The sequence below is a fragment of the Silurus meridionalis genome, chromosome 9 (genome assembly GCF_014805685.1).
Source record: "Silurus meridionalis isolate SWU-2019-XX chromosome 9, ASM1480568v1, whole genome shotgun sequence".
Classification (NCBI taxonomy): Eukaryota; Metazoa; Chordata; class Actinopteri; order Siluriformes; family Siluridae; genus Silurus; species Silurus meridionalis.
Window position 1 is genome coordinate 18,080,221 of NC_060892.1, and position 60,948 is coordinate 18,141,168.

At 39.1% G+C, this 60,948-nt stretch overlaps 3 protein-coding genes across 9 annotated transcripts in view; 1 reads left to right on the forward strand and 2 right to left on the reverse strand.

Moving 5' to 3' along the window:
- calca (calcitonin/calcitonin-related polypeptide, alpha) overlaps positions 1 to 215 on the forward strand; it is a 6,679-nt gene extending 6,464 nt beyond the window's left edge. For both annotated transcript variants that reach the window (XM_046858472.1, XM_046858473.1), the window contains exon 5: positions 1 to 215. This exon is cut by the window's left edge and continues 371 nt beyond it. The gene's annotated coding sequence lies outside the window, so the exon portion shown is untranslated.
- A 17,342-nt stretch (positions 216 to 17,557) lies between these two features.
- nr2f6b (nuclear receptor subfamily 2, group F, member 6b) lies at positions 17,558 to 24,999 on the reverse strand. Of its 2 annotated transcripts, none has more exons than XM_046857905.1 (4): positions 23,450 to 24,999; positions 21,722 to 21,816; positions 18,908 to 19,480; positions 17,558 to 18,549 (listed from the first exon to the last, which is right to left on the reverse strand). In XM_046857905.1, exons 1-4 carry the CDS (start codon positions 23,716 to 23,718, stop codon positions 18,275 to 18,277), a joined length of 1,212 nt encoding a protein of 403 aa, XP_046713861.1. In that variant the 5' UTR covers positions 23,719 to 24,999; the 3' UTR covers positions 17,558 to 18,274. The 2 variants fall into 2 exon arrangements, with proteins under 2 accessions (XP_046713861.1, XP_046713860.1); XM_046857904.1 differs by having other exon boundaries at positions 18,908 to 19,483; positions 23,450 to 24,998.
- A 10,007-nt stretch (positions 25,000 to 35,006) lies between these two features.
- ushbp1 (Usher syndrome 1C binding protein 1) lies at positions 35,007 to 60,664 on the reverse strand. Of its 5 annotated transcripts, XM_046857876.1 has the most exons (14): positions 60,296 to 60,659; positions 58,114 to 58,232; positions 57,882 to 58,024; positions 56,787 to 56,950; positions 56,382 to 56,591; positions 55,917 to 56,146; positions 55,628 to 55,768; positions 55,400 to 55,476; positions 40,764 to 40,845; positions 40,373 to 40,601; positions 39,263 to 39,421; positions 38,303 to 38,385; positions 38,052 to 38,168; positions 35,007 to 36,243 (listed from the first exon to the last, which is right to left on the reverse strand). In XM_046857876.1, exons 1-14 carry the CDS (start codon positions 60,302 to 60,304, stop codon positions 36,078 to 36,080), a joined length of 1,929 nt encoding a protein of 642 aa, XP_046713832.1. In that variant the 5' UTR covers positions 60,305 to 60,659; the 3' UTR covers positions 35,007 to 36,077. The 5 variants fall into 5 exon arrangements, 4 of the variants coding, with proteins under 4 accessions (XP_046713832.1, XP_046713833.1, XP_046713834.1 ...); XM_046857877.1 differs by lacking the exon at positions 38,052 to 38,168 and having other exon boundaries at positions 60,296 to 60,664; XM_046857878.1 differs by lacking the exon at positions 39,263 to 39,421 and having other exon boundaries at positions 60,296 to 60,656.
- Between the last annotated feature and the right edge of the window lie 284 nt (positions 60,665 to 60,948).

The following is a 60,948-nucleotide window of genomic DNA, read 5'->3' on the forward strand; positions in this document are numbered from 1 at the left end:
CACGTCGCAGTATTGTGGGGATGAAATTAAAGCAGTGCCTTGAAAAAGGCTTCCCTGACTTATGGACGTGTCTCGTGCCTTGATGTAAATCCACTTTACATGCCGCTGTTGTACAGAATGTTTGATGCAGAAAGAGGGAGTTGCAAACAATGACAATGACAAAATTGTAACAATTGTGAATCTGAGCAAGATTAAAATGTATTTTAGATACATAAGATTCGGGTTTGTTGTTTCATTGCCTTGTATAAAGTGAGGGTTTTGCATCACACTGCCCAACTCTCACACGGTCCAGTCTACTGCACCACTCCCTTTTAATCTTCATGTTCATATTTCTCAAACATCTAAAAAATGTTGTGTGATTAAAGAGGCAGCATTTTGTCTTACAGAGCTTCCCAAATGAGCTCTGCAGTGATGTACAAGTGCTTAAAAAACACAAAAGAACGAGTCTAACTATAAATCAGAAATAACTGGATACATAAGAACACAGAAACAGCAACAGAGTGTGCATATTTGTCCCTAAGGAACAAGAGTATGCTCAATGCACTGCATGTTATTTGTGCTTATTAGGCCGTCTGAGCATTTAAAAATGACAGCAGCCATCTCGCACAAAGCCCCTGAGAGCAGCCTGTCATTATTCTCTTTATTCTCAATAGCACTAATTAACAAGTAACTTTTTCACTGCTGATGTTTTTCCATGCATGAGCACTTACTGTTTACAGACATATCAATTCCTTAACATTTATATATTTGTTTGTATGTTTGAGAAAAGACAATGATGATAAGGAGTATGAGGATGGCAGGGTTTTTTTTATATTCACACTGCCTTTAGGGAGGAGAAGTAAAAATAAAATCATGCAGCACTTCCAAAATCATTCAACATGTCAGTAACAAATAAAAATAAAAAGAGAAATATTAAATTTTCAAGAACTTATTAGACCTCAAATATCGATTTAAGTAAGATGTTCAGTAACTGAGTTTTTAGAAGCTGTTGTAGTTTTACTGCAGGAACAGTAAAACAGTGTCAGGTTGTCCAAAAATGTCCTTATAAAACTGGAGAACCTGAGAGAACCCTATGCAGCTTCATCGAATCAAATGTTAAAGCTGCATAGTTAAACACTGACCTCCTATTCTTTATTACTGATGACTGATCTTTACAGTCAAATTTGATTTGTTGAAGAAGTCTTTTCCCTGCAGAAATTATTCCCATGTGCTTAAGAACAAAATTTATGTTGGGCCCTTTTGTTCGAACTTAATTGAGAAGCAAATTGAAGAAAATCCAACATGAGTCATGACTTATCATCTGGATCATATCGCTTGAATGAATGGAAGGGAATTAAAAGTGTACTGATCCAAGATTCCTGGTATGTCGTCCTCAACTGGTCTTATGGTGTTTCACCAAGTGCTCTTTTTCATATCCATATTTCACACGGTCCAAATGGCCCTGCTCCAGTAAGATGCTTTGTTAATTAACCTCTGTGCCCCTTATAGTAGAAGTGACTCATTTCATATTACTGTCCAGCTCCTGCCCACCCCGTCGCGTTCTGCTAATAAGGGGATATTGTATCCCCTCATGCCTCAATTACTGAAAAGCAAAGCTTAAAAACCAGACAGTCAATTTATAACTGTGCACAAACTTTCTGTACCTTCCTTTCCTGCACACATACCCCTACTCATTGAATAAGCTACGTTTGGATGGGATAAAAATGGCAATAATGCAACATTTTTACAACCCAGTCAGAACAGCTTCAATAACTATGATTAAGCATCTTACTGAAATTCCACAAAGATAATTTCCAGCTATAAAATATAATTTATCAGGGTGTGTGCTAATTGAACAGTTTACAGTAAGCAGCAATGACGTCAGTAGGTGTATTAGACATATTAAACCCATGGCAGGAGAAAAAAGCCATGGCAAGTAAAAAAAAAAAAAGAGAACTGACCCAAATGGACGCTGTCAACTCCTCAAGTTAAGTCACAGATACTTAAAAGCAGTGTTTTTTTTTTTTCTTCTTCAAATGGCAGCCAGCCAATCCATTAGTCTATGAAAAATGTGATTCAGATATGCAAGAAAAAAATGCACAAAAAAAATCCACCAGCCTTTAAAATGCTGTTATAATCTAAAATATAATAGTACAATAGTATGTATGTTTTCAATGATTATTTTTTTAATGTTTTTGGAATAGTTAAATGATAACCTTTTTTTTTTTTACCCATAATGCACAGAGGCTGCATTGCACTTAATATGTGCAAGAATTGCTTAAAAAAAAAAATCCCAGACCACATTGTCCTTCCTAATAGATCTAATGCAGATATGTTCAAATGTAAAAAGTCACAATGTGTTGATTTTGTGGTTTTCTCCTCTCTAACTTGGTAAGCAGAATGATTCATTCGTTCTTCCCCGTTCTTTTGTAATTCCCATTCAAATGTCACTAAGCCATGAAATGAAGGAAACATTAATTGACTATGACCTTTGATCACATTCTTTTTGCATGAGAGTGTCCAATCATTGGTCCGAGAGCTGCGCCAATGATCCATTTGTCATAAATCTACATAGTTTATTTGCATCTGAAAAGCTATCACAAAATCTTAAATAACATTTGCAGAACAATGTAAACCATTTTTATTAATAAACACACAGTTGTGAATGTGATGGAGCTCCTGCCACACCCCACTCATCCACCCATCTATCTACCTACCTACCTACCTACCTACCTACCTACCTACCTACCTACCTACCTAATTACCTACCATCCATCAACCCCCAACTCATCCATCCAACCACCCAACCACCCAACCACCCATCTATCTATCTATCTATCTATCTATCTATCTATCTATCTATCTATCTATCTATCTATCTATCTATCTATCTATCTATCTATCTATCTATCTATCATACACCCCCACCCACCTATACACCCGTACCCCACCTATCTATCTATCTATCTATCTATCTATCTATCTATCTATCTATCTATCTATCTATCTATCTATCTATCTATCTATCTATCTATCTATCATGCTCCAGAGACACCAGTGATCCTGATCTCTTCTGCTCTCCAGACCTTCCTGATACATCCTGATTTCGATAATGTTCTCATCACCTTAAAGCCTTCAGTGCTGCTGAGGATGGCTCATATGGACATCTTAAAAATACTTGAGATTATTGTGGATGGTTTCCTTTAGAAACCTATATGATGACTTTGAACTGCAAATTCATATAAGTTTTGCTGTGACAGTTTTTGGTCTACAATTTTTACCATTAAGTCTGCATTAGTTAACATTTAATAACTTCAACCCAACAGACTTTATAATTAAAATATAATGAATTTGATGGTTCCAGAAGATCCCCTTCAGAATGTGGCTTCTCTAAAGGTTTTTTAGCTTTGCTGTAAAAAGGAGGTCATTTGTACCACATGCCATCACACTGAACAATAGCTCATCACTGTGTTGGGACAGTTCTTGGCTCTGAGCCAGTTTTAGGATTAGCTCATTGAACCCTATTTCAACTTGAGTCTTTCTATCGACATTCACTATTCAGATCCATGTGCACTGCTACTTTACTGCCATTTATTGCTGTTTCCCAGATAGAAAATCTATCTATCTATCTATCTATCTATCTATCTATCTATCTATCTATCTATCTATCTATCTATCTATCTATCTATCTATCTATCTATCTATCTATCTATCTATCTATCTATCTATCTATCTATCTAAATAGTCATATAAAAAATATATAAAAGGAGCTATATAAAAATTCTTTGGAGACCTGACCATAACATTCGTATGTGCTTTTTTGGCGGGGGGCTAATCCCCATTTGCTGTCATAATAACATCCAATATTCTGGGAAAATATTCCACTACATTTTCCAGTTTGAATGTCAAAAGGACATACTAAAGTCAGGTACTGATGTAGAGCGAGGAGGCCTGGGGTGCATTCAGTGTTCCAATCCATCCCAAAGGTGTTCAATAGGGTTGATGTCTGAGCTCTATAACAGATCACTCAAGATGGCCTTCCAATCCAACCCATGAAACCATATCTTCATGAAGCTGGCTTTGTGCACAGGGGTATTGTCATGCTAAAACAAATTTGGGTCTACTAGTTTAAGTGAAGGGAAAATGTGATGCTGCCACATCTAAACACTTTGTATTGAGAGTTGTTGACAATTGTGTGCCTCCAATTGTGTTGTTTCAGTCTGAGGGAAAATCACATATGGCTGTAAAGGATAGGTGTCCAGTCTTTTGTCTATATTGTATATCTAGCTATAATGTCTAGAAGTCTTTCATAACAGATAAATGCATAGATTTCTAATGCATCTCCTAAAATTTACAATTTTCTATAAGGCTTATTTGTGACATTGTTAATTATTAAAATTATTAAAATCTCATTGACTTATTAGGACACATGGTTAATCAATCCAACTTTGGAATAAATAACATTTGCTTGTTCAAATTCTATAAGAAACAGCACCAATGAGAAATTAAGCCTTTCTAATCTTGGCATAATCACATAATTCAACATAACAGGCTCATTAAAGTTAAGAAATATGCAGTTAAAACTATTTGCCTATTGAAATACTTTTTTTTTCTTTTATAGTTGTTGCTGTTGCCATTTAAACCCTCAGATCAATATCATCCACTTGCACTGGAGATGCAAGAAATACATACAAGCGCATTCGCTATAAAGCAGCCAAGCCGCAAAAAGCTACCATCGACATTATCCGATCAATAATGAACATATTCAAGAGCATTACACTTCAATGAGTGTTCCTCTTCTCTGAGTTTAAATTTGAAAAGAGTAAAAGCCCTTATTTTATTTAAAATCAATCACATTTTGAAATGTGGCTCGCTAAATCACACAACCAGTACAACACACACAAGTGGTCATGGAGGCTCTCGTAAGTAATGTATAAAAGTAGTATTCATCTTCCCCATAAAAGTTGTCCGCTTCTATGCCATAATGATGGTGCACTGCAATAAATAAGTTACAAATCATTTGTTACTAGTTTGTCACTGGAAAAAACTTTGCTTAACGAAAATACTATTTCAAATTAAAACAATTAATATAATGTCTCATACAATAAAAAAAAAAATTATGTAGTGAATAGAGAGAAAAAATATTTGTAATTTTTAAAAAGATCTTAATCTGGATTTCTACAAGTACAAATGCTTAAACATATTTGCATGATTGTATAAAACAGCTAAATATTTACGGATAATTATTTTTTACATTTTAAATATATTACCTATTTATTTATTTTAAAAAGCACATCAACAGTGATATCCGAGATATCAGTAACAGTAACAGAACGAAAAAAATAATGTAAATGTTGGATGCCTGTAATACTGCATTAAATCTATATACGTCACTCTCAGACTCTTATGTTGTTGTTGGTTTTTACATGTAAAACCATTACAGACATGCTGTCAATGGAAAGTTTTAAACACATTAAATCTGCAGTACAATTTCAATGGAATTCACTGAATTTCACTGGAATAAAACTCTAGTTACTGAAACGAGGCACAGAAATCAGGTCAGTGATTGTTGCTCTGTGCTTCTGATCAAAAAGTTGGGTTTTCAAGCAGGCATTCAGGTGGCTCTGATTATTCCATTGTAGCGGGTTAGCACCTTTTTGAGATACTGTACCATGTTGCACTTTCTTCAACATGAGTTCTAAAAGATATTGGATGTGTGCTTATCCACTCTCAAACCACATATCCCCGAGCCAGATTGTTAGTTCCCCATCACTTACAGTGGTAGGCCTCATTTTCCATTTGCTAAATGTTTATGCTGACTTGCAGTTGTGATGAGAGCTGAGGTTACATTACTTTCTTCTACCGTCCAGGCCTCTGGCTTTGGTCTTTGTGAGGTCAATTTGCTTCTATTGTGATTGGCTGTGCTCATCTCTTCTGCTGAAACTGAAACCTAATAAAGCTTATAATAAAGAGTATTGACTAAGTGTAGTATATGCGCTTAAGTGTTTCATACATTATAGCTTTGTCACATGATGATGTCATAATAAAGTGTTTCTTGTTCATTCACTTGACCAGATATTATGTAGGATTATGTATTTACTCCTGTTAATGTTTAGCTACAGGTTGGAGTTGTTTAGCATTAGATATGGGCAACAGTTTGTAATCCTTGTGTTTTATATTAAGTAGAGCTAAATACTATGCAATTTTTATGTCATAATAAAGTGTTTCTTGATCATTCATGTGATTAGACATTTTATTGTTTATTCATGGAGGAAAGGTGAATTTAGAGATGAAAATGAGTTTCTTATAAGTTTCAAGCTTGGGGTATTTTTCTCATTAATACTGTATCTTTGTGATTAAATTAGTTTTCATGTGTAAATTTGGAATTTAAATGTAAATCATGTTAAATATTTCTTAATAATGCAACTTGATTTTTTTTGCCCTGTGTGCTCTTTTAGTTATAACACAGCAGCACATTGGCAGTGAATTTAGCTAGTTAGTAGGGACGGGCAAATCGGTCCTTAAGTGTCAATATTGGTGTTGTATCGAGAAAATCAATTCTCTACACTGAAATATCAATCATACCTGGGAATTTTTTATCAAGTGGGTTGAGTTTTTACACAACCGTGCTGCGTTATCTGCACTTTCTGAGAATTTTTAAAGCAGGAGAGCTGATCAGTCGAAGAAGCAGGGGGAAAATGTCAAAAGATTTTCAGTTCATTCACAAAAACGTGTAAAGGCAAAGAAATATTGTTAAAATAAATAAAATATAAAATAAATACATAATACTGTATTTTTTTATGCAAAAAGTGAAGTCCTGCTTATTGTAGCCTATTTAACTATTAATATTGATAGCTTTCAAAAATCTTAGTATCTGTATCAGTGGTACTGGTCTTGAAGGTCCTTGGAATCAAAATGAAGCAAATAAGTGTTTTTACCCCCCAAAAAAGCAAAAAAAATACTAATAATAAATTGAAAGAGAAGTGGAGCACGGTGCTGAAACCCTCATCTGTCCGTTCCATTCTCATTCTTCACAACTCGTACTGATAAGGATATGTTTGTGTAAATCGTGTAAAACTTTCCTTGAATTCTGTTTTGAAGAAGTCTGAATTCCAGAAGGACTTTATAACTGGTAATTATGTATTTTTTCATGTATTTGCTCATGTGTGCTGAGGGGGCCACTGTGGTCTGATCAAACTGTGTTTGTTTACATGTGTTTGTTTACTGACTGTTGCATGCAATCCTAAAATACAGCAAATTTCAGAAAAAGGGTATTTGTAATGAGAAATCCATTTTTGGTTCAAACTGGTGTAAAAATGTATTGCACCCGGCAGGTCCGGTCAAAAGATCTCAGGTATGGGCTTCATCTGAAGCCTTTAACTCTCAACTACTTATATAAATGAGATAAATGTAAGATGAACTGGATAAGGGCTTCGGCCAAATGGCATAAATGTATACATACTAACACCTGCACCACGGTATGTAGTTAAGAGTGAAAATGAAAGTTCTGTTGCTCTCATGCTTTACATTTTTTTGCCTATTTGAGGGTAGGTTCATTCAAGGGTTTGCTCTAATCTGTACCCATTTCTACATCTGTCAGGGCTGGAAAATGCCTCTGGTACTAAGTAATAACTTGGAGTATTATACTTGATTGACATTTAACTCTAGTACCTGTACTCTTACTTGAGTGCATAAATTACCTCAGGTAGCAAAGACTTCTGGCCCGGATTTAGCATGAAGCTGGCATTTAGACGACACTGGCATGAGGCATGTGAACCGAAAATGGCCCGGTTATGATGAAGGTAGAACCCACTTTAAGGCAGCAAACAAGATATGGACCAGTCGTTAAGTGTATTATTTGGCCCAGATGTAAAATATAGAACTGTGGGCTACATATGTGTGGCCAGTCTTATCCCACAGTTCAAATATAATTTCAGATATTTCAGATAGTAAGGTGATAAAACTTCCATAAACACAACTGTTTCCCCTATTACTGTTTGCAACGTAGGTTTATTGCTCTCTAGCAGCAAGGTTTCATCAAACAAATAATTGTAATCATTAATAATCGAAATTTTAAATAAAAAATTAATGATAATCTAATTATAAAACCCTTGATAATTTATAATAACATTAAACATATTTCACATTTTCTCTAAACCTTTTCATGCACAATACAAGCCAATTTTCATGCATATTTCTTCTCTCCTAAACCCCTGTTTGTCCTATTATGGCAAACAAACAAATTAATAAATAAACGTTAAAAAGAATCTACCAACCAAGTCGCATCTTAAAAATCTTTTTTTTTTTTTTTTTATTATTATTTGTATGTGTGTGTATTCTTGCAATTTAGCTGGTTGGTTTGGTTATTGGTTTATAATATAATAATAAATAAACCTAATGAGAAAACTACTTCCGGAACCAGCTGTTGAAGAAGTGGGCGGACACTAATGCAGTCTTAAGGCTGCACTTTAACCGGCGTGCACTTTTCAACTCTGGAGCAAAGTGTGTTAAAAATGTTAAATATTTTGTTTAAATGTAAAACAATAAATTGTTTCATAATACTGTTGTTGTTCAGGCATTCTTTTTCATCTGGGCTAAGGGTGTATATAAAGTGGCTAGATTAAGGTTTTGTTGAGGCTGACATGTGGAACCAACTTGTTTAGGACCAGAATAGGGCCAGCTATAGTCATACATTTGGCTGAGATATGGCTATTATATGGGCCATATGTGGCCCGAGTTCTGGCAAACCAGAATTCATTGCTGTATTTGGGCCAAGTGAGAGTGGGTTGTGTGGCCCATCACTGGGCCAAACTAATTTTGTGTATACACATTTTGTTTACATCTTAGTTTAGGATTTAATCAAGTTCATCAATGTAGGAAAATAAGTTTTAGTGATTCACCTGCTCTGACCTTCTCATGCTGCATGATGTACTTATAGCTATATCTGTATTTGTTTTAAGCCTTATGTTTTCTTAAAAATTACAAATAATATACTGTGTCTTGACACATGCTCAAACAGCAAATATACATTGGGATCAAAATCAAGACATACAGGTGCATCTCAATTAAATTAGAATATCATTAAAAACTTGATTTATTTTAGTAATTCAATACAAAAAGTGAAACTCATATATTATATAGATTCATCACACACAGACTGATATATTTCAAGTGTTTATTTCTTTTAAATCTTGTGATTTTGGCTCACATATAACAAAAACCAACCAATTCATCTAAAAAATTAGAACAAGACCATTCAAAAAAACATTTTTAGTGAATTGTTGGCCTTCTGTAAAGTATGTTCATTTACTGTATATGTACTCAATACATGGTAGGCTCCTTTTGCTTTAATTACTGCCTCAATTCGGCGTGGCATGGAGGTGATCAGTCTGTGGCACTGCTGAGGTCGGTAGGAAACCCAGGTTTCTTTGACAGTGGCCTTCAGCTCATCTGCATTTTTTGGTCTCCTGTTTTCTATTTACCTCTTGCCAATACCCCATCGATTCTCTATGGGGTTCAGGTCTGGTGACTTTGCTGGCCAGTCAAACACACCAACACCTTGGTCATTTAACCAACTTTTGGTGCTTTGGGGAGTGTGGGCAGGTGCCAAATCCTGCTGGAAAATGAAATAAGCATCTCCATAAAGCTGGTCAGCAGAGTAAAGTATGAAGTGCTCTAAAACTTCCTGGTAGACGGCTGTGCTGACCTTGGACTTGATAAACACAGTGGACCAACACCAGCAGATGACATGACTCCCCAAACCACCACTGACTGTGCAAACTTTACACTGGAAATTAATTGATCGCTAAAGATACATAAGGGTTCAAAACCAGAGACATATTACATGTTTTAAGCAACAGCGACATCTAGTGATTAAGCTTGGATCCTGCAGTAGTAAAAACTAAGTACTGTATTTACTCAAATGTATTACTATACATAATTAGTAAATGCTTAGACCCATTATATATACAGTACAGACCAAAAGTTTGGACACACTTTCTCATTCAAAGAGTTTTCTTTATTTTCATGACTATGAAAATTGTAGATTCACACTGAAGGCATCAAAACTATGAATTAACACGTGTGAAATTATATACATAACAAAAGAGTGTGAAACAACTGAAAAATTTCATATTCTAGGTTCTTCAAAGTAGCCACCTTTTGCTTTGATTACTGCTTTGTATATATATATATATATATATATATATATATATATATATATATATATATATATATATATATATATATATATATATATATATATATATATATATTCTGTTCTGATTTACATTTTTTCAGTTTTGCAAATTTTTGGGAATTGGGGTTGGCGCCTCTCTTTAAAAACACATTTGCTTCACTGTAAGCTTCTTAAATTCTTTTTTTTTTAATTCACTGGATTACAACAGAATCGTACTTCAAAATAAAATGTAAACATCTCAAAAGTCCTACCGATTAATACTGCTCCGATATATAAAATTTGCTGCTGCACTAATAAACTCTAATACACTGCTACTTGTCATTTATGATGACTCCATTTAACCTCTGCGGTTAAGGCAGACCTTCATCTTTAAAATATGAAAAAATGATTTTTTTATATTCTCTTATTTATTTTTTGTTCGGATTGCAGGTGGACATTATAGTAACATTTGAGTTATTGTTTATTTTGAAAGTAACATTTTATTTCTAGTTCAGTTAACTCCTAGTTTTATTAACAATAATAACCTTGCTCCAATGCACATACAAGAAATGACACAGGTGACAAGAAATATTGTAAAAGACAGTGATGATAAAAGTTAATGCATAATAAAAAGAGAAAGAAACAGAGGAGGTGTATGAGGATGGCAAGACAGTTAAAACCCGATGACAAATGAGACAATTTTTTTTTATAAAAGTGACACCAAGGGTGACTAGCAGTGAAGAGAGTGATGATGACAGCAGTGATGATGACAGCAGTGATGATGGTGATGATGATGATGGTGAAGAAATAGAGGAGGAGGATGAAGATGAGGAGAGTTGCTGGTAAGATGGATGAAAACAGAAACAACAAAATAGTGATGCTGGACAGAGATACAAGACAAAGACAAGAAGGATGTATATAATATCGATCAAGTGATAAAAAGGTTGACACAGAACATTTATGGCTCATAAAAGCAATGACAGAGATGAATAACACACTGATGCATAACTGTCAAGTGAAGGAAAAGAAAGGGCTGATGGAGAAAACATTAAGCACATTGACAGATTTGCACAGAAGTGGGTAACTGATGAGACAAACGTTGGAACAAATGAGACTAATGGACATAAAGAAATGGATATTGGATACAACAATGAAAAGACTGACATAAAGAATCACATAAACACAAAATGGTCAAAAGATTTAAAAGAAATTAAGTTTTGTAAAAAAAAAAAAAGTTGGGAAATAACAAGCTGACTGAACCTGAACTGGGGTCAAGTTTAAGGGTTAAGGTTAGGATTTAGAGATTGCGATTAATGGTTAATCATACACAGATTTATGGCAACAAAATATTGCTGTTGATATCGGAAGTACTATGACCGTAACTAGTGCCAACAGTGATAAGTGCTACCAACAAAAAAATTTTATGTGGTTGCTGTGTTAAAAAAACCAAAAACAACAACAGAGAGACAGAACTGAGACTTGTTTTGACCCTGTGTCCTACTCCCAGTCATAAGTGCTATTATGAATCAAGGAGAAAAGAAAATAGAAGGAAGAAAAGATGAGAAAGAGGAGAAAAGAAAAGTAGGTGGTGTGATGAAAGAGGGAGTCTCTACTGCCATTAAATCCTGGGAGGAGGTGCAAGAGGAAAGAGGGCATGAATTATGAAATTTGCTGTCTAAATTGTGAATTCATGGTTGACTGGACCCTGAGATCCATTTCCTGGTACAGTGGAAGTGCATAAAATTGTAAGTGCTATTTAAAATTCCCATGAAATTCAGATGTCAGGGGAAAAGCCTTTTAAATAAATAAAAAGGATTTTGGTTAGTATTGTGGATAAAGTTACTCTTGGAACTAGAATGAGCATTAGTGTTAGGGTTAGCTGAGGGTTTGTATTAGGATTAGCCCTGGTTAGGGTTACGGCTATTGTTAGGGTTAGCTGAGGGTTTGTATTAGGATTAGCCCTGGTTAGGGTTACGGCTATTGTTAGGGTTAGCTGAGGGTTTGTATTAGGATTAGCCCTGGTTAGGGTTACGGCTATTGTTAGGGTTAGCTGAGGGTTTGTATTAGGATTAGCCCTGGTTAGGGTTACGGCTATTGTTAGGGTTAGCTGAGGGTTTGTATTAGGATTAGCCCTGGTTAGGGTTACGGCTATTGTTAGGGTTAGCTGAGGGTTTGTATTAGGATTAGCCCTGGTTAGGGTTACGGCTATTGTTAGGGTTAGCTGAGGGTTTGTATTAGGATTAGCCCTGGTTAGGGTTACGGCTATTGTTAGGGTTAGCTGAGGGTTTGTATTAGGATTAGCCCTGGTTAGGGTTACGGCTATTGTTAGGGTTAGCTGAGGGTTTGTATTAGGATTAGCCCTGGTTAGGGTTACGGCTATTGTTAGGGTTAGCTGAGGGTTTGTATTAGGATTAGCCCTGGTTAGGGTTACGGCTATTGTTAGGGTTAGCTGAGGGTTTGTATTAGGATTAGCCCTGGTTAGGGTTACGGCTATTGTTAGGGTTAGCTGAGGGTTTGTATTAGGATTAGCCCTGGTTAGGGTTACGGCTATTGTTAGGGTTAGCTGAGGGTTTGTATTAGGATTAGCCCTGGTTAGGGTTACGGCTATTGTTAGGGTTAGCTGAGGGTTTGTATTAGGATTAGCCCTGGTTAGGGTTACGGCTATTGTTAGGGTTAGCTGAGGGTTTGTATTAGGATTAGCCCTGGTTAGGGTTACGGCTATTGTTAGGGTTAGCTGAGGGTTTGTATTAGGATTAGCCCTGGTTAGGGTTACGGCTATTGTTAGGGTTAGCTGAGGGTTTGTATTAGGATTAGCCCTGGTTAGGGTTACGGCTATTGTTAGGGTTAGCTGAGGGTTTGTATTAGGATTAGCCCTGGTTAGGGTTACGGCTATTGTTAGGGTTAGCTGAGGGTTTGTATTAGGATTAGCCCTGGTTAGGGTTACGGCTATTGTTAGGGTTAGCTGAGGGTTTGTATTAGGATTAGCCCTGGTTAGGGTTACGGCTATTGTTAGGGTTAGCTGAGGGTTTGTATTAGGATTAGCCCTGGTTAGGGTTACGGCTATTGTTAGGGTTAGCTGAGGGTTTGTATTAGGATTAGCCCTGGTTAGGGTTACGGCTATTGTTAGGGTTAGCTGAGGGTTTGTATTAGGATTAGCCCTGGTTAGGGTTACGGCTATTGTTAGGGTTAGCTGAGGGTTTGTATTAGGATTAGCCCTGGTTAGGGTTACGGCTATTGTTAGGGTTAGCTGAGGGTTTGTATTAGGATTAGCCCTGGTTAGGGTTACGGCTATTGTTAGGGTTAGCTGAGGGTTTGTATTAGGATTAGCCCTGGTTAGGGTTACGGCTATTGTTAGGGTTAGCTGAGGGTTTGTATTAGGATTAGCCCTGGTTAGGGTTACGGCTATTGTTAGGGTTAGCTGAGGGTTTGTATTAGGATTAGCCCTGGTTAGGGTTACGGCTATTGTTAGGGTTAGCTGAGGGTTTGTATTAGGATTAGCCCTGGTTAGGGTTACGGCTATTGTTAGGGTTAGCTGAGGGTTTGTATTAGGATTAGCCCTGGTTAGGGTTACGGCTATTGTTAGGGTTAGCTGAGGGTTTGTATTAGGATTAGCCCTGGTTAGGGTTACGGCTATTGTTAGGGTTAGCTGAGGGTTTGTATTAGGATTAGCCCTGGTTAGGGTTACGGCTATTGTTAGGGTTAGCTGAGGGTTTGTATTAGGATTAGCCCTGGTTAGGGTTACGGCTATTGTTAGGGTTAGCTGAGGGTTTGTATTAGGATTAGCCCTGGTTAGGGTTACGGCTATTGTTAGGGTTAGCTGAGGGTTTGTATTAGGATTAGCCCTGGTTAGGGTTACGGCTATTGTTAGGGTTAGCTGAGGGTTTGTATTAGGATTAGCCCTGGTTAGGGTTACGGCTATTGTTAGGGTTAGCTGAGGGTTTGTATTAGGATTAGCCCTGGTTAGGGTTACGGCTATTGTTAGGGTTAGCATAAGGTTTATGGTGATATAAAAATACAACAAAGAAGACTCAGGACTGTTGAGCAGCCACAATCATGTATCAGACACAATGAGAATGTATGAAAAGAAAGGGGGATGCTACACAGTGGCACATTCAAAATTAACTCATATTTTCCCCAGTTTAAACATTTGTGTGTTTTCTATGCTGTATCAGCAATTAATTGAATTAGGGATTAACAAATAATTGCATTCTGTCCTGATTTACATTTTAAACAGTTTTGCAAATTTTTGGGAATTGGGGTTGAGCGCCTCTCTTTAAAAACACATTTGCTTCACTGTAAGCTTCTTAAATTCTTTTTTTTTTTTTAATTCACTGGATTACAACAGAATCGTACTTCAAAATAAAATGTAAACATCTCAAAAGTCCTACCGATTAATACTGCTCCGATATATAAAACTTGCTGCTGCACTAATAAACTCTAATACACTGCTACTTGTCATTTATGATGACTCCATTTAACCTCTGCGGTTAAGGCAGACCTTCATCTTTAAAATATGAAAAAATGATTTTTTTATATTCTCTTATTTATTTTTTGTTCGGATTGCAGGTGGACATTATAGTAACATTTGAGTTATTGTTTATTTTGGAAAGTAACATTTTTATTTCTAGTTCAGTTAACTCCCTAGTTTTTATTAACAATAATAACCTTGCTCCAATGCACATGCAAGAAATGACACAGGTGACAAGAAATATTGTAAAAGACAGTGATGATAAAAGTTAATGCATAATAAAAGAGAAAGAAACAGAGGAGGTGTATGAGGATGGCAAGACAGTTAAAACCCGATGACAAATGAGACAATTTTTTTTTATAAAAGTGACACCAACACTAGCAGTGAAGAGAGTGATGATGACAGCAGTGATGATGACAGCAGTGATGATGACAGCAGTGATGATGGTGATGATGATGATGGTGAAGAAATAGAGGAGGAGGATGAAGATGAGGAGAGTTGCTGGTAAGATGGATGAAAACAGAAACAACAAAATAGTGATGCTGGACAGAGATACAAGACAAAGACAAGAAGGATGTATATAATATCGATCAAGTGATAAAAAGGTTGACACAGAACATTTATGGCTCATAAAAGCAATGACAGAGATGAATAACACACTGATGCATAACTGTCAAGTGAAGGAAAAGAAAGGGCTGATGGAGAAAAACATTAAGCACATTGACAGATTTGCACAGAAGTGGGGTAACTGATGAGACAAACGTTGGAACAAATGAGACTAATGGACATAAAGAAATGGATATTGGATACAACAATGAAAAGACTGACATAAAGAATCACATAAACACAAAATGGTCAAAAGATTTAAAAGAAATTAAGTTTTTTGTAAAAAAAAAAAAAGTTGGGAAATAACAAGCTGACTGAACCTGAACTTGGGTCAAGTTTAAGGGGTTAAGGTTAGGATTTAGAGATTGCGATTAATGGTTAATCATACACAGATTTATGGCAACAAAATATTGCTGTTGATATCGGAAGTACTATGACCGTAACTAGTGCCAACAGTGATAAGTGCTACCAACAAAAAAATTCTATGTGGTTGCTGTGTTAAAAAAACAAAAAACAACAACAGAGAGACAGAACTGAGACTTGTTTTGACCCTGTGTCCTACTCCCAGTCATAAGTGCTATTATGAATCAAGGAGAATGAAAATAGAAGGAAGAAAAGATGAGAAAGAGGAGAAAAGAAAAAGTAGGTGGTGTGATGAAAGAGGGAGTCTCTACTGCCATTAAATCCTGGGAGGAGGTGCAAGAGGGAAAGAGGGCATGAATTATGAAATTTGCTGTCTAAATTGTGAATTCATGGTTGACTGGACCCTGAGATCCATTTCCTGGTACAGTGGAAGTGCATAAAATTGTAAGTGCTATTTAAAAATTCCCATGAAATTCAGATGTCAGGGGGAAAAGCCTTTTAAATAAATAAAAAGGATTTTGGTTAGTATTGTGGATAAAGTTACTCTTGGAACTAGAATGAGCATTAGTGTTAGGGTTAGCTGAGGGTTTGTATTAGGATTAGCCCTGGTTAGGGTTACGGCTATTGTTAGGGTTAGCATAAGGTTTATGGTGCGATAGTTATGGCTTGCATTTGGGATTAACCTTTGGGTTAAAGTTAGTGTTACAATTTTTGTTAGGTTTAGTCATGGTGTTTTGGTTATGGCTAGTGTTAGGTTTAGCTATAGAGTTTTCATTAGGGTTAGCCCTGGATCAAGGGTTAATGTAAGACTTAACTCCAGAGTTTAGGGTTAGCATTAGGGTTATGCCAGCATTAGGGTTGGGATTAGCATTGATGCTTGCATTAGGGTTAGTCCTGGTATTAGGGCTAGTGTTAGGGTTAGCCCTTGAGTTAGGTTTAGTCTTAAGTTTATTATTAGCATTAGGGTTATGGTTAGCCTTAGGGTTGGCTATGAGGTTATGGTTAGCATTAGGGTTATGTTTAGCATTAGAGTTATGGTCAACATTAGTGTTATGGTAAGCATTAGTTAGCCCTGGGGTTAGGGTTAGCCCCTGTCTTATGGTTAGTCTTATGGTTATGATTAGCACTAGGGTTATATTTAGCATTAGGGTTAGCTATGAGGTTAGGGTTAGCCTTAGGGTTAGGGTTTGCATCAGGGTCAGCCCTGAGGCTAGGGATAGCACTAGTATTATAGTTAGCATTAGGGTTTGAATTAGGGTTAGGGTTGGCATTAGGGTTAGGGTTATCATTAGGGTTAGGGATGGCATTAGGGTCAGCCCTGGGGTTAGGGGTAGGGTTAGCCTAACCCAACTTCCAAATAGAAATTTGGGATGGTATCCTTAACTTCTAGTTTAGTAATACCAAAACACAGTGTTAGCAACAAACAAAGTAGCATGTCTTGCCTTTAAATGGGCTGGGCTACTTATCCAAGTATTTGTCTTAGATCAGGTCATAATTATGATTCAATATGTTTAGGGTTTATACCACTAATCCTAATCCTGACTATATATAAACCTAATAGTCCAATCACCATACAGAAATATTGGCTTTTTCAATCTATAACAGGGACTGCACAGATTGCTGGTTTGCTAGGCTGACCTTCCATGGGTTTTCCATCTCCAGAGTGGAGGAAGGAAATTACGCTCTTTGGCGCTCCAACGTTTTTTGTTTTTTTTTAAACAGCACTGTTTAATCTAATGCCAGGCAACTAAGTCAATTTTGTTACCTTAGTTTTTATTTGTAAGATGATATAGTTTACTACATAATATCTGAGTTTACTGTAGTAAAACCGTTACTAAAATATCAAGAATTGTATTGCCCTACCATTTTGTCACTGCATCAACATCACACATGATGAGTCCATAGTGGGTTTCCAAAAATCCAGAGAACAAAAAATAATTCCAGTCAATTTAAGCACACCAAAAATGTTCAGAATGTTTGGATGAATGCTTTTAATTATTCATATGCAAAAATATTGGATCTTTTTTTCATGACCAACAATATGAAAAATCTTTCTGGACCCAATTATGTAAAAGTACAGAGACCTTTTTTTCTTTTTAAACAATGTGACCATCACATTTTACAATACATATTCACCACTGATTTCTCAAGTAAGTAGCACTGCAGTCCATGGCAATACCCTAATGAGTAGGTTAATTTGTCTAATCTACATAATCAATTGTTATAATTGAAATAGTAATTATTCTTAGGTATACCAGGAACATTCCTGTAATTGATTAAAGCTGGACCTGGGTCAGTCATATCACAGCGTCTCTGAATGCAATGCCTTAAATGTATTGTATTGTCCTTTACTAGTCATAGTTTCTTGTCAATGATCTGTCACTGTGCTTATGCATTTACAATAGTGTCACTGCTATAAGTTCTACTATTTACGTAAAAAACCTGAGGTATCCCAAACCAAGTGACTCTATTCAACTGCCCAAAGACCTGTGACAGCATATTGACCTTTGGCCATCCTTCTTGATGTATACTAACGAGCAATGAGATGCTGCAACACAACATGAATATTCTCGCAGCAACTAAAAGGAAATAACATATCACAATCCTATAAGCCCACACTGAACACGAAAGTCAAAGTTTGAGTGGCTGACTGCTGTCTGGTCATAGGATGTCCGACCCAGCTACTGTCCAGGCACGTAAGGCCAGCTAATGGAGCTGCCAGAGAGTTGCATGTCTCGAATGAGTGTCTCGATGGGCGTCTTGCCCACCAGTCGCATGAAGAAGAGCTGAGATATGAGGTTTGCTGGAACAGCTCTCAGTGAGGGCAGGCGGAGAAGGAGGCGACCAAAGCGCTGCGGTTGAGTCGGATACTGCATGCGTTCGTATTCAGTCAGAGCCACCTGAGCCTTCTCCTGCAGACTCTCCACGTGCGCTGGGTCTGTCAGTCCACATGCATCTGTTGGAGACATAAAGAAAGTTTCAGTGTAAAATTTTCTGATAGAATTAATGTCTTGATAAAGGGTCAAGTATATCCAACCATCATTAAATACAGTTCGGTAAGGCTGCTTCATCCTCAGTAAAATAAAATATCAGGGCTAGTTAATGACAAGCAAAATAATAAAAATAGGCATTAATGATGTATAATTACGAACAAGATATTGCAGGCTAAATAAGCGGCTATTTCGGAAGTGATAAAAGAGCAAGGTCTCACTGTTGCTTAGATTTTTCCACATAGTAAATTCTTGATTTTTGAACCCAGACATGCCTATTTCTAACATTCATAGTTAATTTAACAGAGAAATTGCAGCGCTTACCTGGTGAAAAGAGAGCTATGGCTTTGAGGCAGCTGTATTCAGCAGAGTCCACCTGTAGTCGTGTAAGTTTATCCACCTGGTCCTGGAAGACACGCACCTGGTCCATGAAGGAGACAACACGCTCAGCAGACATGGGGGAAGCGTGAAAGCCAGCAGCAGCCAGCAGGGGGGCCATGTGTAGAGGCAGAGCTGATTGTGCTGCATTAAGGATGAACAGTTCACTCCAACTGAGGCGCAGCAGGGCCACTTGCTCCGAGACTGGTAAGTCAGGGAAGAAGGGAATGTTCCGAGCCCACTCGATGGTGCTGAAGAGGAGTCGGGCAGCCAGCTCACATATACTGTCGATGCCCATGACGGAGCCGTGGCCACCAGGCAACTGTTGACCACACTGAGCTCCATAGCGGCTGCTAGGGTAGGGTTCAGCTCTCAGGAGCTGTGAGATAAGCTCAGGTGCTGGCTGGCCATTGAAAAATTCACCAGCCATGCCTGGGCCTCCTGGCCCACCTCCTCCAGCCGAGACCATTGAGGTTGGGCTGATACCTGAGTGTGATGGAGGAATGCGTCCACGCTGGACTGCTACAAAGAAAAAAAAAGTGAATATTTTTCTTAATGCCATCATGCAGTCTAGCATGCAAATATCATGTAAGGATATACTTCCACTATTTATATACATATTCTTTTTGTTTCAATAGTGCAAAACATGCTGTGAAAAGAAAAAGAATCTGGTGATATGTTCAAACAAACTGGGCAGGATGTTAATAATCTGGACAGGATGTAGCTGATAGAACATATCAGAAACCTTCCCTGCATTCCAATACAGCTTTTAGCATCCCTGTGTTACATCCTTATTACGACTAACAGAATGTCACACAAGGAACAGGGATTTGCCCTTGCTTTTGGCAGCAATAACAATTTGACTAAAGCGATTTGCTTAGAAATATCTACGTTCATTGTTTGTTTAAATCTGAATCATATCAACTTGCTAAATTTTTTACAAAACCAAGGTAACCAAATAAAGTAATGTGTTACAGCCATATAATTAAAGGAAGATCTCCAAAAACGAATGGATCTCCATTGTGAGTGTTTTACTTTGTTTGTTTATCTATCTTATAATTTTTCATTTAGTAGCTACTATTAATTATTTAGTAACTTCAACATTATACAAAGCAATTTATTGAAGATTCTACGTTTAAATGTGGGCAAATTCCTCTTTTGAAGGATTTTGAACCCTTCATACACAGAAGCTCGCATAAATGTCTGCCTTCATACTTGTACATAAGGTGAGCATGATCAGTAGAGGGCAGTGTTGCATGAACCAGACATAACCAAAAACAAATGCTAATTCACTGTAGGTAAAAAAAAGAGAGAGATTTCCTTCTGTGTAAATGCCTTAATTGTTATGTAAATGTTTGATTACCTAATTCTATGTAAAGAAGGCATGACATTGTCAAATAACAAGTCTTAAGCAATTCTTGAATTTGTCCAACTAGATCCTAGTTTCCTACCAGCACATAGTTTCCCATTAGTTAGTGTAACTGTTTGACACAAAAATGGAAGGGGCATGTTTCCAAGGTTTCCATTATTATCCTGCAATTTATCATGTATAAACTTTCCTTAAATTTGTATAGAGACATTGTGAGATGAAGATCTTGACAGCAACATATCTAGTCTTTCTTGTTACTCATTTGTATGCCTGATATAAACCTTTAAATCTTTAACAGAAGAAAAACTATTTCAGACATTTGACATTGCTGTGACCTTGGCCTTTTTTCATCAAATTCAAATCATTTAACGTTGATGATAATTATATATGAAACGTTCAACCATTCGTTCTTGGGATATCACGCTAACAAGAACCTTAGACAAAAGCACAATTGGAAGTGTTAATCATCAGATTTTGTTATTTTTGCCATTTTTAATATAGCGAATGGCAGAAAGGTCACAACGTCTCATCACGTTGTTTCCCATATGTGTAACTGGATCTCCCTGCCTCGAACAATAAGCATTCACCTGATGACACACAGCACCATAGATACACATGACACAGTGTTAGTTTCTGGGATGACAGCGTCCATTAGAATCCATCAGCGTACCACTGTGCACCATGTTTACCCATAAGCCCTAAGGGCTCTCCTGGTGCTGCATTATAGCATACAAACCACGCCTGAGTTCACTCCTGAGATATAAGCTATGCCCTAAAAACAACATGTACTTGCCTATAAGGAAGGGGCAAGAGGAACCCTGAATGGAATGTATGACTTGTCTTATAATAAACCTTAATTTCTTCAGTAACTCTGTAAAAAGAACACTGTAACCTCCAGACAAAACAAAGGTGGTGGCAGTTCAACAATTTTTTTTGCATGCTTTTAGCAAGGCACTATTCTCATGTCATGTGGATTTATAGTTGGCAGTTCAGTGTTGAGCAGCACAGCTTGGAGAGCAAAACTGCCTCTGGCAGTGTGCCTGCCAAGGTCACATAGGGACATCAGCACTGCAGGCTTTGGGCATTTGGTTGAAAACCAGATTGAACTCGCTTTTGGATATTAATTACACTAGTAATTGAATAGCTTTGATTGCTCTATCACTATTATTTTTAACAGACTATCAAAAATATACTGTGTCTATTAGAATAATAATAAGCATATGCATTTTTCTAGGCTGTGTTGTATTATTTTATAAAATGGATATTTGCACTTATACTACTTATATTAAGCTGGGGCATTTCGCTTTCACACCAAATTCTTTTTTGGATTCTTTTTCATGGATTCACCACAGTTTAACATCTGCAAATATGTACAAGCACACAACAGTTACCTTCTTTTCTCATGCCCACACGAAAGCATTTCTTCAGACGGCAGTACTGACACTGGTTGCGATGATGCTGATCAATCTGACATTCTCGATTTGATCTGAAAAACACAACAAAGGCATGAGGGAACGTTTCCTCCATTTCAAAACCAATTCTACGATTTCGACCTCTTAAATTTTGAAATGTATGCGTTGTATTATACTGGTTCTCATTAGGTTTTAGTTCCTCCTTTGTACTATTAAAGGTTTACAAAAATGGGAGATGACATTTTTTCTTTTTTTAACCTGATAACACTTAGAATGTTTACATATCTGCCTAAAATCTGTTTTCTTTTGTCTTGCAATCATTACAAAGAGCTGTTGCAGTAGAAAGCTGCCTCTTAACAATGGATTCTATAGTAGTATCATCCGCCCCAGCATCAGTAAAGAGCTTTGCACAGTTGCTATGACGGCCAATAAATAAATGCAGTCTGTGCACACTGTAAGGAAGGCGTTTGAAGAATGAATATTGAACATTGGCTCTAATTCTTTAAACAGAAAGCCCTAGTAAATTGATGCCAGAGATGACTGGCCTTGGTGGTTGAATCCTTATCAAAAAAAAATGTTTGAAACTGGCCTTGGTAAATTATCAGCCCACGCAACCTAGACACAATTGAAAGAACGCAGTTCAGTTTGTACATTTCGGTAGCAGCTAATGTGCTTTATTCTTTGGCTAAGAGAGAGAGAGAGAGAGAGAGAGAGAGAGAGAGAGAGAGAGAGAGAGAGAGAGAGAGAGAGAGAGAGAGACCATTAAAAAATGTATCACTTATTTGAAAGTTTTTTTTAAAGTCAATTTGATCATGGCGGTATCAAAGCAATAAAAACAATATGGTTTTTACTTCAACAAATAAATATCTTGAGGAAACTGTTATGTCTTATGCTGTGTATTGATTAAAATCAATGAAACATTGCAAAAAAGAAAGGAAATATCCACATACTTTCTGTAAAATACTGAAAGCAGATACTTTTGCAACATCTGATCATTTTACCGCATGTAAAAACACAGAACAAAGAATTCTGGATAAAAGTCCCTGCAGCTGCTCACATCTTAATGTATTGTATCATAAAAAAAAAACTGTTAGTCCCCTAAATTTTAATAGCAAATCAGGAGTTATAAACATTGTTCCTTGAAGCAGTTTTCATTCAGCTACATTTTACCTTGAAGGCCCTGTGAATAGTGTTGGTCCTCTGTGATTTAGTTGATCTGTTTTCTTAATAAGTAAAACTATTTAACACCTTACCTTTATGCAGTTTAATCATGTATTACCATATGAAAAGTACAGTTCACACCCAAACACCAGGTTATCTAGAGTTCATTGAAAGGTCAATAAAGTTTACATTAGTTCTTTTTGATTTACATTAGTCACTGAGATTACATTTCTCATTTGTCATTTTTTTTACATATTTTGCGCAATTTAAATGAGTATGTTAAATAATTTTTATATGATTATATTATTTAGTATTATAGTGAACAATATATAATCTGAGTTGATGCGCACAATCTTAAAGTCTGATCTGGCTTTAAATTGCCCTGTGTGACATTTAATCACCAATCCCTAAGGATCTAATAGGTGACGTAATTGACATATGTCATGAGCAAGGCTCATTACTGTCCACGTGCTGGCAGAGAAGTCCTGGGTTATATTTCAGCCTGTCTGTGCACCGTATTACTGCAAATCTTCAAGATTCTCTTACCTGCACGTGTAGCTAAGGTTGCGGCGGATGCTCCTTTTGAAGAAACTCTTGCAGCCCTCGCAGGTAAAGACACCGTAATGCTTCCCACTGGACTTGTCGCCGCACACCACGCAGTCCACCACGCAGGCCTTGTCATCCTCTCCGCCTTCGGCATCGCTGTTCCCTGCCTGGGGAGAGCTCTCATCTTCCTCCCCCCGCAGGTAGCCCTTCTCCCCTAGGCCATTGGTGCTCCCATTAGGGTTGCCCCATCCCCCACCCACCATGGCCATCGCTGTGTGCACCACCAGGGCTTTTTTCTTTCTTTTTTTTTTTTTTTTACAAAATCCTCTCCCAGCAGTGAGTATTCAGTGTGTGAGAGTTCACACTGCAGACATTAACCTCAAGCTTCTCAAGAGTGTGAAAGGGGGAAAAGTAAACAGTGATGTGAGGTCCTCAAACGTTTACACAGCCTAAATCGGAGCCCCCGTTTTTAAAAATAGGCCTTTCAGAGAGTCGAGGGTTGATCGGCAAATGTTTTGCAGTCCAAGTGATCTTAAAACTTAATTTAACTCCAAAGTAATCCTCCAGGGCTCTCAAAGAACGTCTGCTTCACCGACTGCTTCAGACTTCAGACAAGAGTGAGTAACATACAGCCTGCCCCTTTTTACAGGAAACTATAAATTACACATAAACACACGCAGCCCAGCAACTCTGAAACTGGGGCAAAAGTAAAGCGCCGCTTAAGAAGAACCAAAATGCCTCATCTCAGCCAGCGAGTATTAACAACCTTGTGCTGCTTTAGCATGAGACAGTTGCCCTGCCCACAGGTCACTAACAAGTCAAACCTGTTCTTGTGTACTTCTAGCGAACTCCGTTCCCACTACTTTAACAGAACGTTCGAACGGAAAAAAAATTTTACCCGAAAAATGCTTGTCAATAGCTATAGAAATATCACAGCAACTAAAGTAAACATGTCCAGAACTGCTACAAGAATCCAGCTTCAATAAATCTTCACAGGGAAAGAGACAAAGCCTGCTAATGATAAACAGAGTTCTCTTTCAGCCCTCCCTATGAAGGATCAAAGTTCAAGGAAGTCCCCTCTATCGCTCTCTCATACAAACACACATGCGCACACACCCTTTCTGTCTTTTTGGGAAACCCAGGCTCAGATCTTCTCGTTTCCACGTACACTCTTGCGTCAGGTTCCAAGAAGACCATGGGATTCAGGCGTCGATTAAGAGGGCAAGGTCTCTGGAAAAAAGGAGGAATCTTTGGTCCGCATGCGTCCGGGTCTCTCCGATGTCCCTCCCTCGCCTTGTTTTGTCAGCACTTGCCCATCCAGCAGTAACAGCTTCAGGGCTTCAGCTCTCCTGCGTTCCCGGAAGCTACTGTGAAACCGTTTCCGCTTTTCTTCTTCTTTTTTCTTCCGTCTTTCCGTCCCTATGGTAAGAGCGAATAGAGGAAGTCAGCCTCTGTTTGGCCACGGATGAAGGACAGAGGAAAGATCAACCAGCCTCTGTGGTCAACAGACCCTGCTCTGTTTCTCTCTCTCTCTCTCTCTCTCTCTCCTCCTTCTCTCTCTCTCACTTCCCCCCACCCTTCTCTCTCTCTCTCTCTCTCTCTCTCTTTCTGAGTGCATGAGAGTGTGTGTGTGTGTGTGTGTGTGTGTCTGCTCAGGGATTTGACACTGCTATTCAAGCCCCATGGTTGCCATGGTGACGTCTGCCTTATATGGCCAGAGGAGTCAAAGAGCAGCGAGTGGGCTGCCGAGGGCTCGAGCACAGCCAGAGAGGAATGCACTGCTGCTGCTGACCCCCGAACCTTCCTCCCCCTCTTTCTCTCTCTCTTTCACTCACACACACACACACACACACACACACACACACACACACACACACACACACACACACACACACACACACACACAGGCTGTTAGCCTCTGCCAAAGCTTAACAGACCTAATGGCTATTAAGCACACTGTATCTGGATCATATACTGCTGTATGAGCTATGTGCTTACACACACACACACACACACACACACACACACACACACACACACACACGAGAAGAAGCAGATAGCCCAAGCAGATAACACTGCAGCTTCAAGCACCCCTTACTCATGCTCATGTAAACACACACACACACACACACACACACACACACACACACACACACACACAAACAGACAATAAACCCTTCCCTCTGCCTAAGCACAACAGAGATAATGGCTATTTAGCACATTGTCTCTCGATCATATTCTGTTATATGAGCACACACACATTAGTTAACACAATAAAAACCAACATGTATCGCATTCCACTTTATGAACTCTACTGTCAAACACTCATTATGAAAGCTTCTGTGTTTCCTTTCTGATCACATAGATAAGACCTGAAACCCTGTCAGTGCAGTGTTTTCCATTTCCATTTTTATTATCATTTTCTCTTTCATTGTCTCATTTCTCCTAATAATGTAAATCATGTGAGACGCAGCTCCGTTCCTAATCACTTGGGAACTGCTTGCATTCCAAGGTACACTTCAAGGCAAGGCAGATTGCATCATACATGAGGTAAAATCGCTGTGGGTTACAAACAGCTAAGCTTCATTGTGTGGTGTAGAACTGAAGGATCTTGCCTGTGTGTGGTGTGTTTTGTGTGTAGGAAGGTTATCAGTGGACCTTCACTAGTGTTAATCTGAATTACAGCCCTTTGACTTAAGCGGGTGTGGAGGAGGGAGAAAGAAAAGCTCAGAGTGCTAGGTTTCTGATCTGTTTACCGAAATTCTAAGTGACCCACTTCTAATCCTAGTAAAACACCATGTGTTTCATGGCACAAAGAGGGGGCCGGGGAGGGGTTCCTACTTAAAAATTCATTAAATATATAGTGCATTGATAAAAGGTTTTTATTGCAAAAAGTCTTTATTGATACGATAGATAGATAGATAGATAGATAGATAGATAGATAGATAGATAGATGATAGATAGATAGATGAATAAATGGGTGCACACAACCAATGACTCATAAGAAAAAAAAACAAGTGTTTAAAAAAACTTATATTTGCATATTTATCAGATCATTTAAAATTATGTTGCTTTGCTTTGTGCCTTTTATGGTTTCCACCCTCCTTTTTTATCTGTGTGTGTGTGTGTGTGTGTGTGTGTGTGTGTGTGTGTGTGTGTGTGTGTGCGTGTATACACATATATTTATAACTGTATATATGTATATAGTATAAGTGTGTTTGTGTGTTTCTTCTTGAGCTCCTGGTCTTTGAACTGCTGAACAGGAATGCAGCTGTGCTCTGCTGGAGTCTGGTAAGTTTGGATTTGTGCATTCTTGCACAGTGAGTAGACTATTACTGGTAAAGGATTTAACACACACACACACACACACACACACACACACACACACATACTGGTTTTTATGTATTAGGTGGACTTTGCCTGGTAAACAAGTTGTACCATGGTTTAAAGGTACCCACCCTTCCCCTTGTGCTACAGTGATGCCACAAATGTCAAAAAATCTAATCAGCTCTGAGGAAAACAAATTTCACTTCAGAATTACTTTACACAAATTTAAACAATTTATATAAAGACCTGACATTATGGTTGTATATGAGGACCTGCTCGGAATGTCCCGCCTTCTGACAAAAATAGTGTTTGTAAGGACATACGGGCTTTATCAGGACATTGGTTTTAACAATACACAAACAAGACATCACACAGTATTGAAGGGACAGGCATGTTTTATTGGCCCTCTGACACACACAAACACAGACTTGACAGCATGGTGCACTATCAAGACATCAGTGACTTAAAAGAACAAGTCCTTTCCTTGTAGTTTTCGGGACTTCTTTTAGAGTTTTTAGTCTCTGCAAAATATTCATAAACAAACTAACCAAAAACCCATTATAAATGAAATTTGATAACCAAGATGTTTAGATATTTGAATGTTTAGTGCATAGTGAAATCTCCAAAATGCTCAGTGTTATATAAAGCTTGCAGAGAGCTAGATATACAAATGAATTACATAAAGACACTTAAACCAATTTAAAATGAGGAAAATTGTAAAGCTAATTACAATCCTAATAAATCCCACCCACGATCAGCTGCCATAATAAAGAGCTAGTGTTATTCAATCACTAGTCATAACGTTATAAGATCATAACGTTATGCCTGGTGTGTACATTTCTTGATGGGAACTCCAAAGCTTTTTCTACGTCGCTCTGGGAATGGGAGTTTGCTATTGCCATAAATGTAGATGGGACATCGAAGAACTCAATTGTATCAATGAGTGTATGCAAACATAACCACAGACAGTAAGTGAAAGAGGTATGATGGCAGAGGTTTGTTTAGGACTATAAATAGCAAATAAATGTGAATAATGTTACCTTTTGTAATATAAATTCTTATTGCTAATTAATATATTGAAAAAAGTGTCCTGAAAAATCATAACCTAAAAAAATGCAACGCAAACCATTTTCCTCTTCTGGTGTCCGATTGCTTCACATCCCTGTAAAAAAGAAATCATCATTGAGTACATTAGCAGTGTGGACTGACATATTATGGCGCATATTAAACATGGTTAGAACAGGTTAGAAAACCTACTGATCTGTGCTGGTGTCTTCAGGGAAGCATCCAAATTCGCAGCATCAGCCCCACTCTCAGAGTCACTTCCATCACTAGCATCAATGTTGAGTTTATCTTAAAAGCAGATGCAAAATTAATACTACTGTATGTTTCGTTTGTAACTAAAAGCTCATCGATTTGAATAATCATAACATTAAAGATTTTCACCAATTTATCTTGATGCCTTAATACTAGCCTAATTCTACACAGGACATATCAAGGACTCAATTTTACAATTTAAATGCATACCTTTAATTTCAAAGCTGAGGTGATAAAATAACAAGGTTTTTGTATATTCTACTGAACAGTAATATGATATACAAATTATCAATATAAACCTTTGTCATATTTTCTTTTTGTTCAAGAACTGTTTTTGTTATTGTAAGATACTGTTCAGTACATATTTAAAAACATAACCAAAACAAATACTCAGTTTATAATTATTTAACAGAATTTCTTATGACAAAAATAATGTCTATCAGGCAACCTTACTTTTTTGTCTTTTCACAAAGTTCTTTTGAATCCTGTTTCTTAGGCTTAGATTGGCCCTTTACAATGGTAATCTAAAATAGACAAAACTAAATGCTTTTATATGGACCTGTCCAGGGATATTTTAATGGCTATTACCTCCCTTTAGGCTGGACACAAACCAATTAGATTCTCAAAGCATTTTTGATTTTAAACATACATTTAGCTTCACTAACGTTTCAAATTTACGCTCGCATTCCACTGACTATCTGATGTACAGACAGCAGTAAAATATTGGAGTTATTCCAAAAATCAGACAATGTAAGCCTGGCTGTAGCATCTTCTTAACCAGGTTAACACATTTGGACTATCATTTGGACATAATTAACAATATATAAATATTTTTTTACTTTTCATAATCTTTTGGCTCTCTATTAATTTGCACCCATATAATTGACACCCAGCAATATAATAATACGCATGATGCATTAACTATAATCTATTTGGGTCACTTTTGTTCTCATGATATACAATCACCCAGGTCACATCTGCTATGTGGTGCTTCTGTAACAAACCCTTACCTCTGAGGGATAAGGAAGTACAATAGTCAGTAAGTCTACATCTATAAGATGCAAATTTGAAAGAAATTAATTTAATAAAGTTTATGGTGCTCATACAATAACTTTATAGTGAAGTCCTCGAGACCAGGTTTCTGTCAGACACTATACACACAGCTGATGATGTACATTGACTATCACATTACTACAAGGTACAACAAATCTGCTATGTGGCGCTTCTGTAACAAACCCTTACCTCTGAGGGATAAGGAAGTACAATAGTCAGTAAGTCTACATCTATAAGATGCAAATTTAAGAGAAATTAATTTAATAAAGTTAATGGTGCTCATAAAATAACTTTATAAAGTGAAGTCCCTCGAGACCAGGTTTCTGTCAGACACTATACACACAGCTGCTTATGTACATTGACAACGTCCCCATATACCCAGTGTACTGCTAAACCATGTCTGTTCCATATACACTCAGATAAACACTAAACATGTACATCACTAAAGCCCTGATATACCATGTATTTGTCAAACACACGGACACACTAATACTCCTTTGGTAGAGGACTCTTACATGATGGTCTATGCATGTCCTTATTAGACACAGTGTTCTCATAAAACAGGTCTCAGCCATACACACTACATACACACAGACTAACTCAATCCTAACCCCAGCACCTAAAACTGCACACAAAATCTCAGTCATTTTGATCTCAAGACATGGTTCACAGATAGTGTTCACCCATCCAGTCAATCTCTCCCAGTGACTAAGAGAGACAATACGTACTGATAAAAACATACTAAAACAATGCAAAGTACCTGCAACATTTTGGGAATAAATAATCAGAATATGATTTTTATAAATTACCTTTTCTCACTCTTCTCCTGGATCAGCAGCCTCCAACTCATCTACTGCAGTAACCTCTAATGTTTTCAGCTACATTCTAAAAACAGAAACAAGAAATCTTTCTCACATTTGTTATAAACATTAAGTAGCCCTAGAATGTATTTGATACTTAAGTCACATTTTAATGCAATTAATTTTACTGCATTAGCAACCATATCAAACCAAGACATTAATTTCAAAAGATACATAAAACTAAGTTTTACACAAAACATTTAATTTAAAACAGATTGGTATGTTTAGAAATATTTAAAAAAAAAGCATTTGGATCACCAGCAATTGTATTATTAACAATCGCAAACAAGGTCTTAGTATTTAGTCCGACATACTAGGTTTTGCAGAACTGCTAGTTCTACAAATGACTATGCATAAAACTGTTTCTGTGAAAATTCCAGTAGTTTCCACCAAGATTGAATCAACAAATATTCCTTTTTATTTTTATTAGAGCAACAACAATCTGCCACTTCCTTTACTATTGCATTTTACAGATACTCTATAAGGTCTATGTCAGGCTTTTGGGGTGATTTTAAGTGCACTGTATATACAGTACATTAGCAAAGCACACTGTATATATGGTATATTATTTACACCCAGCAAGAACATTGCTGCCTTAACTATACTATAATATTTGGGTCACTTTTGTTCTCATGATATACAATCACCCAGGTCACATCTGCTATTTGGTGCTTCTGTAACAAACCCTTACCTCTGAGAAATAAGGAAGTACAATAGTCAGTAAGTCTACATCTATAAGATGCAAATTTAAGAGAAATTAATTTAATAAAGTTAATGGTGCTCATACAATAACTTTATAGTGATGTCCTCGAGACCAGGTTTCTGTCAGACACTATACACACAGCTGCTGATGTACATTGACTATCACATTACTACAAGGTACAACAAATCTGCTATGTGGTGCTTCTGTAACAAACCCTTACCTCTGAGGGATGAGGAAGTACAATAGTCAGTAAGTCTACATCTATAAGATGCAAATTTAAGAGAAATTAATTTAATAAAGTATATGGTGCTCATACAATAACTTTATAAAGTGAAGTCCCTCGAGACCAGGTTTCTGTCAGACACTATACACACAGCTGCTTATGTACATTGACTATCACATTACAACAACGTCCCCATATACCCAGTGTACTGCTAAACCATGTCTGTTACATACACACGCCAATAAACACAAAACACATGTAAATCACTAAAGCCCTGATATACAATGAAACAGGTCTCAGGCATACACACTACATACAGATTTATAAGATATAATAAGAGCTCAATATAATTTCACAACTGTAAAAAAAATATATATTACCTGTTTACTGTGTTCGATGATTGCCAGAGTGTCTGCTGTTGCGAGGTTAAAGAGGTCTCCCTCATCAAAAGGGACTGAACTGAATACTCCACACCCTGAATAAGAAAAAATGAAATATTAATCCAGTCGTGAACTTCACACCAGTTTTATCCTAATGCCCTGTCTGTTAATGAAAGCAGTCTAGGTCAAAAGGAACATAGGATGGCATGTGTGAATGGACCCTTACCTTTATCTGAATTTATATATTTCCAGGTTTGTCTTTCCCAGCAGATGTGTAATACTCCGTCTCCTGCTTTGGATGTTCTTTTCTCCTTCTGCGCTTCATCTCAGCCATGTTAAAATGATGCTGTTCTTCCCCACAGAAATGAGTGTTTATTTAAACTAAAACCTTAAATTGTTAATATAAGTGGTGTTTATGTAAAACATGTCCAGTGATAGAGCATGGGACAATGCTGAGGAGAGCTGGGATTTAAACTCTCCATCACACTGACACTCAAAGATATCAGACTTCTGATGTGTTCATTCTGCTTTACTTCTGACTACAGTATTACTGAGTTATGAGTGAAGAGTATCAGGGGTTATTTACACCCTCACAGTGATACAGCAGTGTTTACACACTGTACCATCATCTCTATCTCACACTCAGACCCTCACCACCGCTCCAAACTCAGCCATGTAACTCCCGCGCCGCACGCACTCAGCTGTTTCCGGTCGCACGCGCTAACCGGAAGTGATGTTCTAGTGACATTAAATAGCATACAGCCTTATAATAAACAAAATAATAACAATTAAAAGCAGTTCTGAGTAGTTTGTAAGCAGTCCGGTGCTGTGTGTACAACAGCTCACCTTACAACACTGCACGCGCTAACCGGAAGTGATGTTCTAGCGACATTAAATAGCATACAGCCTTATAATAAATAAAATAATTAAAAGCAGTTCTCAGTAGTTTATAAGCAGTCCGGGTGCTGTATGCCCAGCAGCTCACCTTACAACACTGCACGCGCTCTGTGGCCGGAGCGAACGCGTTTAAAGAGCCGCGAGGATGCGCGCGGCTATCAGCTAGCGGCTATCAGCACTGACTATTATTAGCTAGCATCCATGCTAACATACAGACATTTCCCCTTCATTTTAATTCGGCCAAACGCACTAAACCCAAATTTATACAGTGCGCATTCGGTACAAGATTTATCAGTAATTAGTTATTCAACTCAGGTTTTAAAACTAACCATTGATAATGTTGCTAACTAGCCAGCTTTAATTTATGCATTCTTAAGGCTAAATTCACCCCAATCTCCAGATTCCAATGAAATATTTCTTACAACATTAATTTACAACAAGGAACCGAGCTCTTGGAATATATCAATAGTCTACTCATTAAGTTTATGAACTTTATAATCATACCTGGCTTTTAAAGGGCTGGATAATGGCTGTTCAATGTGTTGGCAAACCGAGTCTAATGAAACTCCGCCCTTAAAAGGAACACGTAGGATAATTGACGTAGGTCTCAGCCAATCACAGAACGAAAAATGGCAATCAGCGCTAGCCAATCAGAAGGCTCAAATTTTCACACATGTGTGAACGGATTGCAGTACCGGCTCCGGGCTACAGGGCGCACTACGAAATTCCAAAGTTACACTGTGTTAAGTCAGTTTCGGGTGTTTGTGGTATAAATGGACATGGACTGAAATTTTGAATTTCAGCTTCTCTAGTATAGATATATATAGCCACAGTGCGGGAATTATGAGGACACCTGTCCTGTCCCCATAATCCCAAATGTCCCCATAATGTCGATGCGTAATCAGGTCAAATGTCCACATAAACCACAAAACCAACACACACACACACACACACACACACACACACAAATAACTGGTATTTAGTTGATCCATTTGGAAACCACATTTTACTGAAACTTTCTATTGTTTGAATATGAATTGAATTAAATATAAATCAACAAAAACAGTTGTTTCTCTCCACATGTCAGTGTTTTTCTCTGAAGAGGAAGCTGCACACAGTAAAAGTTAACAGAGCGCAATACCAGTAACATCATTCCCGCTTCAGGTGTGGAAGAATGCACTCAGTGTGTTTAAACTTTAACCATGTATTGGGGGTTTGGGGGATTGCTACGAGCAATTTGCCGTCAGCAACCTGCGCCATGCATCATGCGCCCGGTCCTTTGAAACACATGAAAGCCATTCTCTTGAGTCTGGGAGGCCTCTGACCTCAAAAGAATGGACGAGGAGCAGAAAATAAACAACATACTTGCAGCAGTGTGAAGCCAAACATCTGCTAGGAAGAAACCTGAACACGAGAGGGCAAGGCAATCAATATCACCTTTAACTTCCATGTGAAACTGTGGGGGAACTAGAGGGTATGTCATGCTTAAGTGATCGTTATTTCAATTAGCTGATATGACAAGTGCTTTAAAAGGACCGATTTTAAAGCAAACATTTTGTATTGACATTTATTTTTACACACACGGCTGCTGCTTAGATCTATAATACAAATATATAAAGGCACTATTGTAGGCAGTCATTCCAAATATAGATTTTTTTATTCTATTCAGCTTGGTACATTAAGGCTAACCCCAAATAAGTGGATAAGTACATTTAATATCTAAATCCTTCGTTTCCTGTAAAGCAGTAAAATAAATTCAGAGGCACTACATTATGTGCAGACTGTTGTGACGAAGCTGTGACACTCTGTGAGTCCTTTTACGGGTCAAGTAAGTTTTTTTAAATGACCTCTAATGGGTTCAATGAAGACATCTCATTGGATAAATGGATTAGAAATCTGTTTCCAAAGCCGAAACCCGACCCCTCCTGTCCTTTTCATTTAAAGCCTTCAGCCTGCTAAGCTGCTTCATGTACATAGCAAAGGTTTTGTGAGGTTACCTGCATTGAGGCTTGGGCTAATTGGGGACATAAATGAGGATTCATATTATCATGCTAGATTTTTAGACAGTTGCAGTTATAAGAAGTACTAACTGCCTCTGTGTGTGTGTGTGTGTGTGTGTGTGTGTGCGTGTGCGTGCACATGTTCACATGCATTTTCAAGATGACAATGCGTGTTTGGTTGCTTGATTGAGGTCAAACCTCTTTTTATTTAAGTAACCGCATTTTCCTACTTGACGAGATTGTGAACAGTGCAGAGGTGAATGTAGAGGGTGAGCGCTGAAGAAAACAGAGGGAGGGAGAATAGAGAAGAGGAGCAGAGAAAGCTGTATTGACATCTGTGAGAAAAAAAGGAAGGGCCAACCCATGATCTCTTTATACCACTCATGGGGACAACGTATTCAAATGAGTAGCGGATGTTTGGAGTAAATTAGTTGACCTTCACCCTGTGGGTCAGTGCCCTCTGTGTGTTTGAGTGTGTGCGAGTAAGTGAGATAGTAATAACGTATGCTTTAGAAGAAAGGGTGGGGGGCATATTAATCCATTCGGCAGCCTGTGATTGACAGGCCCTGTCACAGTTTTTCAGATTTTTCCCAGGCATCAGAGCGTCACCAACGTGCCCACGTTTCAACAGATGCTGAAGCTTTATGGCACCTTGTTTTCCCACCACCGCTTCTCTTTTCACACACTTGTTTGCTATTTTATGGCAGGCTCATTCCTTAGCTGAAGAGTCTGCAGAATGTAGTACAAAACAAATAGTAGTTTGTGCAGGGGAAAAAAATGGATACAATAACACTTAAAAAGTTTCCATTACATCATGTTTGCATGGTTGCTCTGCATATTACATACAAGTAATTAGGATTACATTCGATATGAAGTTTGCATAAAATATAGTATGATTCTCAAAGGTATTGCTAGGACTCACAGTCGGCACCATGATATTTACAGCAGGTTTGCAAGGAAACTTCGCGAAAAACTTTTTTATATCAGTATCATTATAAATTCATATTGTGATACATATTTCATATATATTGTGACATTTTGTCATGATATTGATAGTATATCAATATTGCCTGATTGTCACAAGCTAAATTATATAACATTGAGAATATTTGCAGCACTCAGGATTCATTATCATTACAGTGATCAGTGTAGCACATGCAGCAGACCCGGTCATCCATTCCTCTGATCTTCTTTATCTTTAGCTCAAGCTAGAGCCTCAGTTAAGCATGGCCTTGTAACCCCTACATTCACAAGCTTCAACAACGGTACAGGCCGCCCTTTGACCCCTGGGGGTGTGACACTCAACCTTTGCCTCAACCTTCTGACTGGCATTCACAGCTGCGGCTGCTTGCCCCGAGGCTGGGGGTTGGGAGTGTGCAGAAAGGTGGACTCAGTAAAACGGAGGAAACAAATGGCCAAGCCTGAGATCTTCTAGGTTCAGCCTCTTTTGTCTTTTATCTTTTGTTTGACTGGAGAAAAGGGCCAGATCTTTGCAGGAAGCATGTTTTTTTTTGCATGAAGAAAAACACATGACCTTTGGTAAACACTGTTCCTATTTTCTCGCGATCTGTTCATCCTGGGGTTCCCACAAAGACACCCTTAAATGAGCAAACGTATATGTCTTTCATAATATCATAGAATGGATTGCAAGAAAAAGGACACTCATTAGCTCTGGGGTGGTTTATACAGAGAAGATTAAAGGACACTTAAGTCATTGCTTTCCAAAAATCTTAGCAAAAGGTTTGTTTTGATCAAAACACCTTTAAACTGTGATCCCATTTTTTTATGTATCCACTGGAACTTAAGGTACATTGAATACTACAATATTGTTATTAACGGTTGTTACATTCTTGGTTATAAAATGTCTTTTAAAGCACAGACTCCTCCTTCTTCCACTCCAGTGCCTCCAGCATGGATTTTAGTTCAGCCAGTTGAGACTTGTGACGTTCCTGCATGGCTGTCATTTGTCGCTTGATCCTCCACAGCTGCTCGTGGTTCATTTTGCGAGCGCTCCTGCATGCACTCAGGGCTTTACTGCGAGATAGAAAAGAAAATCTTCAGATTAATCGGACTATTCAAAATCGGCTTATTCATCAGTACAAGCTTTAAAGCAAGTTTAGCTCGGTTGAAAAAATGTAAACGTTTCTTTTAATCCAAAATGTACTTTCTTTTAGGTAGTACTAAAGTTACTAGGCTAATACAGCTACCAAGTAATGGAAGATTATGACGTTTGAAGATCATTCAGGGACAATATATTTTTACAAATCGTACTGTAAACATATATTTTCTCATCTAATTGAAACATATACATAATTTCCACACTAGTGATAAATAGTTAAACTAATAATAACTTTTTTTTACAAAGATTTTTATTTTGAACATAAATAAGCCGCACATTGAAACTAATGAACTTTACACAGGCTTTAATGAAAGACAGTGTCTGTTACACGGCTTGTATCTAAACAGTAGCCTACCAAGAAAGTCATTGTTCACTGTCTTCCTCCTTCCTTTCACAACAATTTCTCTCAAGAGTTTTTCTTTTGGCATCATCGTGCGTTTAAAAATCACCATCGGTGAAGCTTTTCTCCCGATGCCGTGCAGCTCAGAACACAGGTGAAGTGTTTTTTCATGCCCAGTTGTTTTCAGCGTGACGAATGCTTCGCATTTCCTGTTGACAGTCCGAGTGAGCGGCAGGTCAAACGTCAGAGGAACATCATCCATATTTATGATGTGGTGCGGCCCGATTTAGTGGGAGCGCGATTTAATATAAAGAGTTTCATTGGTTCACCTGAACCCGTTCAACAATTTCATTGGTCTAATGTTACGGGGCTCAGTTTTTTGGCATGACGCTTGTAAAACCGGGAAAAACCCAGGAAAAATCCATAAATTAGCTGCTTCGTTGTTTAAGCCGCGGGGTTCAAAGCGTGGGGAAAAAGTAGCGGCTTACAGTCAGGAAAATACGGTATATTTCTGAAGTGTTTACACACAATTCCAATAGGCTCTAAGTCCTTTCTGTTTTATACTGATTTTAATTTTTTAATTTTATTTTATTTTTTAGTACAATATTGCACGTTGGTTGATTTGGACTGGTTTATTGTTCTTGTTTTTTTTTCTGAATGCCACAGTCTAAACTGAGTGTTGAGTAAAATTCTTACCCTAAACATCAAACATCCTTGACCTTTAACAAGGCCAACAAAAAAATGAATCCTTTCCGAAAATCCGATTTGTAATCTTAAGTGATTGTGCAGGCTTTAAGCTTCTCTTCTATGACTCATACACCATTCTTGTGCCGGTACTTTCTCGTATGAGTCAGTAATTATGTGATGAAATTTGTCTGTGCACTGTCAGCTCGATGCGTTACCATTGTATACAATTAAAGTTTAGTGTGTGAAGGTGCTTTTCTGAAAATGGGGTTTAGAGTGTTTATTGAGACATACAGTAGAGTTATCAAACTACACTGCATCAATTTACACCAAACCTGCCGGGTTAATAATATTTTTCCTCCTCTATTTTTGTTTTAAAAAATCTGAGAGCAAGTATCATGCTACATAATCCTTTAGTAACATACATATAATGTCTTATTTTTTATATTAATGTTATATTAATTATATTAAAAATCGATTTTTATCTCTCCTATTTTCTGTCTATCATTGCAACATAGCTTCTTTATAGCTTCACTGTTTCTGAAACTTTAATCAGATTACATCCTTTTCTTGTGAAGCATTACCCCTGATGCTCTGTCCTCTAATCGCAGCTTAAACCTAAATGTAGCTCTATTTCTTTAGCATCACCCAGGCCAATAGAGTTCACCAGGAAAAAATAAATAAATAAAGGTACTATACTTGTGATAGAACAAAAGGCGGGCCACTTCCTCCTTGTTAACTCTCCTGTTTGTGGCCGACATCGCTGTTTCTAACAACTCTCGTAAAGATGTCACTTTCCTCTTCAGGGCTAGCTCCCTACAGAAATAAGCTTTGCCATTAGTCAATCTTTGTGGTTTAAGTACTATATTATTATAGAAGTAGTTTAGTAGTGCATGTTGCATTTCAATAAACAAAGGTGGTGAATCACAGATTGCATTGCTTGGTTGCACCTTTCTCTTGCTGCATGAAGTTCTCTTGTAAGGACATGATTCCATGGACCGCTCCCCAGTTCGGCCTGACAATCATTTATCCTCTGCATGAAACATAAGCACAGTCTTAATTCGTTTGGAAAAAGCTTTTGGGAAGGTATTTGAAAATGACAAATGATCCAAGTCAACACAACTTAAGTTATCCATTCCTACAGCTCCAATATACACTTAAATACATATGCATTATTTACTTCATTAGCCAAACACTCAATAGTACAAAATCTCTCATTTCTGTTGGCAAGAATGGACAGTTCATAGAAGAGGTGTGAGGAGTATGACCAGAATGGTTTGACCAGACAATAAAGCTACGATGATTTAATGAACCACTTTTTACAGTCGAGTTGAGCTGAAAAGCATCTCAGAGCAGGATGGGCTACAACAGCAGAAGACCACATTAAATTTCAGTTCCAGACAAGAACAGGATCCCAGGCTACACTTTACTCATGTTCACAGAAACTTAGTTTGAAAACTGGAAAAACATTTCCTAGTCATTTTCAGTCTTCAGCTGTCTAGTTTCAGTTTATCAACTAGGTACTGCAAGACTTTTCTACTATTCTGGTCTTTATACACATCAGTCCCCAAAGTGCAAACTTGGAAGCACTGATGAACTGCAGCATTTCTGGCTTTAAATGTTATCTGTGGTTGCTTGGAATGAAATCAGGCACAAATACTTCTTCATTGGGAAAGGGCTGGCATTTAAACAGTGTGTGACTCACACCTATGATGTCATCCGTCTGGTTAAGTTAGCATGGCATTTATCCTGGCGTGTATGTGAATTCAAACTGTATACAGTATATCACAACACAGACTTAAAAGTAGACAGTTAAAAGTATGCATGGGTAGCATGGGTCTGAACAGGTTTTAAACAGTCTTAGGTCATGCCCTAATGCTAATTAGTTTACATGGAAGAAAACAAAGCACCTGTTGTTCTGCTTTTCTTTCTTCCAGCCCCACTTGCAGGCTCTGAGCCATGGCAGCGCCAGCTGATTCCTGACACCTATGGGCTACTAGAAAAAGGTCAAGTGAGCGGCGTTCCTTCTGCTTTAACCTGATAATTCCCTGCAGCTCGGACATTTCCTCCTACCAAATTGGGCAGTAAAGCAAGACTATAACTATAATCACAACATAATACAAAACTATAATATTTGCAGGTGGTAAGTTCTGTTATTTATTCCTATTCCTGTATTAGTGTTTCCTAATGAGTGTTTCTCATCTCTGATTTGGAGGAGGCTTTTGGACATCACAAATATGTTTTTTCTTAGAAAGAAATTATACACATTATATTATAAGATAAGATAATAAAATTATAGTTTCACAATGATCTAGTGGTGGCTATCGAGGCAAAGTTAACTACTAAAAAAGCCCAGAGAACCAAATCATATTAAATGGAAAAATACACACAACACATATATCAGCCCATGCAAAAGCACACACTAGAAATGACCAGGCTTGTGTATTTTGTTCTCCATGCTGCCTTTTAACTTGCTAGCTTATCTTACTCTGCTAACTAAACACCAACAACCTCAGAGTACAATGCCCAGTTTAAAATGCAGACATAAAACCTCAGAAAGCAAACTTGACTTGAATGTGAGCTGAAAGGTCACAACAATATCCTAGCTCATTACCTAGCTAAAAGTTACCACCTAGCTCAATTAGTCTGCATGTGTGTACAGATGCACATTAGTAATGGGCTCAGAATAGAGAACACACTGTTAAAATAGATAGCACCCACATTTGTCAGACACAACAAAAAGGCAAGATCACATTTTACATTATCATGAGCTGAAGTAGTTGTATGATTTCTTGTACTTAATTCCAGCTAGATGATTGGCTGCTGTACAGATGTTTATATTAAATGGGTTGTATGTTATGTGAGAAACTAATCCAAGAAAAAGCAACTAAAAGCAATTTGGATTTGGTTTTGTCCAATTGATATTGAATTAATGTAAGAATTCCTTAGTCAAAATCTTCTAAAATCATTGGAATTTTGAATAAGTTCATGTATAATTACATTTTATGATGATAGCTCACCCTGACATTGGTTAGCTCACACAGCAGTGCTGTTTTCTCTTCTTTGGGGTTGTTTGAGAACAGAAAGCTTAGCTTCCTTGTGCCAGCCAGGGTGCCTGTATCAGGGCTGAGCTTCCCTTCTCCTGTGCGGGTTTCCTGTGGAATACACACTGTGGCCCTGTCCTGCTTCAGACGGCCGATCCTCTGCCTTATGACTCCAGTTTTTTCTTTAAACTCCTCTGTAGACAAACTAAGAACAACATTAAATCACTTTTGTTACATGCAAACAGCACAGCCACAAACTAAAGACATTCCACAGTAAATAAATAATTGTTCAAGAGGTGAAATGCATTTAAACTTTTCTGAGTTATATTTTTTGCAATTTTATTAATTAAAAATTGCTCTTTATAACCTGCTCTGGGTGGTCACTGTTGTACAGAATGATTCCTTGTTAGCAGCACTCAAATTGCCAATGTGTTCTGGGGTAGACGCCTCTGTAATGTTAAATAAGAAAGGACAATTAGAAAGGAACTAAAAGCAAACCTGTGAGTATTACCAGATATTTCGTGTGTGTGTGTGTGTGTGTGTGTGTGTGTGTGTGTGTGTGTGAGGTACTCTCTCTCGCTCTCTCTCTCTCTCTCTCTCTCTCTCTCTTCATATATATATATATATATATATATATATATATATATATATATATATATATATATATATATATATATATAATATATTAGTATCTTAGTATATAGTCTTGCTATATAGTATATATGTAGTAAATCAGGATGTTTTTAATTGAAACAAATAAGCAAATAAATAAATAATTTGCAAAGAAACACAACTCCATATAGATAATAATGATGATGATGATTAGTATTACCTAATATTAGTATTGCCTAACCCTAACCCTCTAACCCCCTAACTCTAACCCTGACCCCTAACCCTAACAATAACCCTAACCCAACCCTAAACCCCAACCCTAAAAAATAATCCTAACTCCATTTATAACCTCCAAACCCAATACCCTTGCCTAACCTTAACCATAATCCCCTCCCTCATCCCTGTCGGGGATTCGAGCAGATTTTGGTGTTGCTGTCATTCCCCTTACCTAACCGTAACCCTAACCCAGATTCTAATACTAACCCTAACCCCTACCCCTAACCCTAACCATTAACCCTAAACCCTAACCCTATATTCTCAAAAAAATGTTTTACTTATAACTTAAAGGTCTTGTTTTAATTTAGAAAAATATAGATTGGGTAGTGTGAGTACAGATTGGGTAGTGTAAATGCCTGTGTGTGACGGCCTGTATGTGTTTGTGTGTGAGCGATGGTGTAGTGTCAATATAGATCGAGTAGTGTCAATATGCATCAGGTAGTGTCAGAACGGATCAGGATGTCAGTTCAGTTCGTGCAGTGTCAGGAATGTCAGTAACAATTGGGTCGTGTCAGTACAGACTGGGTAGTGTGAGATGGGATCAGGTAGTGAGAGTACAAATCGGGTAGTGTGAGTACAGATTGAGTAGTGTCTGTACAGATATGGTAGTATTAGTAGTATCAGTAAGGATCGGGTAGTAACCTCAACCCTAACATTAACCCCAAACTCTAACTTTAACCCTAACCCTAACTCTAACCATTACTCTAACCCTAACCCTACCTCTAACCCTAACCCTAACCCTAAACCCTATCATAACCGCTAACCCTAACCCATATCCCTAAAGCCAACCCTAACTAAAAAACCTAACCCTAAACCCTAACCAGTAACCTACCCCAAAACCCTAAACCCTAACCCTACCCATGTCCTAACCCTAACAATAAAACTAACCCAACCCTACCCTTATGTGAGTACAAATCGGGTGTTTTGGTACAGATTGGGTAGTGTGAGTACAGATCGGGTACTGTTAGTGTAAGTACAGATCGGGTAGTGTGAGTACAGATCAGGTAGGTTTGGTACAGATCGGGTATTGTAAGTACAGATCGGGTAGTGTGAGTGTGAATACAGATCGGGTATTGAGAGTACAAATCGGGTACTGTAAGTGTGAGTGTGTGTACAGATTGGGTAAGATGAGTAGCATATGGGTAGTATGAGTGTGAGTACATATCGGGTAGTGTGAGTACAAATAGGGTAGTTTTGGTACAGATCGGGTAGTGAGTGTGAGTACAGATCAGGTAGTGTGAGTGTGAGTACAGATTGGGTAGTATGAGGACGGATCGGGTAGTGTGAGTACAGATCGGGTAGTGTGAGTGTAAAAACAGATCAGGTAGTGTGAGTGAGTACAGATCGGGTAGAGTAAGGACAGATAGGGTAGTTTCTGTACAGATCAGGTAGTGTGGGTACAGATAGGGTAGTGTAAGTACAGTTCGGGTAGTGTGAGTAAGTACATATCGGGTAGTGTGAGTACAGATCGGGTAGTGTGAGTGTAAGTACAGATCAGGTAGTGTGAGGACAGATGGGGTAGTGTAAGTACTGAACAGGTAGTGTGAGTATAAATCAGGTAGTGTGAGTGTGAATACAGATCGGGTAGTGTGAGGACAGATCGGGTAGTGTGAGCGTGAGGACAAATTGGGTAGTGTGAGAACAAATCGGGTAGTGATTAGTGTGAGTACAGATCAGGTAGTGTGAGTACAAATCAGGTAGTGTGAGTGTAAGTACAGATCAAGTAGTGTAAATGTGAGTACAGATCGGGTAGTGTGAAGACAGATTGGGTAGTGTAAAGACAGAACAGATCGGGTAGTGTGAGTGTAAGAACACATCGGGTAGTGTAAGTACAGATCGGACAGTGTAAGTACAGATCGGGGAGTGTGAGTGTGAGTACAGATCAGGTAGTGTGAGTACACATTGGTTAGTGTGAGGACAGACCGGGTAGTGTTAGTAAAGATCAGGTCGGGTAGTGTGACTACAGATCGGGGACTGTGAGTGTGAGTACAGACCGGGTAATGTGGGTACAGATGAAGTAGTGTAAGTACAGATCGGGTAGTGTAAGTACAGATCGGGTCGGGTAGTGTGAGTACAGATCGGGTAGTGTAAGTGTGAGTACAGATCGGGTAGTGTAAGTGAGTACAGATTGGGTAGTGTAAGGACAGATCAGATCAGATCAGGTAGTGTGAGTGTGAGAACAGTCAAGTCAAGTCAAGTTTATTTGTATAGCGCTTTTCACAACAGACATTGTCTCAAAGCAGCTTTACAGAAATCAACAGTCAAGGTGAATGGTGTGCATTTATCCCTGATGAGCAAGCCATGGCGACTGTGGCAAGGAAAAACTCCCTTAGATGTTATGAGGAAGAAACCTTGAGAGGAACCAGACTCAAAAGGGGAACCCATCCTCATTTGGGTGACATCAAGAGTTTGATCATAAATCTTTCAACAGTACAGAACACTGGAGTGTGAGAACTAACATGAGTACTGGAGTATAAGATTATAAGTAAATGTTCTTTCTACAGTATTTGGTATAAAAGTAGGAGCTACTGAACTCAACATTTGTGATCATCACAGATCCAGCATCAGCTTCTCCATGCCAGAGCCTTTAAACACTCCAGATCCAGTAGTGTGGGTACAGAACGGGTAGTGTGGGTACAGATCGAGTCGGGTAGTGTGAGTACAGATCAGGTAGCGTGAGTACAGATCAGGTAGTGTGAGTACAGAACAGATAGTGTGAGTAGAAATCGGGTAGTTTTGGTACAGATGGGGTAGTGTGAGTACAGATCCGGTAGTGTGAGTGTGAGTACAGATCGGGTAGTGTGAGAGTGAGTACAGATCAGGTAGTGTGAGTACAAATGGGGTAGTTTAGGTACAGATCGAGTAGTGTGAATACAGATCGGGTAGTGTGAGTACAGATCGGGTAGCGTGAGTGTGAGTACAGAACGGGTAGTGTAAGTACAGAACGGGTAGTGTGAGTACTAATCGGGTAGTTTTGGTACAGATGGGGTAGTGTGAGTACAGATCTGGTAGAATAGGGCAGTTTTGGTAAAGATTGGGTAGTCGAAGTGTGAGTACAGATCAAGTAGTGTGAGTGTGAGTACAGATCGTGTAGTGTGAGGACAGATTGGGTAGTGTGAGTGTGAGAACAGATCGGGTAGTGTGGGTACAGATCGGGTAGTGTAAGGACAGATCAGATCAGGTAGTGTGAGTGTGAGAACAGATCGGGTAGTGTGAGTACAGATCGGGTAGCGTGAATGTGAGTACAAAACGGGAAGTGTAAGTACAGAATGGGTAGTGTGAGTACAAATAGGGTAGTTCCGGTACAGATGGGGTAGTGTGAGTACAGCTCCGGTAGTGTGAGTGTGAGTACAGATCGGGTAGTGTGAGAGTGAGTACAGATCAGGTAGTGTGAGTACAAATTGGGAAGTCTTGGTACAGATCGGGTAGTGTGGGTACAAATAGAGTAGTTTTGGTACAGACTGGGTAGTGTAAGTGTGAGTATAGTTCAAGTAGTGTGAGTGTGAGTACAGATCGGGTAGTGTGAGGACAGATTGGGTAGGGCTGCGAATCGTGTAGCGACGCAAATCGGGAAGTGACGCAAATTGGGTAGCGACTCAGATCGGGTAGTGTGAGTAAAGATCGGGTAGCGACACAGATCGGGTAGCGACACAGATCGGGTAGCGACGCAGATCGGGTAGCCCGCAGATCGGGTGGTGAAGCAAATCGGGTGGTGAAGCAGATCATGTAGTGTGAGTACAAGTACAATGTAGGCAGTGTGAGTGTGAGTACAGATTGGGTAGTGTAAGTCTAACCCTAACCTTTACCCCCAACCCCCTACTATATTCCTAACCCCATTTATACCCTTTAAACCCAATATCCTTTCTCAATTTTAACCATAATACCCTCCCTCATCCCTGGCAGAGATCTGAGCAGATTCTGGTGTCTAACCAAAACTTAACCTAAACCTAACCCTAACACTAAACCCTAATCATTTTTTTTCAATTTTTTTTTAACTTATATCTTAAAGGTCTTGTTTATATTGTCAAAATATAGATTGGGTAGTGTGAGTACAGATTGGGTAGTGTGAGTGTGAGTACAGATCGGGTAATGTCAGTACAAATCGGGTTGTGTGAGTACAGACCAGGTAGTTTGGCCCTATCCCTAAACCCTAACCTTAAACTTTAATCCTAACCCCAAACCTATACCCTAACCTTAACCCTAAACCTAAACACAACCCTAACCCCTAATCCTAACCCCATTTATAACTCTCCAATTCATTCCCTAGCTTTAACCATAATACCCTCCCTCATCCCTGGCGGAGATCAGAGCAGATTTTGGTGTTGCGGTCATGCCCCCTAACCCTAACCCTAACTGTTAACACTAACCCTAACACCTAACACTAACCCCTCTAACCCTAAACCTAACCCCCCTAACCCTCAACCTAACCCTAACCTAACCCCAAAACCTAACCGTAATCCCTATTCCTAACCCTAAATTCTAACCCTATAACCTAACCCTAATCCTAACCCTAAATCCTAACCCTAACCGCTAACCTTTATGGTCCTACAGGCCAACTCGAGGAAAAGAGCAGAAAGAATTTGGATTTAGAAACTAGGTACTGTTTATCACCAATGCCTGAACGAGAGGCCTAACCCTAACCCTAACCCTAACCCTAACCCATTGATGACCTGTGCAAACAGGTTAGCACCTACCTCTGACTCTAAACCTAACCCTTAAACCAAACTGCTAACCATAACCCTAAGTCCACGATCCTAACCCTAACCCTAACCACTAAACTTAACCCTAAATCCTAACCCTAACTGCTAATCTTAACCCCAACCCTAACCCTAAACCTAACCCTAACCTCAACCTAACCCTAACCTAACCCCAAAACCTAACCGTAATCCCTATTCCTAACCCTAAATTCTAACCCTATAACCTAACCCTAATCCTAACCCTAAATCCTAACCCTAACCGCTAACCTTTATGGTCCTACAGGCCAACTCGAGGAAAAGAGCAGAAAGAATTTGGATTTAGAAACTAGGTACTGTTTATCACCAATGCCTGAACGAGAGGCCTAACCTAACCCTAACCCTAACCCTAACCCATTGATGACCTGTGCAAACAGGTTAGCACCTACCTCTGACTCTAAACCTAACCTTAAACCAAACTGCTAACCATAACCCTAAGTCCACGATCCTAACCCTAACCCTAACCACTAAACTTAACCCTAAATCCTAACCCTAACTGCTAATCTTAACCCCAACCCTAACCCTAAAACCTGGCCTAACCCTAACCATAAATCCAAGTCCTAACCCTAACCCTAACCTTAACCTAAACCTAACCCTAACCCTAAAACCCAACCCTAATCCTAACCATAAATCCTGGCCTAACCATAACCGCTAACCCTAAAACCTGGCCTAACCCTAACCCTAAACCTAACCCTAATCCTAACCATAAATCCTGGCCTAACCATAACCTTAACCTAACCCTAAACCTAACCCTCATCTCTATCCCTAACCCTAACCGCTAAACTTAACCTTGATCCCTATCCCTAACCCTAACCTAACCCTAATCCTAACCCTAACCCTAACCATAAATCCTGGCCTAACCCTAACCCCACCTCTAACCCTAACCCTAACCCTAACCCTAACCTCAACCTAACCCTAACACCTAACACTAACCCTCTAACCCTAAACCTAACCCTAACCTCAACCTAACCCTAACCTAACCCCAAAACCTAACCGTAATCCCTATTCCTAACCCTAAATTCTAACCCTATAACCTAACCCTAATCCTAACCCTAAATCCTAACCCTAACCGCTAACCTTTATGGTCCTACAGGCCAACTCGAGGAAAAGAGCAGAAAGAATTTGGATTTAGAAACTAGGTACTGTTTATCACCAATGCCTGAACGAGAGGCCTAACCTAACCCTAACCCTAACCCTAACCCATTGATGACCTGTGCAAACAGGTTAGCACCTACCTCTGACTCTAAACCTAACCCTTAAACCAAACTGCTAACCATAACCCTAAGTCCACGATCCTAACCCTAACCCTAACCACTAAACTTAACCCTAAATCCTAACCCTAACTGCTAATCTTAACCCCAACCCTAACCCTAAACCTAACCCTAACCTCAACCTAACCCTAACCTAACCCCAAAACCTAACCGTAATCCCTATTCCTAACCCTAAATTCTAACCCTATAACCTAACCCTAATCCTAACCCTAAATCCTAACCCCTAACGCTAACCTTTATGGTCCTACAGGCCAACTCGAGGAAAAGAGCAGAAAGAATTTGGATTTAGAAACTAGGTACTGTTTATCACCAATGCCTGAACGAGAGGCCTAACCCTAACCCTAACCCTAACCCTAACCCATTGATGACCTGTGCAAACAGGTTAGCACCTACCTCTGACTCTAAACCTAACCCTTAAACCAAACTGCTAACCATAACCCTAAGTCCACGATCCTAACCCTAACCCTAACCACTAAACTTAACCCTAAATCCTAACCCTAACTGCTAATCTTAACCCCAACCCTAACCCTAAACCCTAACACCAACCCTACCCTAACCTCAACCCCTTAACCTAACCCCAACCCTAAATCTAACCCTAAACTTAACCTTGATCCCTATCCCTAACCCTAAAACCCAACCCTAATCCCTATCCTAACCATAAATCCTAACCCTAACCCTAAACTTAACCTAACCTAACCCTAACCTAACCCTAACCCTAAATCCTAACCCCAACCCCAACCCTAACCATAAATCCTAACCCTAACCTCTTCCCTAACCCTAAAACCTAACCCTAACCCTAAAACCCAACCCTAATCCTAACCATAAATCCTAACCCCAACCCTAACCTAACCCTAAAACCTAATCTAACCTAACCCTAACCATAACCTTAACCCTAAATCCTAACCGCTAACCCTAACCCTTAACCCTAAAACCTAACTCTCATCTCTATCCCTAACCCTAACCCCTAACTATAACCTTAACCCTAACCTCAACCTAACCCTAACCCTAACTCTAACTGTTACCCTGACCCCTACCCTAACCTCAACCTAACCCTAACCTCAACCCTAAACCTAAACACAACCCTAACCCTAACACCTAACACTAACCCTAACCTAAACCTAACCCTAATCCCTATCCCTAACCATAAATCCAAGTCCTAACCCTAACTGCTAATCTTAACCCCAACCCTAACCTAACCCTAAAACCTAACCCTAACCGCTAACCCTAACCTAACCCTAACCTCAACCTAACCCTAACCCTAAAACCCAACCCTAATCCCTATCCTAACCATAAATCCTAACCCTAACCATAACCGCTAACCCTAAAACCTAACCTAACCCTAACTATAACCTTAACCCTAAATCCTAACCGCTAACCCTAACCCTTAACCCTAACCCTAAAACCTAACCCTCATCTCTATCCCTAACCCTAACCGCTAAACTTAACCTTAAGCCTAACCCCTAACCCCTAACCCCACCTCTAACCCTAACCCTAACCATAACACTAACCCTAACCCTAACCTCTTCCCTAACCCTAACCCTAACCCTAACCTCAAACTCTAAACCTAACATCTAACCCCAACCCTAAAACCTAACCCTAATCCCTATCCCTAACCATAAATCCAAGTCCTAACCCTAACCACTAATCCTAACCACTAACCCTAACCCTAAATCCTAACCCCTAACCCTTAACCCTAACCCTCATCCCTATCCCTAAATCCTAACCCTAACTCTAACTGCTACCCTGACCCCTACCCTAACCCTTACCCATATTCCTAAACCCAACCATAACCCTCACCCTGACCCTTAATTCTAACCCTAACCCTGACCCTAACCCCTATTCCTAAACCCAACCTCAACCCCAACCCTAACCAAAACCTAACCCTAACCCTAACCATTAACCCTAACCCTAACATTTTTTTTACTTATAACTTAAAGGTCTTGTTTTAATTTTTAAAATATAAATATATCATGTAATGTTAGTACAAATCGGGTAGTTTCGGTACAGATCGGGTAGTGTAAGTACAGATCGTGTAGTGTGAGTGTGAGAACAGATCGGGTAGTGTGAGTGAGTACAGATCGGGTAGTGTAAGGACAGAGCAGGTAATGTGAGGACAGATCGGGTAGTGTGAGTACAAATCGGGTAGTGTGAAGACAGATTGGATAGTGTGAGTACAGATAGGGTAGTGTGAGTACAAATCGGGTAGTTTCGGTACAGATCGGGTAGTGTGAGTACAGATCGGGTAGTGTGAGTGAGAGAACAGGTCAGGTAGTGTGAGTGAGTACAGATCGTGTAGAGTAAGGACAGATCAGGTAGTGTGAGTACAGATCGGGTAGAGTAAGGACAGATCAGGTAGTGTGAGTACAGATCGGGTAGTGTGAGGACAGATTGGGTAGTGTGAGTGTGAGTCCAGACCAGGTAGTGTGGGTACAGATGGAGTAGTGTAAGTACAGTTCGGGTAGTGTGAGTGAGTACAGATCGGGGAGTGTGAGTACAAATCGGGTAGTTTTGGTACAGATTGGGTAGTTTTGGTACAGATCGGGTAGTGAGTACAGATCTGGTAGTGTGAGTAGAAAATCGGAAAGTTTTGGTACAGATCTGGTATTGTGAGTACAGATCGGGTAGTGTGAGTGTGAGTAAAGATCGGGTAGTGTGAGTAGAAATCGGATAGTTTTGGTACAGATCTGGTATTGTGAGTACAGATCGGGTAGTGTGAGTGTGAGTACAGATCGGGTAGTGTGAGTGTGAGTACAGATCAGGTAGTGTGAGTAGAAATCGGATAGTTTTGGTACAGATCTGGTATTGTGAGTACAGATCGGGTAGTGTAAGTGTGAGTACAGATCAGGTAGAGTAAGGACAGATGGGGTAGTGTAAGTATAAATCAGGAAGTGTGAGTGTGAGTGCAGATCTGATTGTGTGAGTACAAATCGGGTAGTTTCGGTACAGTTCGGGTAGTGTGGTGAGTACAGATCGGTAGTGTGAGTACAGATCGGGTAGTGTGAGTACAGATCGGGTAGTGTGAGTACAGATCAGGTAGTGTGAGTGTGAGGACAAATCGGGTAGTGTGAGAACAGATCAGGTAGTGTGAGTACAGATCGGGTAGTGCGAGTACAAATCGGGTAGTTTCAGTACAGATCAGGTAGTGTGAGTACAGATCGGGTAAAATGAGTACAAATTGGGTAGTGTGAGGACAGTTCGGGAAGTGTGAGTGAGTACAGATTGGGGAGTGTGAGTACAAATCGAGTAGTTTTGGTCCAGATCGGGTAGTGTTAGTACAGATTGGGTAGTGTGAGTGTGAGTGTGAGTCCAGATTGGGTAGTGTGAGTGTGAGTACAGATAGGGTAGTGTGAGTACAAATCTGGTAATTTTGGTATAGATCGGGTATTGTGAGTACAGATTGGGTAGTCTGAGTTTGAGTACAGATCGGGAAGTGTGGGGACAGATCAAGATAGTGTGAGTGTGAGTACAGATCGGGTAGTGTGAGTACATTTTGGGTTGTGTGAGTGTGAGGACAGATCAGGTAGTGTGAGTACAAATCGGTTAGTTTTGGTACAGATCGGGTACTGTGACTACAGATCGGGTAGTGTGAGTACAGATCGGGTAGTGTGAGTGAGTACAGATCGGAAAATGTGTGAGTACAAATCGGGTAGTTTGGGTACAGATTGGGTAGTGTGTGTGTACAGATTAGGTAGTGTGAGTACAGATCGGGTAGTGTGAGTACAAATAGGGTAGTTTTGATACAGATCGGGTAGTGTGAGTAGAGATCGGGTAGTGTGAGTGTGAGTACAGATCGGGAAGTGTAAGGACAGTTTGGGTAGTGTGAGTGTGAGTACAGACCAGGTAGTGTGGGTACAGATGGGGCAGTGTAAGTACAGATGGGGTAGTGTAAGTACAGATCAGGTAGTGTGAGGACAGTTCGGGAAGTGTGAGTGAGTACAGATTGGGGAGTGTGAGTACTAATCAAGTAGTTTTTGTCCAGGTCGGGTAGTGTTAGTCCAGATCCGGTAGTGTGAGTGTGAGTACAGATCGGGTAGTGTGAGGACAAATCGGGTAGTTTTGGTATAGATCGGGTATTGTGAGTACAGATCAGGTAGTGTAAGTGTGAGTATAGATCGGGTAAAATGAGTACAAATAGGGACGTTTTGGTACAGATCGGGTACTGTGAGTACAGATCGGGTAGTGTGAGTATGAGTACAGATCGGGTAGTGTGAGTACAAATCGGTTAGTTTCGGTACAGATCGGGTAGTGTGAGTACAGTTTGGGTAGTGTGCGTGAGTACAGATCAGGTAGTGTAAGGACAGATCAGATCAGGTAGTGTGAGTACAGATCAGGTAGTTTGGGTACAGATCGGGTAGTCTAAGTACAGATCGGGTAGTGTGAGTGTGAGTACAGATCAGGAAATGTAAGGACAGTTTGAGTAGCATGAGTGTGAGTACAGACCGGGTAGTGTGGGTACAGATGGGGTAGTGTAAGTACAGATGGGGTAGTGTAAGTATAGATTGGGTAGTGTAAGTACAGATCGGGTAGTGTGAGGACAGTTCGGGAAGTGTGAGTGATTACAGATTGGGGAGTGTGGGTACAAATCGGGTAGTTTTGGTCCAGATCTCGTCTACTGCCTTCTACAAGGAAAAGCTTAAGGCCTCTGCACAAGATCCTCGTAAGCTCCACAACATCTTCTCTTCACTACTCAACCCCCCTGCTACACCTGCTTTATCCCTCTGACTGCTAATGACTTTGCCTCCTTCTATGTTGGGAAGATTAACAAAATCTGCCAGACCTTCACTTCCTCTCCAACAATGACCACACAACACAGCCAACAATCCACTACGTCTCTGTCAAGAATCTTAACCTTAACAGAAGATGACTTACTGCAAGTCATCCAATCTTGCAATCCCACCACCTGTCCTCTGGATCCAATTCCTTCAACTATACTTTAGACCATCACACAAGATCTCCTGCCCTTCATCTTCACAATCATCAATGGTTCATTAACATCTGGCTATGTACCAACTACCTTCAAGCAAGCAAGGGTCATCCCTATCTTGAAGAAACCTGCTCTGGATCCATCAGACATCAACAACTACAGACTGGTATCACTTCTCTCCTTTCTTTCTAAATCTCTGGAATGCACTGCTTTTAACCAACTGTCTGTCTATCTCTCACAGAACAAACTCCATGCTCCTAACCAGTCTGTGTTCAAAGCGGCACATTCCACAGAGACGGCCCTTTTGGCTGTTTCTGAGAAACTGCATGCTGCTCGGTCAGCCAAGCTGTCATCTGTCCTCATCCTCCTCGACCTTTCAGCAGCATTTGACACGATCAACCACAAGTTACTTTTGTCAACCCTTAAGAGCCTCGGTATCCATGGAACAGCATGGGAATGGTTTGCTTTCTACCTGGAAGGTCGCTTATACTAGGTAACATAGAGGGGATCCACATCTGCCCCATGCAGACTCACCACTGGTGTCCCACAAGGCTTGGTACTTGGTCCCTTCCTTTTCTCCCTCTATACCCACTCCATTGGTGGAGTCATATCCTCACATGGGTTTTCTTATCACTGCTATGCAGATGACACTCAACTAATCTTTTCTTTCCCTCCATCAGATACCACAGCTTCCGTTTGGATCTCGGCATGCTTGACAGACATATCTTCATGGATGAGTGCTCACTAACTAAAGCTCAACCCCAGCAAAACAGAACTGCTGGTCATCCCAGGTGATTCATCTCCAGGTCAAGAGCTACAAATAACACTTCATGACTCTCTGCTCTCCCCTTCAGCCACTGCTTGTAACCTTGGGGTAACTATGGACAATGAACTGTCCTTCTTTCCACATGTCACTAATGTGGCTTGTTCTTGTCGATTTCTTCTTTACAACATCTGAAGGATTCGACCATTTCTGTCCACACAGGCTGCCCAGGGGCTTGTTCAGTCTCTTGTTATTTCAAGACTCGACTACTGCAACTCTCTGCTGGCAGGTCTTCCTCTAAACGCTATTTGTCCACTGCAAAGGATTCAAATCGCAGCTGCACGGCTTGTGTTCAACCAGCCCAAGTTCTCCTACACCACCCCACTGCTGCACTCCATGGACCAGCGCCATCTTACCTCAGTGACCTCATCACATCTCGCACTTCAAGGCTCTTCTCTGTTCTGGCACCGAGGTGGTGGAATTAACTTCCCCTAGATGTACCTGACTACCTTCAAGCGACGATCGAAGACCTTCTCTCTTCCTGAAACACTTAAATTAGCACTTTTTAAGTTTGCCTTGTAGAATTTAAGAGTTATATTTATATTTAGTTTGTAATCTGGTATACCAGTGTAGATTTATTTATTGCTAGAGACTCAAAGCACTTTTGCGTCTGCTAAATGTCGCAAATGTAAATGTAAATGTATTGTAAGTACAGATCGGGTAGTGTGAGTGTGAGTACAGATCCGGTAGTGTGAGTGTGAGTACAGATCAGGTAGTGTGAGTACAAATCGGGTAGTTTGGGTACAGATCAGGTATTGTGAGTACAGATCGGGTAGTGTGAGTTTGAGTACAGATCGGGTAGTGTGAGGACAGATCAGGTAGTGTGAGTGTGAGTACAGATCGGGTAGTGTGAGTACATTTTGGGTAGTGTGAGTGTCAGTACAGATAGGGTAGTGTGAGTGTGAGGACAGAATGGGTAGTGTGAGTACAAATCGGATTGTTTTGGTACAGATAGGGTATTGTGAGTATAGATCAGGTAGTGTGAGTGTGAGTACAGATCGGGTAGTGTGAGTGTGAGTACAGATCAGATAGTGTGAGTACAGATCGGGTAACGTGAGTACAAATCGGGTAGTGTGAGTACAGATCGGGTAGTGTGAGTACAGATCGGGTAGTGTGAGTGTGAGGACAGATCAGGTTAGTATGAATACAAATAGGGTAGTTTCGGTACAGATCGGGTAGTGTGGCTACAGATCGGGTAGCGTGAGTATGAGTACAGATCGGGTAGTGTGAGTACAGATCGGGTAGTTTTGGTACAGATCGGGTAGTGTGACTACAGATCGGGTAGTGTGAGGACAGATCTGGTAGTGTGAGTACAGATCGGGTAGTGTGAGTACAGATCGGGTAGTGTAAGGACATATCTGGTAGCATGAGTTTGAGTACAGATCAAGTAGTGTGAGTACAAATCAGGTAGTTTCGGTACAGATCGGGTAGTGTGAGTGTGAGTACAGATCGGGTAGTATGAGTACAGATCGGGTAGTTTTGGTACAGATCGGGTATTGTAAGTACAGATCGGATAGTGTAAGTGTGAGTACAGACCAGGTAGTGTAACAACAAAACAGGTAGTTTTGGTACAGATCGGGTATTGTGAGTGCAGATCAGAAAGTGTGAGTGTGAGTACAGATCGGGTAGTATTAGAACAGATCGGGTAGTGTGAGTGTGAGTACAGATCGGGTAGTGTGAGTACAGATCGGGTAGTGTGAGTGTGAGTACAGATCGGGTAGTGTTAGTACAGATCGGGTAGTGTGAGTACAGATCGGGTAGTGTCAGTGTGAGTACAGAATCATTAATTATAATTATAATAAGAAGAATTTAAAAAATCCTAAAAACTAAGAATGCAATAAATGCATATAAGAATGTATTTGATTAGTCACTGGGCATGCATTTCCAAATGTTCCTAATGCGCTTGTCTACAACAAAAAATTTATTAAAGATGTTTGTGTACAGCCACTTTCATATAACTGGATGTTGAAGATTTCTTTTGAAAGTTTATTTAATATTGATTTAGCTTTATAGGCAGATGGTTGCTTGGTAGCAGGAAAACTGTGATGGTCTTGTACCTCTTCCCAGTACATGAGATAAAAATATAACAGCAGGTTACCACTCACAGATTTATTCACACAGTCTTTTCACATTTACAATATCTATTCCTGTATTTTTCAAAAACAAAATACTGTTTTTTGATATACCTTTTTTTTTTGCAATATTTTGCAGCCAATGTTCTATAAATACCTTTTTCAAATACAAAGAGAGAGACAGAGAGGCAGGCATACTGACGATAAAAGTATGTGTGCGTGCGTGTGTGTTTATGTATGTGTGTGTGCATGTGCGACACATGACACATAATGAATGTTGTGTGTAAGGTACCTGCTAACGCAGCATTCTGCTGTTTCCTGGCTTCACACAGGGACAAAAGATCACAGTATGCCTCTTCACACGCTTCACTGTCAGTCAAAAATCTTTTAGGTACTTTCTTATACAAAAACTTCTAACATTGTGTCAAAATAATTATATAAGTAAAATCTTTATCTCACATCTATTAAACCACTGCTTGCTACAACATACAGAGTGTTGGAGTAGACATCAGCAGCTTACCTGTATGAGAGGGCCACGTTCAGAGCTGAGCAGTCAGCCTCGTAGCGGCTCAGAGCCATGCTGACCTGCTCTGATTCGCTTTTCCGTCTCTCCAGAGCTGATGTCAGACGCTCATTTCTTGCTTTCAGTCTGTCCAAGGATCTACACATCAAAACTATATATAAGTTTTAAAAGATGCTGGATTTGTGTACAACAAAGGTGTCCAATGTCTACATATTACTACATATTCTACATATTACTACAGGTTTATGTTGGACAATACACAATGCCAAATCCTCAAATGCCTCACCTTTGGAGACACTCTGTTTCATTTACCAAAACCGAGCTACCAGAACTAGGTCTCCGTGGCCTGGATGGAGAGCCAGTTGGTGAGATGGACATTCTACGTGAGAAAAATGGAGACGCAGGAATCGTCGGAGATGCCCAAGAGCGGCTTGAGGTCTTACTATGGGACAAGGATGGACTTCTGGGTGGAAAAGAACTAGGTGTAACCAGCCATTTGTTTTTCAGCTTGTCCAACTATTGCCAAAAGGTGAATTTTAGAGGCCATTAGACATTTGTTAAATTGCTCAACAAGACATGTTGTGAGTCTCAAACTAGCAGACTGATGTAGCTAACAAAGCTGCTTTTAGTTTCAGTGCAAAACTAACCAAGCAAACAAAACAAATGCTGGCATTTCACAACATTTGGGGTAAAAAAGGAAATACATTTTTGGAACTTTGTAAGGTGTAATTGATTGTAAAACTTTGTTAACCTTCTCTTGTAGTAATTTCTTCTCTTGCTTCATCTCCAAAATGCCTCCTTCCATTTTCTTCTGTTCTTCTTGGCGTTTCTGCAGGCTGCTGCTTAGTTCCCGGTTAAGTTGTCCCAGCGACAGAACTTCTTTTTGATACTTTTGACGAACTTCAGTGGGTAACGCTGATGCGTAAGAGATCCCAAGCTCCCTCTCTATTTCTTCTAATACCTAGGACAAATGTAAAGTTACTCTAATAAAGTATTTCTCCTGCACAAAAACAATTAGGTATGCCAGCAAATAGTATGGTTTATGTCATTAGGTACATGTTAGTAAAGGAAGGTAACAATGTCTGGGTTGAGTCATATCTTTAATTGGTGCTTTGTACTTTATAACGTCTGAGAATGGGGGACAGTGGAATCTCACTTGTGTGGCCTGAACCCAGATATCGCGTGCTGCAGTGATATGCACTTCCTGTGTTTTGTCATCATCTTGAATGTGAGGGGCAACCAACTTTCTCCTTCTGCTGGCAGATGACTCCAGGGTGGACAAAACCTGCTGGAGTTTTGTCCATATCTCTCCACTGCTCCCTGTGGTCAAACATTGTAAGTGCAATATCAATATGTTAATATTGTATGTTGTTTATATAAAAAAAAGGCCGAAATTAAGACAGAAATTAACTTATGTAATGTTTTGGTGTGTTTGGCTTGTTTCACAGATCAGGTCTTTTTGTTATTAAAAAAAAAAGTAGAAAAATAGTAACAGCGATATCAGTTTGCATTTCCCTTTCTATACATTATTTAATAATTTTATCCACATCAAAATCACTGACGCTGTTTTGTCATTGGTGTCAAAAATAGTCAAAATAATTTTTGCCTAATTATTAGCATTATATTATATACCTTTTATACGTTTTTTCTTAACGAACCCACAGAGATTAACAATCTTTAAACAGAACAAGGATAATTCATTACAAGAAGTATTAGACTTTGCTGCTGAACTGATCCAGAGCAATAAAACATTTACAATAAGGCAAATGTGGCTCAACAGAAGGCAGAACAAGGTTTATCAGTAGCACTGATAGTTTTGAACACATTGTCTTTTTTATCTGTTTAGCGTTGCGTTTAATGTTATAAAATGTGCAAGTTTCTACTATTGCTTATGTTAATGCAACTATTATTATCTCACGAACCTTTTTTTTTTTTTTAGGTAAAAAAAAAAAACAGTTAGTTGTGTTAAGAAAGTGTAAAATACATCATCTTTCAAGACTTTCCCATATCAATAAAAGAAAAGCTTCATGTCTGACAGTTACCCTTGAAACAATTGTTGTGTATGAATATAAACCTGTGAAATGAATCTGTCAGAATGAGTATTTCCTATTACCTGACTGAGACTTTAATAGTGCTGTATTCACTTTCTTCACTGAATGTAAAAAAGAACATCAGTTTAATACGGAAAAAAACAAAAAGAGTTTGAAACACATCATGACTGATGCTGTGACATTGTGTTAATAAAACATGCCTTCATAGTGTTTCTTGATGACTGACTTTACAGATGCTGATCCACTGTGAGCCCCTGGCCTTATCTGTGTTGCCGGGGAACTGGAGTTCAGGTCTGAGGCTGGTTTGCAGGTTTGGAGCTGTGTCTCATAGACCTTCCGATCACTGATAAAAAAAAAAAAAACTCCTATTATGTACGTGTACTTAATATAAACCTTTTTTTTTCATTAACACAGCTGTGAAAGTGTTCTTACCATGGTAGTTTTAGAGCACTCATTTTCATGTTAAGCTCAGATATTATTTGGAGCAAAGTGCCCACCTCGGCTTCGCACTGTGCCAGCTCTGAGTCAGCCCACGCCAGGCTGTCTGTTTTCTACAATGCACAAGTCACATACGTCTGAGTGCAATCAAGATGTCATTTCCTTTAAAGTCAGATGAACTACTTTTTACTTTGCACCTTGTACACAGAACTTGAGGATCGGAAATTTGATAACAGTTCGCTCATATGATATATGTATAGTGAATATTGTAAAGCAAAGTGCAAATGTTTACACACCCTGTGATATGTAGGCGAGGGTTATAGGTGATATCTGGTTATATCTATTTTATAACTTTACTTTTTACAAATTTAAATTATATTAGACCAAACACAACTGTGTACCAGTTTCTTCCAACAAACCATCATATTCCTTAGCACAAAGAAACTGGACTAGGACACATGCACACACACACACACACACACACACACACACACACACACACACACTATGATTATTTTATGCAATTATGCACAAAAAACATTGCTGCTAAAAATCACAGAATGTTTACATATCCTGCATTGTTTATTATATCCTGTGTTACTATAGTCCTGTGTGCCAGTCTGCTTGGTTCTGTGTTGCCTCATGTAACATTTTGGTCCTGGAAAACCGTGCACTGTACCAGGTGTACAAGGTTGAAATGATAAATCCACTTGACAAAAAGATACAAGTAGCATTACATTTTCTCTTCACTTGAACTTGGGACCCAAACCTGTTGCAGCATTTCAGTGCCCTGTGCACAAAGTTATATGATGTATTGTTTACATGGGTTGGAGTGGAAGATCTTGAATAGCCTGCTATAGATCTCTGACCTCAATCTTATTGAACACCTTTGGGATGAACTGGTACACTGACTGCAACCCACCCCACGCTACATCAATACAGCAATCCCCTGCTTTTCTGTGCTTTGAATCTTGCGCCCCTGGTTGATCGTGGAATTGCATTTGCCACATAAATACTTTGTTTAGCTGATTTTCCCGGTCTCTCGTGGATAGCACTTATAGGGAATTGTTTTTATGGAGTTTTATGTTGAAATAATGAAATTTATAAATAAAAATATAATTATTAATTATAAAATGAAGTAAAATGTTAATACATAAAATACTGTACAGTACATGTACTCACTATAAATGTGATACAGTGTACTGTATTTCTACAAATTTACATAAAATTCATCTATATTCTCAAGCTCAAGTTTTATACTTGCAAATGTTTTTTTTCTGTGTGTGTTTAAAGTGTGTGGGAGGATGATTTATTGCTTAAATAACTGTATTGGGGATCACAGTTTTCGTTTATGGTTTATGGAGGGTGGTTTTGGAACGTACCAATGGCGATAAACGTAGAATTACTGTAGCTGACTTTACTAATGCCCTTGTGGCTAACTGAGCACAAATCACCACAAGCACCTCAATCCAGAAGAGTGGAGGTTATTATAACAGCAAATAGGAACTAAATATGGACAATAATGGTCAGGTGTCTGCAAACTTTTGTTTATATAGTGTATTTTGGGGGTAAGGAAATAGAAGGACTAAAAGGTGAACAGGTGAGCTATAAAATATTGTGTGTGGAAGCAAAGTTAAAAATAATTGAAATGATAGACCGTTTGTGAAACCTAACACATTAAATCTGTGTTTAATGATCTGTCGAGTTCAAGGGTGCACACACATTCGCAAAAGTATATACCTCTGTGAATAAAAGACATCCATGGAGGAAAATGTAAACGTGAGTGTGTACAGCTTTTTGTTTTGAGCAAAGGAAATAGAGCAAACACACATCCTGTGAGCATACTTCCTGCTTCTGTGTTGTTGGCTCTAAATTTATGAGAAAACAAACAAAACACCTTTAATGTTGTCTTTATTAATGTTTAAAGACATATGTCATATGACATTAAAATTTCATTTAAAAAATAATTAAATATTTTGTTCCATTGGCTTTAAAGTTAAACAAAACCTCCATTACATACATCAGCAAACATCTGGATGTTAATATTCCTTATATAAATATCATCTATGTCCATACAACATTTTCCCAAACCACAGGCCTCATTTCACTGAGAACATGCAAGCAGGCAATAAATGGTGTCGCATTAGAATCAGCACTATGGAAGAAAGGGACTCACCTCTGTCATGGTTTTCGTGCTACACTTCTCTCTCCATCCCCTCACTTAAGATCATAAAAGGCACACAGCACAGCTGTATGTTTCTGGGCAGGAGTCTGCGTCCTGTAGCCCGAGGTGTGATTATAGGCTCGAGTAGATCCACATAGAGTGCCCGTCTCGTGGCATGCAGTGCTGTCGGATCAGGAAGAGGTTTTTTTCCCATATCCCACCTCTTTGCTAGCTAGTCGTCGCTCTGACTCTACATAAGGAGGTTGATTTTCTCCACTCCATTGTAATAAAGACATCTGGTAACTAATGAAAGCCATGATTACAGCCCCCACCCATGCTCTTTGTGGGATCTTTTCCTGTTTTCGTTTAGACTTGTTTGCCTCTGTTGAAAGGGAGTGTTGAAAAGCCCTTGTTCTAGAAAAAAATCTTTTCATAGTATGAGATAAAGTATAAAGAAATGCCTTTAGGCCAGTGAGAAAAGGTATACAAAAGGTATTTATGTTTTTCTGGCATACAAAGTAAGCTTCCTCCTCCTTCAAGGGTTTTAAGACTGAGCCAAGTAAATGTTCAGTATGTTTAACGTCATGTTAACAGGGACAGCCTGTTAAAAGTTCCCCTCTCTCAGAACTTGACCACCATCCAATATTTACAATCATATGCACTGA

What these genes read in the sequence shown, in the direction of transcription:
- nr2f6b (XM_046857904.1), bottom strand. Translation starts at nt 23,718, where the DNA reads ATGGCCATGGTGGGTGGGGGATGGGGCAACCCTAATGGGAGCACCAAT. An exon ending in AACCTTAGCTACACGTGCAG is followed by an intron (nt 21,817 to 23,449) that starts GTAAGAGAATCT and finishes TGTGTTTTTCAG; the next exon opens with ATCAAATCGAGAATGTCAGA. An exon ending in CATAGCTCTCTTTTCACCAG is followed by an intron (nt 18,550 to 18,907) that starts GTAAGCGCTGCA and finishes TGTCTCCAACAG; the next exon opens with ATGCATGTGGACTGACAGAC.
- ushbp1 (XM_046857876.1), bottom strand. An exon ending in AACGTGGCCCTCTCATACAG is followed by an intron (nt 55,477 to 55,627) that starts GTAAGCTGCTGA and finishes TTTGACTGACAG; the next exon opens with TGAAGCGTGTGAAGAGGCAT. An exon ending in CGCCTTTTGTTCTATCACAA is followed by an intron (nt 36,244 to 38,051) that starts GTATAGTACCTT and finishes TCTATCTCGCAG; the next exon opens with TAAAGCCCTGAGTGCATGCA.